Genomic DNA, 72,089 nt, shown 5'->3' on the forward strand with positions numbered 1-72,089 from the left:
CTCACAGACGTCAGGGATTGTTCTATGAGGATTATGGGTCCTAATGTGCCCCATGAAAACATTGTTCCTGGGCGAGAAACCATGAAAACCTGGGCGAGCCCATTGCTATAGATGGAGGGTGGTCATAATGTAATGGCTCTTCGGTGTATATGAGTTTCTTATATAATTGAGTTTACTTAACTCCATAAATAATAATTATAAGTATATTAAAAAAAAAACTCGTTTTTTTTTTTTTTTTTTTTAAAATTTCAAATTGGATTATTTCACATATACCAAAAATTTGCCCCATTCGTCTTTCTGCAGTAAATATTATCAGGCCCTGTCAATAGATTACTGCATCCACTAGCAAGACTAAAAAAGAGTAAGTTCAAACCCTAGATTTGTATATTTGACATTTTAAGGTTCATAATTCAATGCGTTTTTATATTTTTGTTTACTTTTGTATGATTATATTTTTTTTAATAACATAAACGAATTATACTTTTATGATTTATATTTTTGAAGTTATTAAAAAAGACTGGATATTATTTCTATTAATATTTTACTTCTAGGACTTTAATTTCGATAAGCTTCATTAAATCCAGACAGGATTGTTTGAATTTTTGATAGTATTTTGAATTTTTTTGTCATACGGTGCATTTTTGTAGAAACATAAAATTTTCTAATCAGTTCCCTTTCTTTTTATTTAGCTTTTAGTTCTATGATACATAAAAATATTCATTTATTTTGTATCATAGAAATCATTTTGAATCATTGTCAGTCATTTTTATTAACTCCTGTTTATTTCATTCAGCGATATAATAAATTGCACTATAAACACAGAAAAGAAAAAATTTTCTTAATAATTTATCAAAAAGCAATTATATACTAATTATAAGCAATTAAGTTTTTTCCGTATTTATTCTTCAATTATTTGAAAAGGATTAACAGTACATGTCATCATAAAAAGATGTATTTCATTCAGCAAATAAATCAATTTACGAACAAAGAAATGTTAGAAATTAAAATATTTAATTGAAATCGCAATTTACTTTACAATATTTTTTGCAACACAGAGCATCCTAAAGAAATAATACCTAAACATTTTTTGAGACTAAAATAAAACAAATACCCAAACGATTAGAGTGAACTTCATGTATTTAATTAAAAATAATAAAAGGAAAAAAAACGTGAAACTAGCGATAAACTCATAGTTTAAGTTTTTTCCGTAGTGTGGCGTTGTGCCCGTTTAAACGAAAGTGTTACCATTATGCCACGCTTTGAATATATCATGGGTCATCATACTTGCGATTATAGTTAAAGATTGCGGTAGGAAAACTTGGTCAAAATTATTGAATCATGGAATAGAAGTTAATTATTTTCTTTTTAATTTTTGAGTTCATTTCTTTTCATCTTTAACTTTAATTATAAAATATTTTATAATGTATCTCAGAGTTTAAGTACATTATTTTTTTGGCTCTTTTTACTATGCCAAACTAAAGATCTGCTATTTTAGTTGTTTATATAGCAAAGCATTTTAGTTGCAGAGAATTTCAACACGAGACTGCACCTCTGCATTGCTGCAAAACGCATAAACTTTATTAAGTTTACTCGTTTTCTGCTCTTTTTTGTTATGTTTTGTAAATTTATTTATTTTTAATTGAAGTTACATTAAAAATTGTTTAACCACACTGAGTAATAAATGCAGCCTTTTTTTCATTTTAAAGTTTAAATTGGAAGTAGCTTTTTTGAAGAACAAGATCAAAAAATTAAGTTAAATAATTTTTTAATTTGATTACATTTAGAGAATAAACTTGTAAGAATATTTTTTATTAGAAATCGCACACATTTTTAGGTTTAAATACATTTTTAGCATTGCATCTCTAAATACTCCAAATTATTCACCCTTAAGCACAAAGGAAAAAAAGGCTTGCATGCAACATAATTTCTAGTGATTTTCCAGACATTTAATAATACTGTTATTGTCGTAGGCCATTGAGGCAAGGGATGCGATTGTTCTTGTTTTCCAGTGGCGCCATCTATAGCCAAGAATTCGACTTCTGACACACCCATTTATAGGGCTGATTCATTCATCCACATATCGTAATTTTGACCTGAATCAGAGAACGATCTATCTCCAATCCAGTATTCCCCGAGGTTTAATTTGTTATGGATACACTGAGGACTTTGTGACCCGACAAATTTAACGTACACCAGTCACTATTTACTGCACTGGGAGTCTTCGGCAGGCTGGATACAAACTCCCATTCTCACGAACGTGAGTCCAGCTCCCTACCAACTAGGCTATCTCGACCCTTTAAATAATAATAGTAATAACATAGAAAAATAATTTTAAAATTGCGAATTTGACATTAATGGATCATACGTTTCATCAGAGAACATAAACGAAATTCCAACTTTTCCTAAAGAAAAATATTTATCCATTCCTTGAGGCAATATTTTCTGATTCGTACAGATATATTTTTTAAAAATTTCCACATTTCCTTTAACTTCTCTTCCTCAATGGATACTGTTCTTCAACTTTTATTTCATATCCGGAAATTAAAAAAGAAGAAGAAAAGAGAGAAAGAATCAGAATCGGGTTTCGGAATAAGATTCTGATGTACGTAGTTCAAAGCAGATTTACAAGAGTTAAATCAGCACTGATCAAAATAGTTTCAAAACTTCAGAGTTCTTTAATAAGATTTTTGCAGTAGGAAGCTCTTTTTTAGACCTACAGGCTATTGAAGATTGTGAAGAGTCAGTAAAATTGGCGTATTGGAAAGAACTAACTTTTTTTTTTCCAATGAAATATTTTGGTTATATAACTCTGCAAAGTTTTTTCGGAGTAAATGATTTTTTATGCTATTGGATTTTATAAAATAAGCAAATTTACAGAAACAAAAAAAAAAAGCCACAACAGTTTTGAAAAACTTCCGTCAAACCAGGGTTAATTCTTATGCTGAAATTATAGAAAATCATTCAATAAATCTATACACCACCCTACAAATAATGGAAGAGATCCTTTCAGTTTTTGACATTTTTTTTAAAAAAAAAATTTCAAAAAATATTTATGTTATGCAATTCATTATTCTTAACTATAAAGTTTAGCTTAATAATATAAAGTTAACTATAAAGTAAAGCTTTTAAAGGTTTGAGGGCGGACCGGCGATAAATTACGAAAGAAAAAAAAGTATTTCTGAACACCCTATATCAGAAAACATAACTTATTATATACAATAACAGCATAAAATTTCATAAATCTAGCTCAACTCCTTCATCATGCTGGACGAGATAACTCGTCTTCCAGGAATATTCACTGCGTGCTATTGTTTTATTGATTAATTTTTTTTTAATATCCGTCGTTAAAAAGCCGGCCCAATTTGTCCAACTCCGTAGCCTTGCAATTTTGAACCAATCCAGAAGACAAGGAAACTCCTGGATAAGTACCCCCAGAGATGTTCATTTGTTATGGGAACATGGAGGGCTTTGCGACTCGACAGATTTAACGTGCATCACGAACTCTTGCACATGGGCCCAGTGCCCTACCAAGCAGACTATCCGGGCATTATTGATGAATATTGTCATTGATTGCAACTGATTAGTATTTTTTGAAATAAAATAAACAAGTTTTAAAGGAATTTGCGTTTTGTTTAAATTTTAGCGCTGTGGGGTAACACTTAGCGCAGGAATGGGACAAAGGCACGCGATGAAAGTGTTAACATTCATATAGATATAAACATTTTTATACAAAAAAAAAATTTTTTTTTTTTTTTTGCCTTACGTTTTCTTACTATACAGCAGAAAAATTCAATAAAATTAAACAAGTAAAATAAAATTTTTGAGCAATTTTTAATTAATAGCAAAAATATAATTTCAAAATTTGAAAAGAAATGCATTAAAAACTGCGCAAGACATAAGTAATGAAGTAACCCTTTCCTACTGCGCATGCACGGAAAGCATTTAAAATTGTTTTTTTTTTTGTATAGTTTTGTTGTGAATCGTATTTGGTAACTTATGAAAAAAATCCGGTTTGAATATCTTGATAACTTCAAAAGTTACTAACTATTTTGTTTAAAAAAAAGTTTTAAGCTAAGGGGTTTTCCACTTCATACTATTATTATTAATAGTACGAAAAAAAATGAAAAGATTAAACAAGATTTACTAACGAATGAGAATACCTTTTACAATGATTGACTGAACGACAAAATGAGATATTAGGAAGGAAAACTACAAAAATTAAACATTCTTTAATAAGGGTATAGTACAATATATTTGCAGAAAATCATAAGCATTCAGAGCTTTCTTTGGCTAGAAACATTAAAACTTTTCAAAATATTCAAATCGAACTTTTTTCACAAGTTACTAAATATAAATACGATTCACAATAAAATAATAAAAAAAACTTCAATAACATATAGTTAATTTTAGAAGGGGATGATGGAGCGCACAGCCGTTTAGTCTTTTTTGTTCATTTCTACATGGTTTTGCAAATTACGATATCTTTAATACGATGCTATTTCAAAAAATAAATTTTAAATTTCAGTTATCGCTTTTTTAACTGCTGAATTCACTATTTAATCGTAAAACCACTTCCTTTTCTGATCGATTTTTACGTGGTTTCTCATATCTACATGCGACACAGAATGCTATTGAGGAATACAAGAGAACAGGCCTTGCATTAGAAAGGTTCTGGGTTAGAATCCCGAGCAAGGCATGGATGTCCTTACTGTGGGAGCAACGTTGGCCCACCTAATATGGTGACCCTGAAAGAGTGACCTATAAATCTGTCCACTAAATGCTTGAATTGACGAAATGCTAACACAGGTGGGCATGGGAAATAAAATAAAAAAAATTAAGGCACACGAACTTCGCATTTTAGTATCGACTATTTGTTAACGATTAATTCGAAAATCACTTTTTGATACGCAAAGCCCGATTCCATAGTAATTTTACGTCTGGTGATCTTTATATTTTTGGCTACTAAAACATGTTATTCTGTTATCGAAATTTTAAACACGATATGTAACACGACTTGCTCTATTCACACTGATTCTATAGTAAATCCTCGTCACTTATAGATTTTTCGTCCTCTCTTTTCACATAGCTTTTCCAATTTCAATATTTTTAATACAATGTTATATTATAACAATAAAGATTCTGCAATATTTTGGAAACGAACGGTTTTAGGACCCGGGATTTTTAAATTTATATGTCTTTTTTTACAAAAAGCAGATCTTAATTGAAAATATGAATTCTCTACCTCTTTATTCATCATTCGAAATTCTTTTCTTTATTGGTAGAATTTTGGATAATTATGGCTTTTAATTGGATCAATGGCTTTAGGACAGTGATTATCAAACTTATTTCTTTTACCGCCCCCTTTGAAAATCAATTATTTTTCAGCGCCCCCCATTTTTCATACACCCCTAAAACTTAAAAACCACAATTTCATTACTTTAATTAATTTAGTTATATGTATTAGTCGGTTCTGATGCTTAAACTTACATTCTAAACTAGAAATTTTTACCAGTGAGAGTAAATAAAACCCAACTTTATAATATTAATAATATATTTTAATCAAATTAAAAGAAACAATATAAATATGTAATGAGTTTTCGTTTTTATACTAATCTAATGAGATGGATGAATTTGATGATATTTAATAAGTTTGTTCATATCAGGTTCGATTTTACTCAAAAACAGTCGTAAGTCGCCGCGTTTGGTAACTTGCAAATGATTTCTCTTTTTAGTAAGCAGCGTTGTCACAGCGCTAAATCCACGTTCACACAAATATGACGATGGGAATGCTTTAAAAAACCGCCAACGATAGACCACAATCAAGGGTACAACTGCGGAATTGACTTATGTAGCCAAAATTGTTGGTAGCCATTTTTGTATTTGATTTTTATTTCCTATTTCGTTGTCAGTTCTATAAGTTCTTCTTCCAACTGGGGTGATATTGCTATGTTGACATTTGAAAAAGGATCTAACACCCAGTCTGGTATTTCCAATTTCAAAATGTCCTGGAATCTTTCACTGTGAAGATTTTCCAAATGTTGGCAGTAGACGAGCAAGTTGTCGTTGTTGCAGGATACTGATAAATTGGGAAAATTAGGGAACTCACGTCTGCCGATATTCTTTTTGAGTAAGAGCAGCAGACACTGGACTGTAATGGGCTAATTGTAAAAAAAAAAAAACCTTATGAACAATAATTATATACGTATTTCCATTTTATATAAAAGTGATGATTCTTGCATCAGTAATTTCTTATAAAATGCTGTAAAATGCCCTTATGTTAAATACAAGAAAGAAAGTAAAGAAAACTTCAATTTATGTTAGTTTACGTATGTATAATATTTTAAAACTCTGCATGGTAGTTTTTTTCCTAATGTTTAAAATAATTTCTGGTGCAATGTAATTAAGGTAAAATTGCTCTAATTTTTTAACTATCATCGATCATGTTCCTTTATCTATCCACAGAAACTTGTTACAACTTGATTGCGTACGGTGTGCGGGCTATCCTACTAAATCTATGTTAAGTATTTTAAGTTTTTATAACATCATACAGGGTAGAAATATAAACTAATTATTCGTTATTGTGTAGTAGGTGGGTTTTAATTTTAGTGAAATTTAAAATACTATATAAAGTAAATGAAATTACAAATTATACATCGCCCCCCTAACCCTCATCAACGCCCCCCATTTTTTCTGGGCCCCTTAACGCCCCCCTCTAGGTTTCAAACGCCCCCAAGGGGGCGTTATCGCCCACTTTGAGAAAGACTGCTTTAGGATAATGGACAATTACAACACATCATAATTTTTTTTATTTTCATACCTAACTTATTGGAAATTCTCCCCTGAAACCGAAAATCTGATTGTTTTTTGCGGCAAATGTTAATTTATTTAGTTATTAAACATTTAAATTGCCCCAAAAGGCCTCCGTAAGTGATGCAATCAAAAACGACCCCTGATTGGTTATGACGTCAAATGTGCCGAAGGGAAACGTGCCGTCTCCATCCGGTAGGCTATTTCAATGCTCTTTTAGTTTTGATATCACATATATCGTATGAAAATCCTTTGTAAATTATCAGTAAAAATTTTGTGAATTAAATTTACGGTTCTGAGAGTGTGTGCAAAATGAAAGAAAGATTTTAAAACTTCAAACGTTGTTATTTATCATTAAAATATCTGAAGAAATGATTATGAATGATAAACTCTTTACAGCCAATCAACATTTCTTTTCGGCTGAAATCAGTGGTGCTAAAGTTCATAGAAAATACTATTTTATTCCATTTACTTTTAAATTAAAATAATGCTTCATTACAACCTAATTACATAATTAAAATAAGTCACAGATTGGATAGAAATTTTATACATTTTGATATAGGATGAATGATTTTATAATTCGTTATTGCATTAAAACAAATCAGTATTTTCATAAATCTAGTCCATCGAAAAATATCAGTCCATCATCGTTACGATCTATGTGCTAATGATCAAAAATTCAAATACTGTAATTTAATGATGCTTCTTTAATTTATTTATTTATTACTAGAGTTGAAGGATTTTCTTTTTAAGTAAATATTTACTAATGCAGTTTATATTATCTTTTTTTTTTGTTTCACTATGCATTAAATATTTAAATACACATTAACGCTTATATTTATTATTCCTAGCTTAAATAGGAATTCCGTTACAGTTCAAAATTATTTTTATTTTTATTATTATTATTGGTTATTGTTAATTTCCCTCCTTATTTTTGCAAGCTATTTGTCAGTGCTTGCAATGAAGAATTCTAAAATAGTAAAATTAATACATTATACATTTTTAATTAAAAAAAATTTAATAAAATAGTTTTAAAAAAATATCAGGTTATGCATACGGTATAGCCGAAAACGTATCAACACTTTCAAGAATCTAGTCCATTGAAATATATTTGACCATCATCATCACCATAATCTAGTTATACTTAAAATTTCACTTAATTTCTCATTTATCCATATCTAATTAACTTATTTATCCACAAAGTTTCAGCGAATATCATTAAGCTGGAAGTTTTTGTTTCACTAAAGCTAGAGAAGAAAAATAAAAAATTAACTTATACAAAACGGAAAGAAATTCTAATGCACATTCTTAATAATTTATTAAATAATTAAAAAATAAGCAGTAATGTTGATATTTTTTCTCAATATTTTTATTTTTTGAGTAAATAGGAACTTTGCTATGGCGAAAAATTTTTTTATATGCATTTATGAAATTTTATTCCTATTTCTGCAATAAAGAACTAAATAAATGCATATGCTTGAATTCAAATACTTATAGCATAGATTAAGACAATTAAAGTAAAGTTAATAAAATCTGCAGGAATATATATATATATATATATATATTAAAGTTTTGCTGGGATCACAAGTTTTTTAAGAGGCTACTGCTGTGAAGACAATTACATGCTTTGAATTCCCGCTAGAATAAATAGATAAAAATTATCAGTAACTTACGCTGTCCTACATTTTAAAATCTGAAACTATTTATTCTACATAAGAAATTGATCCAACATTTCTTTCACTTAAGATGAAAATAAATCTTCCAAATAAACTTGAAGTATACATTAAAATTAAGATTATATTTAAAATTGAAAAAACGAAGTTATTTTGTATTTATAAAGCGTAATTTATAAGCAATACCATGCACTTTTTTTATTGAACTAAAAAATCTTAAATATTCCGAGCTAGAAAATTTCGTCAAGTATTAACAATGTTTCAGTGGGTACAACTGAAATTTAACATTATAAAAATACGTTATATCAAATCCAAATTTTTATTAAGCGATATTAAGGCTCAATTTTTTATACAGATAGCTTCAGACCATCTAAAATGGTTGGATTTAATTAGAAAATTTAAACGAAAGCAAGAACGTATTGGTTTTCACAGCACAGCTATTGTAAGTGAACGGCAGATGGACACGTGTGACGTCAGTTCGTGAATAATCACGTGACTCCCCGTTTCAGGCGAAAACGAAAGTAAGTGTTTTTTGATTGAAAATAACTAAATAAATAGCCTTCTTAGAAAAGTAATAAAATGTTTTCTGGGAGTTTTGAGGGATTCTGAATGCATTAAAATTATAAAAAAATTTGACTATAATTGTCCATTATGGCTAGGACTGATCAAACTCCTGCTTCAAATAAATGTAACGATGTAATTTGATACGATAAAAAAAAATTAAAAAGGATAGAAAAAGAGATTGATTATTCATATTTAAAGTTTGGTTATAGTCACGCTTTACATTTATAAGCGCACCATTTTTTTTCAGTGATGGAGAATTAGTCATTACTTATTGTTCATGTTCCTTCGGCTGTCTTTGGCATATTAACGCTTAAGCAGAATCACTTCACTGGTGAATTTTGTTATTTTAGTAATAACATCTTGACATGTTCGATTCGGATGGAGGAAAAAACACAGCTAACTAAACATGTAATTCGACATTCAGGTGAAAAATGTAAATAGCTTGCTGTTTTGGTGCAACAAAATTGATTTTTGAGTTCAATTTTTTCGCCAAATTGGGCTGCACTTTATGCTCAATGAATATTATTAGAGTTTCGGAGCAATCTGAGCAGCTGTTCCAACCCTGGGTTTGTGTCAGTTGAATTCGTGAATCAAACGCGGCATCTAATCTAGTTCTGGGGATCCTGTCTTTTTTTTTTTTGCCTACTTAGTCTAGTGAATTATAAACTGAATTAGGGTTTGGGGCCTTTCAAATATTAGGCGAGATGATTTGTGATTTGCTTATTTTTTCTGAGAAGGGAGGAGGTATTTTATTTCATCCGTCGTTGAACAGCCGACCCAATTTTGGGTTTACGACTTCTAATGTTCAACTCTGTAGCCTTGTAATTTTCTAACCAATCCAGAAGACAAAGACAAACTCCTGGATCAGTACCCCCAGAGGTTTTGATTTGTTATGGGAACACGGAGCACGAATTTGCGACTCGACAGATTTAACGTGCATCAGTCACCATTTACTACATGGGGAGTCCTCAGCCGGCAGGGATCGAACCCACGAACTCCTGGACATGGGCCCAGTGCCCTAACAACCAAAGAGGTTTTGACAAATGCTTACGTAAGGTATTAAGACTTATTTACAAAAGCTTATTAAAATGCAAAAATAAACCGAACAAAAGATTAAAGTTGGCAAATTTTTAATTTAGTATTAAAGTCTGGAAAATAAAGAATTCAAAAAAATTTATTTGAACAGATTTCGACCACAAAAGGAAAACACAAATCATGAACTGATTTTAGGAAATTGATATCACAACATAAATAAAGTAAGCAATTTTCAAAGGGCTAAAAGCCGACTTTCTACCTGAAGTTTTGGGGAAAATTTTGTCAGGGAAAGGTTTCAATTGTAGAAAGATAATCCCGTTCAAACGAAGGACCAGCAAGATCCACGAATCACCAACATATGTGGACATGCCTATTTTCCTAGCCATCTTGGAAAATAATGATGTAAACAGGAGAATCTACGACCTCGCCACCATCGAGGGAGAGCAAGTCACTGCCGACAAATCCAGTGTCAGTGGTTCGGTCATGTCCAGGGTAACTTCAGCGTCCCCCACCCCTCCTACACCTGCACCAAGGAGAGCCTGCCCTCTGTTGTAACTGCGGCCAATCACTCCCCGCCAATTTCACTGGATGTGCATCAGAGGAAAAAGTTTCACTCACCCAAAGACATGGTCTTAAGACTTGCAAGGACTTTGAAAGACCTTAAGGAACTGTTCACTGATCCTGAGGTAGTGGAGATCATCAGAACTCTACTGCCTTAATTTCTTCTTTCTTCAGAAATCATGTCGGATTACTACGGGCCAGCTTTTTTCAGCATCCAGAACTTCGTGTAGAATCACTTTCTTCATTCAATATCCATCGCATCATTTATAAAGGTGGCGTTATAGGCTGATTACTCCGCTGCACATCTCTACTAGTTTCCGCAGACATAAATAAAATGTAAGGGTAGTCATGTTTTAAGGGCAGTGTTGCACATAAAAAAATGAACAAAATAGTTAAACCCTCATCATCAATGGCTTCCGAAGCCTTGTAAAGGCCTTGGCCTTCCCAAGAAGTTTTTTCAAGCTAGCGCAGTTTTTAAGACCAAAAGGTCTTTTTCTAGGCTATCTATCTCAAATTTGGCCTGCCTCTTTTTCGTGTGCCAACTGGTCTAGCATTGAAAACTCTTTTTTGTGGGATGGTCTTCGCCGATTCTGATAACGTGGCCTGTCCATTTTATTCTTTGTCGATTAATAAAGCTAATAATGTCATGTTCATTATATGAGTGATAAGCTCTAAATTTGTTCTTCTAAGTCACACACTATTTCTTTTTAATTCCTCCAAAAATACTTCTCAAGACCTTTCTCCCAAAGATATCCAACAAAACCTCATCCAGGATTCATTTCCAGGTTCACAAGAGATTTATATAATAAAACTTCTGTTTTTCTATGAATTACATTAGAGTTTATGTATTTTCGAATTCCATTAAAACATCTACTGGTTATAGTAATTCTCCTTTATACTTACATTGAAATATTGTTCCTGTTGTTGATTACAGAACCCAAGCAAACAAAATTGTCAACGATCTCAAATTTATATTCTTCAGTTTCTAAATGGGTGTTATTAATGCTAGTTGCAGTACAGGGCAAATATTTAGTTTTGTTCTCGTTTATTCTCAGGCCCATCTTGAGAGCTGCTTTCGCTAAAGTAATAATATTTTAACCTTCAGCTAAAGTTAAATGGGTTTACAAATTAAATGGCAAGCAAACAACACAAGTGACATTGTAAACATTACAACTACAATAACAATACAATATGGATTGTTGCAGATAAATCTGTAAATCTTATTACAAATTTTAACTACAAGTGCCTCGTTGCTTACCTTTATAGGGCTCTTCATCCATAGGAAGAAAGCTTAGTTCATATTTATAATGATTTTCAAAGGACAAAAAATTTCATTTTCAAATGTATTGAGACGTATTTCAACAGCCAATCAGTCTTTTTTGTTAATATGTTTTTCAAATCATCTCATAGTTCTGCTAATTAAAATTTCATTTGTATAATTTAAATTCAAATTTGTCAGGCATAAAAGTTTATGATAGTGGGTTTGAGTAGCCATTCAGAGATGACGAGTTTGTGTACAGCTCTTCTTTAAATTTAGGTTGTTAGTTTAGATAATGCTTGGACAATCTTTTATCTATAACTGTTTTTAATCCTTAACAGAGGACTTTGCCAACAACTTAATTCATGGTCTTATCCCAACAGGTGCTGCGTTTTCTTCTATCTTCATGTTTTGGACTAGGATGAAGGCCCATTCGTTTTAATGCAGAAAGAATAGTAGATCTGCCGCCTTAACCGGAGAATGGTAAAATTCAGGTTATAAAGTTTAGGTCTCCTCTCATGGACTTTCACACATGACCTTCTTGAATGAAAAGAATATGGATAAATCTAGTTTTATAGGTACTGTTGTGTTCAAGAAATTCTCTGGAAAATTCTATCAAATTATTCTTGATGTCTAAGGAGCTGTTCAAAAAGTACGTACACAAAAATGGAGAAATTTTAACCCCCTCCCTTAGAGTATGTACATTTTGTTAGTCTACCCCCCTTTTTCATAAAAATTAAAATAGTTATGTTTTAAATAAAATTAAATATTTATTTAAAATAATTTATTCATTTAAATTATTTAAACAATAACACCCAACTTTATCTTTGAATCAATAAATAAAACAATCTTATCGGATCAACATAATAATTTCCTACAATCAATACAATTAATCTACAGTATTTTCCCAAGGACATTCCAAATTTTTGATGTTTGCAATTTTTTATTTTGCGAGACAATTTTTTTTGAGAACTGATTTGCTCATTCTAAGAAGTGGTCGCCGTGTGAAAAAAATACAAGAACAAACATATGTATAATACATGTGTAGGAAAAAGTCAAATTTAAATTTGGTGTATGCTTATAATGTACGTACTTTGTATAATACCTCCCCTCCTCCCCATCGTACAAAATATCAAATCCCCTCCCTTTGGGATGTACGTACTTTTTGAATGGCCCCTAAACTAGAAATTGTTTGAAGAAGATAAGACTGAATTTTTGTGAGCCAATAAATGTCAATTGTTCAGCTTTTAAAGAGTTTGTCTTATTTCAACCTTACAATCTTTCAAAACAGTTTATAGTCAGGTTTGTTTGAGATAATATTTCACAAAAATTCAATTATTTCTTTGAAAAAAAATCATTTAAGTTTTGAGTTCAAAATCTACAACACCATCTTGCATGTTACGGTAATTAATAAAAATATAATCTGTTACATTAACTTTAAGCTGTTTTTTTCTCTTTTTAATAAAGTAATGCCCCCTGCTTCATTCCTTAAAAAGATAAATAAATAAAACGTGACAAAACATCTAGATATGATTTTAAAAAATAAATAAATAAAAAATCCAAGTTTCCTGCAGCCCTACGATACACCATCCGACCTGTCTTTTCAGGATTTAACTTGGTAGCGGGTATGCAGATAAAATTCAGTAATTACTTAAATATAATTAATATAATATAATTAACATTAATAAAATTAATTTTAATAAAAATTAATTAATGATAAAATTAAGCTGAAGTGACACTTAATTTTGACTTGCGTCAGACGAAATTGATAAAGCTGGAGTTAGAACCATTTATCCTAATTTTTATACCACACCAAAGGGACTTTTAGCCACAGCAGATTCATTATTCAATTTTCTCTACAGCAAAAGCATTGATCGTTTAGTCAACCACCAGAATTCAACACAAAAATATCGGCTAATTTAGTCGAAATGCTGGAATCCAACCCATAATCAGAACACGATATAACAAAAAAACTGAACCACAGCACAAAAAAAGCATCACATAAAAAAAAGTTTTCTAAAATTTTTATGTTGCTATGATTTATTTCAACTCTTTGGCAGAGCCTTCATAAAAGAGCAAAGGTGTTTCTGGTTGAACCTGTCGCAAAGAAATGGGCTTGCTGCCAAGAGAGTTAATAGTCTCAGATGAAATGCTCATTTTACAGTATATACAACAAAATATTAACATATTCTATGTTCTTTTGTACAATCTTCCAAGAGGTTAATTTGCTTCCTGAAAAGAAAAATTCAAACAGTTAATAATACATATGCAATAGTTAACATAATATTGAGAAACAACTGTATTAATAATGTATTAATAGTAATGCAGAAATTCTTGTATTTGGAGCTTTTCTACTAAACAACAAAAAATTACATAAAAACATCAGGCATTTATTCAGGGTTCCTACACTATTTTGAGAAAACAATATCCTGACAGGTTTTTCCTGACCTTTTACAATAAAATTCCTGACCCGCCATTTCCCACTCCAACAAAACTTTTAACATTGCAGTTTCAATTAGTAATAATATGCTACTTAGTTATAAGTATCATAGATTGAATAGGATAAACACTTATATAAAGTGGAATTGCGTAATAGCACTTTATATCCCAAATTATATTTTCAGAAAACTTGTGAAACATATTTTTAATTATCATGATTAGATTAAACTTTCACTGTGTTTCTGTAGTTAGATACGAAAACTATTTAAATAAAAAGATCAAGAAAATCTGTTGGATTATGGAAATATTATTTTATTTAATGTTAAGTGGAACCAAATGCATGAGTGTCGTCAGGATATAAAGGGTTAATCAAATCTGCGAGATATGTATCAGTATCCTCAAATAATATTTACTCCTAAAACATACTAGAACATTTGTTACATTAAAATATTAATTTTTAAAAATCACAATTTCACTTAAAACTGACTTTTCTTTTATAAGATAATATTGAAATATAAAGGGGGAAAAAGTCAAGAAAAGTTAATTATATACAAATAAAAATTCGGATAGAAAAATTATGCAACTTGTGAGAAAAATAAAATCAAAAATATTTTTTTTTTCAGTATTTTTAAATTTATTTCTGTAATACTGTAAGCTTCCGGAGAAACTCAGTGGCACCTATGTTACATAATATTTCTCAACATATTTTGTTGTTTGACAATTTCTGAATCAAGAACATCCAGTTCTGTTGCAGCAGTTTTCCTCAATTTAGATTTTCTTAATTTCAAATCATCTATCTTTTCTTTTATTCGTTTTCTAGAAATTTCAGCTTTTTTATTCTTTTGTTTTTCTTCTGCCTCTAATGCATGTCTCCATCTTGTTCTAGATCCTTTTACAGCATCTAGCATTTTTTCATTAATGCCTATGTTTTTTATTCCATTTATAAATGAAACATAATCATACACACGCCTTTGTGAAATAATAGAGTCTTCATTGAGGTTTTCAACCAATTAGCTTTTATTGATTGAAAACCCCCCTTCGACTGTTGCGGTACCATGAGAGAGGATAAGAACAATTTTTATAACCTCCCAGAAATTTTCAAATTTTTTTTCTCTGTGTAAATATTTCGAAAAAAATTATCTAATCTCATTTGCTGTGGATTAAACTCTAAGAAACTCTTTTGTTCTTTGTTTCTTTTTTGGCAGCATCACAAAACAGTAAAAATTCCTTTTTTGATTTTTCTGCTGTTGTTTCAGCTACTATTGTCTGTAAACCAGTTATTCACACAAAGAGCAATAAACCTAGCAACCCTATCAAAAAATCCTTATCATTGAATAAACAAGAGGAAAATTGCTAACAGGACAGGTTCTACCAGGGAAAGAGGAATGTTATTATGAGGAAATTACATATTTTGAATTACAGAATTTTTCCTTGAAACTTTATTTTTGCCTGTCAGTCTTTGAATGAACTATAGTTTTTTTTATTTTCCTAACTTTATGAATATGTACGAAAATTCCTGACTTTATGAATATGTAAGAAAAATCCTGACTTTTTAGCTTAATTTTAGAATAGCCTGACTTTTGCAGGTTTTGTAGGTTTTCCTGACTGTGTAGGAACCCTGTTATTTCAATTCCTGTTAAATGAATTTTCCTTTATAATTGTGTTACTCACTTCTCAAAATTGTAATACAAATCTCTTTAACCATGTGTTTAATTTTCGTACAAACTCAAAACAACAAAAAGTGCTTCCAACTTAATTTAGCCAAAGAAAAGCGAAAAAGAGGACCATTTGTAGCTAAAAAGAAGGCTAAGAAAAACTATTTATAGTTATATTCAAGAATTATGATAAATTATTTAATTAGTCTCCTTTATAAAAAATTTAAGAAAAAAAATCAGCAGAACTTATTTAAGTACAGGATTTTTCAATAAGATTCTAAACTTTGTAATTTATAAATATGCAGGTCTTTATAACTGCTTTGGAGTTTTCTTAACTAAATTAAGTTTACAAATATGAAAAACTTTATTAAATCATGAGTGAATTTAATAACCTCCTTTAAATTTTTCATAAAGCATCAAAATTGTAAAAATGATTAGAAAATGTCCCTCAAATTTGAAAATAAGCGTCAATCTTTAATAATATGATTCCATGGAAATATTTCAATATTTCCATCATCCAAAAAAAAAAAAAAAAAAGTTTTAACAAAATTTTGAAAAACATTACAGTTTTCAAAAGTATATTAGATATGGTTTCTTAATTCATCACTTTGACAAATCTGATAATTTTGAATTGTAAATTTCCCATTTCTTTAAATAAAATGATAATGTAATTAATGAAAAAAATTTTCAATGATTTATCACTTTAGAATTAAAAATAAATCTTATAGGTATGCCTATGTAGTTTTGAAAGACAAAAACTGGTAATATAAAACGTCTTATGTTTTTTTCAAATTAAAATTTTAACACTAATAAAAATTACTACAGTAGGGAACCAATTATCCGGAACGATCGGGACCATCGCTATTCCGGATAACTGATTTTTCCGGTTTTCTGAATCGCTACAAAAAGCCGTTTTTTTTACTGTTAAACCCAACTAAAAAAAAAAAAATTTGAAAATAATCTTAAAAAGAAGAAAAAACGATGAAGTAAAATAGAAAGAAAAATCCCAAGATCCTATGAGGAAAAAAAAATTTTTTTTCGAAAATGGCGGGAAAATTTATCGAATTTCGTTCCGGTTTTTTGGTTTTCCGGTTTTCTGATTTCCGGATAACGGGTTCTGTACTGTATTAAAAAGAATAAATAAAATATCAATTTAATAAATATAAATGTAAATAAAATAGAAATTTTACTAAAAAATATTTCTACAAATATATGCAATAATTTCACTTTAGTGTTATATGACACTTTTGATAAGTTTAGAATAATCATTACTTAGAGAACTCTCAAGCCTGATAATTTCCGATCTGAAGGTTTAATATTCTGTTTAAAATTATAATTTGTTTCATATTTTTATTCAGAGCACAACATTTTCAATTGAAGAAATTTTTTGTTTTCAAATGCAATTAACTATTTTTGTGGAAAAAAAATAGTGAGCGCTCCTTAATTTTTCAGCATATTGAGTTGTTAATTGGCTTAAATTAATTTTAAATAATTTAAAGAGATTTTTGAAACAACTAAGATTTTTTAAGGATTAAAAAATATTTTTTCCATCTTCTAGAAGTAGTAAATGAGTATATGACTCTAAAATTAAATCTTATAAAAATTTATTGATATTAATATTGACTATTAAATCTTATAAAATTTCATGTTCAAAAATTTTAGCCAATTAAGTCTTTTTTTTTTTTTAAATTCTACATCTTGATTTTATATCATACTTTAAATTTCAAGAACAACTAATCGGATAGAAAGTTACTTCAATAAGATAATATGCAATAAGATAATATGCAATAAGATACAACAAGTAAGATATTTCAACCACTTTACACTTCGTAGACGGCAAAAATAAAAATTTATATTTTGCAGTTCTACAAAAAAGTGACATGGCTGATCTTATCTTTCTTAAATCAAATGAATAAAAGGAACAATAGAATTTTGAAGTGATAAAACTTTGCAGTTGTTGACCTTCCTAAACTCACATGAAAAAACTTAAAAGTGAACAATCTCAAGTTTCAAAAATTGTGGCCAGTGATCTATAAATACAATAAAAAAAAGACTAATGTCATAGGCTTTCTGGCAGTATGAACAATGGGTAGAGAGTTTGACACACAAAGTTAAACTGTATCAAAATTTTAACATATTCAAAAAAATTCCATAAACAGATTTTGAAATTATTCAAAAGAGGACTTAAAGGACCAAAACATTAAAAAAGAGGATTAAAATGTGCTACATGCTAAAAATCAGATTTTGAAAGGAGAAGAGTACCCACTCGGAAGCTCTGAACGAAGCTTAAGAAACTCAATTAAAATTGGCAAAATTGCAACTTTATTAACAATTTATTCCTTATTTTATTCACTACTTTGCTCATTTATAAAAATAAATAAGTAAATAACCCATTGTAAAATGCTTTGAGAAATCCAAAATGACCTGATTAATAGATTTTAAATTACATTTGACTTGTTTTCTTGCCTTTAAAAAAGTTTTAGCAGAATGGGTAAGTCCTCATTGAAAAAAAAAATCTAAATATGACATAAAATAAGAAAGCTAATTTTTATATGTTTATTATTACATTCTTTAATTCATAATTTGGAACAGTTGAAGATATTAAATTTATTTTGAAAGGGAAATGGATTAAAATTTCCACACTAACAAAAAATGAAAAGAAAAATATTTTAGAATAAAAAGTTCTTATTAAATAAATAACAAATTGATCTTAATAATTTTACAAATTAATCTTAATAAATAAATAAATACAGCAGAGAATAGAAGCATTACAGAAATTCAATTTAAAGCTTACTTGATTATTTATCAGCACTATTACTTAGGAAAAGGAAATAGTAAAAAAAAAAATTTAACTACAGTTCTTGTTAATGTAGTCTAAAAAAAATGTATTCTGTTGATCAGATTATAACCAAAATTAGAGAAAAAGCTGGCTTTTAATAAGTAAGCAGTTAAATAAATAGTCAGTTTAAAAAATACATTAAAATCTTACATTTTATATACATTTCTAAAATAGCTATACTCATAACCACTGCTCTGTACTGCTGGCTGATAAATCGAGCAACTTCCACGCAGCTTTGGGATCTAGCTCAGTTTGATCTCTACAAAGGGCCCAAACATAATGCATTCTCAAAACTTTATTCTGGAAAATTAAAGAAAAAACAAGTCATAAAATATAATAAATTAAATAATAATGCATTTTTAAAACTTTATTCTGAATAAAAAAAGAAAAAGAAAACAATCAGTAAAAAATTTTAAATTTCCTTCAGCAAAATATGAAAAGACAAGTTTTATAAATATCAAAATACAAAAGGATTACTTAGGGTTACACAACGGGAAAGTAATCTCCCAATAATTCGTTCGCATTTTGATATTCTGAAAACATTTTTCAGATTTGAAACTTTACAGTTTACTCTAAGCTTAACTGAACACTTTTTTATCCAAACATTGAAATATTGATGAAGGTGAAACAGAATTTTTCTTCTGCCACATTATAATGTCCTCTCAAACATTTCAGTTTGTTGCAATTACATAATAAAATGATAAAAACACATCAAAAATATTTTTCTAGATGAAATTAACGAATAAAATTAAAGGCGTCTAATTTTTAATAAAAAAGAAAGTGGGTGATTAATTTACTTACAGGGTCACCTTCCACAACATTTGCTTTGGCATCACGAACAACTAAAATCTGTTGTGAGTTAAAAGTCAAAACTAAAACCGGACCTTGCTCCATCATTTTCCCCATAGCCAGCTGAAAAACGCAAAATAAAAATAAAACATATTAACATCAAACACTGTGAACGCTGTAATGAATAGCAGTAAAATAGTCTTTAACCCTTTATAAGTTCATTTTTGTTTAGTAATGTTATGTTAAAATATTTTTTTTAAAGATTGAGCTATGAAAAGAAATTCATTCAGCTTATTAACTAAAATTAATTTGAGTTTTAAGACCATTTCTTTGATGGTAAGGTCAGTGGGTTTTTAATTTGATTGTGGGTTACATAATTCCCTCTAATGTAAAGAATTGGTCATAAATTTAAACTTCTGTGCCTAAAAATAAAAAAACATTTTATAAATTCTGTGTTTAAACTACAAATAGACTACACGAGAAATATTCAAATGAACAAATGCGAAAGAAAAAAATAGTTTCTCAGTATTGGCCTCTTTTCTTGATCTCACACTTGCTTTTACTGTAACTGACATTTATGTAAACTCAGTCCTTCATTTCCTTTTTATTATTATCTTATTTTCTGAGGTTATCAGCAGATGGACGCATAACAAATCATAGTGGGAAAATAGCTCTCCATGAACATTTAAAAATTAATTAAATCGGTTAGAAGTATATCTCCTCTGACCTTATAAAGTGTTAAACAAAATAAATTACAAACAACTATTCTTACTACTGAATCAAATTGACTTATACACAAATTAAACATTGAGATTCAAAAATAAATTTATATATATTTTTAAAGATAGTTTTTTTAATTGAATTTATGAATAGTTTATAAGGATTTTAAAGAAGTCTAATTTATTGATATTTAAATGTAGATTTAAGTAAATAATTGACATACTTGTATGAGAGGGTTACATCAATTTGTAAAAAACGATTACTTTTTAAACCTTTTCTACATCAATTGAGTAAAAAGTTACACATATAAAATTCTAATATATTAAGTCATTTAAAACCTAACTAATATCTTACGAAAATTGACAACATTCGAAACTTTGTAGTTCAAACATAAGGCACTGTTTTCCAGGGTCCACCCACTTAATTTCAAGTTTATTGGAATACATATGCATTTAAAACTTATTGAATATATAGTTAATGAATCAAAATTAAAAAAATAAAAGACTTATTCTGCCAAGAATCTTAACATTTGATCTAAACTAATTTAATCTTTATTAGACATCTAACTGACGAATTGCGTAACACTTCATAAAGACGTTGACCAAGAATAAAATAACAATCATTTCATTCATTCAGAAATCAATTAATAATAACTGAATAACAATATCAACTCTTTTAGTAAGAAATATAACAAATATTTTAACTAAATTATTATTAAATAATATAAAACATGTATTTGAACATTTTATCAGCTTTTAAATAGATAAACAAACATAAATATATATTACAAATTTCAAATTTCAAAAAAAAATAATAATAATAATTTTTTTTTTTAAATTAAGATTCTTACAGACTATTCTATATTTACACAAACTGAAGATAAAATCCTTCTTTTTTACAAATCAATTCTAATAGTAAATACAAAAAAAAAAAAAATCTTAAGTAGGATATAACAATTTTCTGTCCCTTTTTATATTTATGCATTGCTTTTTCTCAGATTTTGTTTTAATGGTAAATATGTAAAAGCATGTAAAAAAATTTAAATTGCTTTGTATTTTAGAAAAAATTATATTTTATTGCTTCTGCTTACACAAAATAATTGTTATAAAAATTAATTTAATTAAAATAAGCTACTTTTTAGCTCTTGCATAAAATGTAGCATACTAAGGATCACAATTATTACTTTCATACAAAAATTGAGCAGAATAAAACTGATGGGTAATCAAGATAACAAACCGTAATGATTTTATGTAATCAAGATTAGATATTTATAAAAAAAGATTATTCCTTTTAATTATTAATAATGATTACTTGTATGTTTACAAACATAAAAAATTTTTATAAATATGATTACAAGTGTAATATGCAATGATTAATGATTGCAAATACTTGTATTGAATTGTATTTAACACAACAATGGTTAACAGGGTTGAATTATATAATGAATTTAATCATTAGACTTCTTAATGCATTAGTATAATTAAAAAATTTAAAACAATGAAAAATTATCTATCTTCAACATGAAATAATATTTTTTGAGAAAATAAAGCATAAAATATACAATATTAGTAAGAAATAAATAAAAAATATACATAATGTAATAATAACATACATGCTTTTTTAAATTTCAGGTGATCAAGCTAGTATCAGTAGCACAAATTAACACCTTGAAGGTGAGCAAATAAGTTTAAAAAATTTAAATTAAAACAAAACAGGTGAAAAGTTTGAAAGCCTCAGATAACCACTTTTGTCACCGATAACAACCTACCAATAACATTTCCCTATCAGAATTTTGAAGTAGATATGTTATCACAAATATAAATTCAATTCTAATTCATTTAATTTAAAACTAAATTTATTGTGAATTAGTATGTCTGCTAGCAAGTATTTACCATGACATGACAACTCAAATGTGCATGGGTTAGAAGCTAGCAGCCCTGAAGGGTAAGGAATTAGTAGGAACAACTGTCATCTCAGACCTTTTACTGATTCATCATCGGCAAAAATAAATAAAATTAATATTTAAGAGAATCATTTAGTACACACTAAACAATTATTATTACTTCATTAAATTATTTAACTTTTAAATATTTCAAATTTGTGCATTTTATTTATGTTTATGTAGTCATAGTTATGTGATTTGTAAGTTTAATTCACAATTATACTGTTGTGCCTCATCATCATTGACACAACAGTCCAGGGTGAATTCTTTAGAACATTTCTCCCTGAAGTTCTTTCTGTCGCCACTTCAATACAATGATCAGTTTGAAATTCACATTAATGAAGGCCAGCAATCAAAGTTTTTGGCATCTTCTAGCTCCACCATCAATTCTTTTATATTTGAAAACATTATGTTAGGCTAGATGTATATTAGATCCCAAAAACAATGGTATTCATTTAGCTACTGCCTGGGTCAACCAAGCCAGGTAAGTCAGAGGGGAGACAACTGACAAAGAGGACAACCTGACCCTTGAGTAATAATACTACCTCATAAAAACTAACAAACAAATTATCAGGAAGAATCGACCAGGCAAACAAATTATGGACTTGAGAGGTGTTTATGGATTTACTTTGAAACAATGATTATAACAATATTTCATTATAACAATATTTGAATATAAATATTTGAATATAAATATTTGGATATAAATAATTGAATATAAATAATTTGAATATAAATATTTGACTATAAGTATTTGGATATAAATAATTGAATATAAACATTTGAATATAAATATTTGAAATATTGATTTGAATGAATATTTTTACTTCACACAGTTACATGATCAAAGGAACGGGCTAGGGTTTTTCAACACATTGTTAATAAACTTACAAAGAGTAACAGTAATTTCTTCAAATAATCAATAACTTCTTACAAAGGCTTGAATTATTCAGAACAAAATTTTCAGTTATCAAGTGTAGGCATAAAAACCAAGAGAAATTAGTTGTTGACCTGAGAACTATTAATTTAAAAGTGTCATTAGTGTATATCCACTTTTACTAGTCTGTTTACATGTCACTCTAAATCTTATTACAATCATTTGAAAGTCTTTTTTTTTTTTTTACAACATTATTACCTTTACCTTTCTGCAGAAAAGCTGGCAATACATTAGAAGCCTGGAAGTCAAGATTTAATTTACTGATGCATAATATGAATCACAAAAATATGAATCAGTAATCCATTCCTTTACACTTTATTGACAATAACTGATCAGGTTAACGACCAATTATTATTTCATGGTGGCCTGAGTTGTGTTTAAGGGGTCTTAAATCACCATAAGTCCGAAGTGACTTGCAATGCTATGGTAAAATTAGAAAATTATAACACTTAAAGCAAGGAATTAGAGATTATTTTAAGATTAGTCTTAGAATGGCTGTTAATATTGGGCAATAACAATTTTGTAAACAGCCGATATTGATTGAAAAGGACAATTCTATATAGGGCTAATATTGGCTGAATAATGGATATAAAATAGGTAATTTAAGAATTCTATATGAGGCCTATGTCGGAAAAATATCGGCTTTTTCAAGATAAATAAATATTGGTCCAATGAGGGCTGATATTATTTTGCAGTAAATGTAGCGGTTGTACACATATAAACTCACTCTTAGAAAGGAAAGAGGGGTTTCCTCAAAATTGAGACAGTTTGGGACAAGGGAGGGACATTACATATTTTTATTATTTTTACCTTTGTTTATCAAAATAATTAAACATAATCATCAAATTAAGTCATTATTTTTATGCTTACTCACCAATGTCATTATAATGCACAAAAATAAAATTTGAAGAATGAAATATAAGTGTCTCGTTTCTGGTCTACTAAGATATGTTTATGAAATATAGTAAAGCAAAAAATGGGAAGGATATAGTGAAGTGCGAAAAAGGGAAGGAGGGGTCAAAAATATTTTTTAAACAATTATTATATGAACAGCCCATCAGAAAAATCAATTCCGATAATTAACAACTTAAGTTTAAAAAAATTAGCAAATAAGATTTCATTTTTTTTTTAAAAGCAAAAGTAAAACGAATCAAGTAAGAATTTCTGAGCCTCAGATAACCACTTTTGTCACTGATAACAACCTACCAATAACATTTCCCTATCAGAATTTTTAAGAAGATGTGTTCTCACAAATATAAGTTCAATTCTAAAATATTTTTATTTAAAACTAAATTTTATTGTGAATTAATGTGTCTGCTAGCAAGTATTTACCATGACATGACAACTCAAATGTGCATGGGTAAGAAGCTAGCAGTTCTGAAGGGTAATGAATTAGTAGGAGCAACTGTCATCTCAGACCTTTTACTGATTCATCATTGGCAAAAAATAAATCAAATCATCATTTTAGACAATCATTTACAGGGGTCTATCCAGGCCAAATTTACTACCGTTTAGCGGTACCCTCACAAATTCAACTGTAGAAAAAATGGTAGTTTCACATACTACTTTTTCTTAAAATTTTACTTTTGAATCTAGAAACGATAAATCCATATTTTTGTGTTGATTTTTCAATAATTATTGTGTTGATTTAATGTGTTAACATGCGTAAATTGAATTAATGTGTCGATTTTTCAATTTCTTAATTTTCATAAATTATGTCTTAATTTTCACAAAATAGGTAACTCTCAGAAAAACCTAGACAGACCCCTGATTTACAAGACAGCATATGTGTGAACATTATTTTAAAAGACTTAAATAGTTAAATTATGTTTATTTACTTATTAATTTCTTATCCAAAAACAGTTAGATAAGTAATGGAACAAAGTAAAACGACACCAAGGACAGTAACAAGCGATTGCAAATGACAGCATTTTTTTCGCACTGAGTTAAATCCTCTTGCATGATCTTTGCTTCTAAACTAGGCCGATATGATCGATCTGCTTTTGAACTTCGTAAATATTTTTAAGGCAATTTTAAAAACACTTAATTCTTTGAACATTAGATTACCCATTTATTTTTTCAAAACATAAAAAAAAACTTTATAAAGAAGCTGAAAATTTTCAATAAAAATAATCATCTAAAAATAAATTATTTCATATTAAATAAATTTTACTTGTCTCAGAATTAAGAAATATATGATAATAATTAAAAAAGATAATAATTAAATGCCAAATAAATATTATTGTCTCAGAATTAAGAAATATATGACTTATACTCACATCCACATTCATTACATCAAGAACTTTGGAATCAAAATGGTATCCTAAGCTTTGAGCTGTTTTGATAGGTGTTGCTAACACATTAAATGGCTATTAAAGAGAAACATTCTCTTATGACAGAATATAAACAGAATAATAGACATAAATAAACACTTTAATATAAGCTTACTTACTCCTTCATAGCACCAATCCTTCAAAATTTCTAAATCTCCTCGTATCATTGCCTAAAATAATATAATTTGCACTTTAGTTCAAAAAAAACAATAATGTAAAACAATTAAATAAAATTAGAATGAATAAGCGTCCAACAGGGGTGATTGTGAGCCCAAGTCAAAATTCCGGAAAATTTCTTGAGTAAAAAAAAAAAGTTTAAATCAAATAATTAGAAAAAAGTTTAAACAAGGTTTTTTCCTTTTTCTCAATATTTTTTAGTTTACTTAGAATATATTTAAAAAATTTTACATAACTATGAAAGACCTGGAGAAGTAATTGAAATTTACAAATACGTCTTTCTTTCTTGAGTTTATGATTATAACTATTTACTGATAAAAAATGAAGATTAATTTTGATATAAGCTTATAAAATATCTGGTTCTCTTAAAAACAAATAAAATAAACTGTGTTTTTAAGCTTCACCTTTGAAAATTTGATTTCCGGAAACTTTTGTGGTCAATGATTTTTTGAAACTTATGAACCTTCAATCTCCGGAAACTTTCGGATCACGGTTAGCGAAAAACCCGGAAATCAGGATTTTTTCCGAGCCCTGGCATCCAATGCTTATTTACAATGAGGATTTTTAATATCCTACAGATCACTTCCTAAAATAATACATTGTACATTTATGCTAGCACCAAATTTATGCAAAACAATAAAAAAAAGTTTTAATTTATGTTGTTTAAATTTTTTTGAATATTTTAAAAGGCTTTCTGTACTTTAAACAAAAGTACTTTAGTGCTTTTACTAAACACACTTGTACTTTAGAGTAAAAAGTACAAGTAAAAAAAATTAAATAAAAATACAATCAACAAGCGTCCAATATTTATTTATAATGAGGATTTTTAATAACCTACTGATCATTTTCTAGAAGAATACAGTTATGCCAGCACCAAATTTATTTAAAACAATAAAAAAAAAAATTTATGTTGATTGTTTAAATTTTTTGAATATTTTAAAGGGCTTTCTGAAAATTCCTAAAAAAAAAAAAAATTCTGGTTAACTTAGCAATTTATTTGCTGCTATAGTAATAGGGAAAAACATGAATTTGAAATATCCAATCCCAAAGATTCAACATTTTAATGCAGTATACTCTCTATATCTCAAAGTTGAATGGACACTAAAAAAGTTTTGAGATATTGAGTTTTTGAGACAAGTTCAGGACTGAATATGTCCTAAAAAATTAAAAAATATATTCTAAATACTCTAAAAAGTAGAATCATGAAACATAAGAATTACTACTATTAAATATGTAATGATAGTGGACTATAAATTTAAATACAACAATGATAATTTTCTTTTTAAAAATAAGACAAAAATAGTTATGCATTAAATAGAAAAGAATTCATTTACAATACTTACTTGACAATACTTGATTTTTCCAAAAAAAAATTCTATTTCTATTTCGAAAAATAATTCGACGTAACAAGGTTTCGAGACGAAACTCTTGGATATTAGAATTCAAATTAACAATAGGTAGATATATAATGCCATGGGGGGAAATATTTTTTTGACAAAAAAAGGTTTTTGAGATAGAGAGTATACTGTGTATAATAACTTCTTAATAGTGAAGAAAAATTGCCAATTTAATGTAGGAATAACCCCTTAATTGGTGATAAAAATTGCTAATTTTGTGTATCTAATGTTTAAGTGCATAGATAATAACTCCTTAATAGTGAAAAAAATTGCTAATTTAATGAACCTGAAAAAAATAATCTGCAGATGTATAAGAAAATTCATTTTCAAAAATTACTGTTATTGTTTCTTCTGTTAACTGATAAAATTTTTAAAAGTAAAAAAATTCAAAAAACAAAAAAAAAATTATTTATGATTATTTATTTTACAAAGTGCAAAAAAAAAAATTTTTTACGACTATTATTTTTTTTTTACTACGAGGGTTGCTATTTATATTTCTGGCCTTGGCAACAGTAAGTGTTGCTAGGCGACCGCAGACGATTTTAATCGAAAGTTTGGTATTTTTAAACATAAATTCAGCAGACAGTTTACCATTATAGCTTTATTTGTGTTGTTGACAGTAAATTGAAAAGTTCTTCTCTTTCAAAAAATGGTTGAATCGTAAACATTTTCGTGCCATTATTTTTCATAACTTTCGACGTGGATCGTCATGACAAGAGTGCTTCGATGAACTTAATTCTTTATTCAGCGATAAAGCGCCATCCTACAGCACTGTAAAAAATTGGTATAACGAATTTAATCGTGGTCGATGTTCAATCCAGGACGAATCCCGTGCAGGTCGTCCAAAATCCGTTGTTGTGCCAGAAAAGATCGATGCTGTGCGTGAATTGATAAAGCAAGATCGTTATGTGACATACCGTGAGATAGAGGCGTCTTTGGACATTAGTATGACTAGCATCAATAAAATATTGCATGAACATTTTAAAAAAATTTTGTTCGCGTTGGATCCCGCATAATCTGACAAACGCTCAAAAAAAGGCTCGTGTCGAATGGTGCAAGGAAATGTTGGAAAAATACATTCAAGGTACATCAAAGGCTGTGTATAACATCTACACAGGTGACGAATCATGGATCTATGCATATGAGCCGGAAACAAAACAGCAATCAACTGCATGGGTCTTCCAAGACGAGGCAAAACCAACAAAAGTTGTTCGAGGAAGAAGCACATCAAAACAAATGATTGCCTGTTTCTTCGGCATTAATGGTCATGTGGCAACAGCAGACCTGCCAACCTTAGAAAATAAAAAAGCAGGAGACTCTTTCTGTATCACGATATAGCGCAATATTGAAAATTAAACCTGATTCACACTTCCTACAAGTAGTTTATTTCAAAATATATTATTTACATTACATAAAATAGACCACAATAAGATTCTGACACTGACTAATAAAGATGCGTGTTCTTACTATAAAATATAAGGTTCTATAGAATTATATTAAAACATATCTTTTGATTTTTTCAAATTTAGGAAGAAGTTCAAAACTAACAAAATATGTCAATAATGAATACAATACTTTATAAATGCATTTCTTAATTTTTTTTTTAACTGCTACTGTTTTAAAACTGCAGATGTTGCTGATTTAGCATTATTTTAAAAAAAAAAAAACTGGCATCTATAGAAAGTAAAAAAACATTTTGCCTAATGGTGTCCAAGATATCTCCGATTCTGCCATTTCATTGGTTATTACTGCTGTTTTGGTTCACACACCATAATTTTTAGTGATGTTACGGGGCAAAGTTTTTCTAAATAAATGCCCAGCATGATCTGAAGCACAAGTTGGGAAGGAAATTGCACAAATTGTTGTTTTTTTTTCCTCTATCTTGCACTAAATAGAAAAAAGAAGGAGAAAACACCCTGAAGGCCTGAGGGCGAAGATTTGAGACATAAGCAGGAGACTCCTGCTAAAAGCAGGAGAGTTGGCAGGTCTGCAACAGTGGCGTTAGAGCAACGCAGGACGGTCAATTCTGAATGGTACACGACCATTTGTTTGCCAGAAGTCATCGGAGAAATTCGAAAAAAGCAGAAGAACAGGCGAATCATTCTTCATCATGACAATGCGAGCTCTCACACATCGATTCAAACAAAGACATTTCTGACAGAGCGAAAGATCGAACTGATGGGTCATTCACCGTACAGCCCTGATTTGGCACCCAATGACTTCATCTTATTCCCACACATAAAAAATAAATTACGTGGACAACGATTTTGGACCCTCGAAGAAGCGGTTGATGCATTCAAAACGCATGTTTTGGAGATCCCTCCATCGGACTGGAAAAAGTGCTTTGAAAATTGGTTCAAACGCATGCAAAAGTGTATTGATTATCATGGAGAATATTTTGAAAAACAATAAAACCAATTTCGATCCTACATATTTGTTTTTTCATTATTAGGCCAGAAATATAAATAGCAACCCTCGTACTATATCAATTTTTCAAGTATTCTCATTTTAAAATATTTAAACTAAGTAAATTTTTTGGTATATTATTTTTAACTAACTCACAAATAAAGTCAAATTAGTAACAAATTCACAATTACTGTAAATTTTACAATTACAGTCCTTGTCTGACTGGGTTAGGATGGCAAATAAATCAGAGTTTGTAAAAATAGTGCCGCAGATTGACTCAGTAAATTATACTACTCTATCAGAGTTTGAACCAAACTGAAAATATAAAAATTCTGTTAAAGAAAATGTGTTAATGACATCAGACTTCTTATTAAGTAAAATCTAAAATATTTGATTCAACAATACTTTTTTTTAAATACCCCAGCTTGATAACAGCTGAATGAAAGAGATATTGAGTATGGAAATATTAAAGAAAAAACTAAACATATTATTTTAAAAGTTAATGAAAACTCCATTTAACAAATGACTTATTCATTTTTTGTAGTAAATCACATATTTCTAACTAAGGTTTTATTTTAATTAAGTTGACAATAAAAAGTTGTTTTAGGTCACTTGACAACAAAAATAATACTTAAAATTAAACTATATCATATTAATAAGATAGACTTACCTGAGATCACAGCATGTTTAAGATTTTTAAAACTCTAGCTTGAGTTCATAAAATCTCAAAAATTCACTAATATTTAAGAAATCTATTTGTAATGTAACTGATACTTACTTCTAAAATATTTGGTATAATTTCATCTTCACATTCCTTAAGAAATTTCTCCTTGTCAAAGTTTGGATCCATCTTTACTATTTCAGTTAAAACCTCTGACAGTTCTGTTTTTTGGAAAAGCCCACCTATAATTTTTCCTTTTTTAGTAAATTATTTCATTTTTTGTTTCAAACTGAATAGTATGAATTCAAGCCAAATTTAAGAAAAAAATTATATCACTTATGCAATTACAAAATCCTTTTTCCTAAATTATAAATTTCAACAATCTGTGGATCAAGAGTATCAAATGCATTGATGAAACCAATTGTTGTTACTGTCACTTACTAAATTGTACTTTGCATTAGGGATTATTTCGATTTATCGCTAGGTGACAGAGCTGTAAACTCCAACATCATTGAACAGTAAGTTTCATTTCTTTAAGTATTAAACAAATCTGTGTTGGTATTTACAGTATTTGTCCTACTTAATATTTTTCTTGACTATTTGTTGATTATACTTAAAATAAATCTAGTATCAGCTTGATAAAAATTATAAGTTTTTGTTAAATGAAAATTTAGGATTTATCTTGAAACGTTCTGTCCATCGACGATGCTAACTATGCTGAGAAACGGACGTTACTAGTCAAAATTCCTACACAATGAAAATCATGACTAACTCTAGTTTTAGTTACAAAGTCAATCAATCATATCAAGTTCAGTCAAGTCTACAATCAAGCTTAGTCCAAGTTTATAAGCATAAAATTCTGCTCAATTAAGTAAATTTAAATTGCAAAACAATTTTACAGTCAAATGACTTATCAATTAAAATTGTAATTTCTCTTCTTGCAGATGGTAATATAATATCTGTAATAATTAATCAGAATAAATATAACTGTAGAATTAAAATAAGTTTAGTTTCCTATATTTTACATAAATTTGCCAAGAAAAAATATTTCTCAAAAAAAAAAAAATAACAATTTCACATTTGACATGCTATAAAAATAACAAATTATACAACAAAAAAATAAAGTGATGAATCCCCAAACAAATAGAGCCAGTTATTTGGTCGAAATTGCGTATTAAACTTCTGCTAATTCAACACTATTTGAATGGTGAATAGCAAGTGGAAAGCCCAGTTTACTGTAATAAACAATAAATTATTACCAAAAAGATCTGTCACTTTGTCAGTCAAAAGACGAGATGCTCTTACAACAGGGTTGTCACTCTCATCATATTTCATTTTCCAGTCAAATACCTCTATAATTATAAGATCATATTTACTTCATACAATAATTTATAATCAACTTATTGTTATAAAAATAAAACAGTTATTCAATGTTTCACATAAAAGAGTATAGTAGAACTTTATTTTATAATTACATAAAGAACTTTTTTAAATATTGATAATAACTAATCCAATACTGTTACAAAGGAACCCTGATTTTAGTTGTCCTTTCGTATGTCATTTTCTGCTGGTCCAGGAAAATTGCCTATCAATGTTAAAATATCCCGGTTTTTACTTACCCTCTTTATGAAACTTCCGCTTAATGCACTTCCTCATAACAGACCAAAATAATTTATTTTGTACAAAGCACACACAAACTTTTTTTCTAGTTCTTTTTATGAAGAGAAACTTGCTTCTTATCTGTATGAAGTCTTTCTGGTATTCTATTAGTGTTTCATTATCAGTGAGATGGGATTATGACAAATAAGAAAGACAAAGACCCGTAAACCAAAAGCGAGGAGTACATTGTCAACGCTTTTCAATTATTCAAGCACTCTAAGTCAACAAAAGACAAAGAATTGAAGGATAGAAGAGACAACTGCCAATAACGGTACTGTTAGACTTCCACGAGATCTACAGATAAGAAAAAACGTTTTGTCTAGGAGCACAGTCATTTCTTCAATTCTACTAATTCAGAAATGGTTTCACTTCTGCTTCCATGCCAGCAAACATCCTCAGACTTTCAGTTGGTTTCGTTTGAGCGTCATTTCATTTTTCGCACTGTCGAAACTTTGTCAAAGTTTTTCTCTCAAAAGAAGATGTCAAAACGAAAAAGTTGCTCTCTTGCCGAAAAGGCAGATTGTCAAAAAGCTAAAGAATTTCATGGCGCTAAGTTGATCGTGCTAAATCTTTGGGTATAATTTATTAAACCTTGCAAATGATTTTAAGCAAGAAGCTTCAGTAGAGCTAAGTGCTGAAAAATTTGGAAAATAAGTAAAATTGAAAAACTCTTTTTAACATATCTCCGTATGATGACTTGGAAAAAGTTTTTAAGAACTGGTATAAGGAAGCCCAAACAGAGAAGATTACAAGAAATGGATCCACCCTGTCAGAAAAGGTGCTTGAAAATGCTGAAAGGCTTTAACTCCAAGGCTTCAATGCACTAAATAGCTAGTTAGATCGATTAAAAAAAGAGAAGAAAACAATTAATGTTTAAAATCTATCTGCGTAAATTCATTTTATATTTTTCGGAGAAAAAAAATAAAGTGTTTTCCTTTTAACAGTTCTAATAAAATATACAAAATTAAAATCGATTAACAACTTCTTCAACATTAAGAGTTTAAGTAGATTCAGAAATTATTGTAATATTGTACATTTAAAGAATGACAAAAAAATTACCTATACTTACTGTTAACATATTGGTTATTTTCTCGAAAATTTTGCCAGCTTTGAAACCATTTTGAGTCCTTGTGAAGTTCTATGGTAGTGGCCTCACTAAAAGATAATTAAATATAAATAGTATCAGTCTTAATAACAACAGCCTTTATAAAACAAAATAGCTGCAGTTTCAACTTATATTTTAAAGTAATAAAAAAGTAATTGTGTTGATTTTAAATGAAATAAATTTCAACATTAAAAAGTAGATTTTTAAAATTTTTAAATATTTATACTCAATATCACAAAATTATGCATATATATACACAGTGGAACTCCGATTTAAAATTTTCCATCAGATATTAAAAAATGCATAAAGAAGGATAACGTAAAATTGGGGGGGGGGAGGGAATATGAGTATATCTTTCGAAAATTGACACTTACAAGATGAATTACTAAAAAATGTGTAATCTTTACACCTTTTTGTTTTAAGATACAATTTCAGGAATATCTCTCTCAATACTTACTATTGTTTGCAAATTGTCTTTATGGTTTACATTCGCAAATGTTTCAGAATTTTTATGCTTTCAAACTCTTGATCAGTTGTGGGTACATCCTGTGATATTTTTTGCTCATCTTCATCACTATCATCAGGAGCAGACATTAAATAAGATATTGAAGGAATGAAAAGTAATAAGTTGTGTTTTGCACTCAATATGCGTGTCATCAGCTTTGGAAGATCTTCAGACAGGCAATTTTATTCTAAAGGGGCAATGCTTCTATAGACAGGGACAGTGATGATGTATTTTATGACGTTAAACCCCGCCTCCTTCCAAACGCGTTCCAAACAATTTTTCGAACGAACCATTTCAATGGCATTTCCTATGTGAATTTAAGACGGCAAGATTTTTAGTTTATTATTGAAATAAATAAATTTATATAGCGCTTCTAAGGGACTTATTCCTAATTTAAGTAGTTTTCCTTATACGGAGTATCAGTAGATTTTACGAGTTAAGCGCATTAAATGCTATAAAAAAAAGTTTCAAAATGGTCAAGTTATCTTTAATTTTGATGTATAAAAATCTAAGTCTCAATATTTTTAACTCTTGTTTCATGTTTACAATAATGTCTTATTTTATTTAGAATTTGTTACATATTCTTGACCTACATCTAATTTTTTTCTTCAGTTATGGATAGGCATGCATTGTTTTAAAACGTTTTGTAATTAATTTTTAATCTATAATTAGATTGTATTTATCAATACTAATATGTCTGTTTATTTAATTATGTCTGATGATAAAATTTGTAGTTATTGTTAACTTTGTTTGCTTAAGATTTTCTGATTATTGATGCCAATTCTCATAAGCTTTAGTTTTTAACTACTAAATAGGAATAAATTATGTAAACTTATTTAATTTTCAATCTGCACAGACTTTTAGTTTAAACTCAGATTTATTTTGACTTGAGATTTTATCTTGTTTATATTTGTCAACATCATCATTAATTAGTTTTTAACTGTAGTTTTATGCATTAATTATTTGAGAAAATTAAGTTACCTTATAATTAGATAATAAGGTATCTATTATCCAATAATAATATTAGATTATTTCTTAACGTTAGTAGTGTAGTGCTATATTAATGTGTAGTGTTATCATAGTACAGTGTAGTGGTATGTTAAAAGGGTCAATATTATGTTTAGTTTCCAGAATTTTAATACATAGAATAGCTAAATTATTTTAGAATTTTAAATTTCTAATTTTCATTTTAAAATGTGAGAGGAACAATTTTTTTTAGGTGTTATATATGAATTTATCTTAAAATCTCAGATTCCTATTTTTTTTCGATAAGAAAGTGCAACATGAATTTTTTTAGAATTCTTTAAAACATACTTATCCCATACAGAAACTTTTATTTAACATTCATATTTATTAATCTATGTATTCACATAGATGTTTAAATTTTACTTATTTAATATTAATTTCGCATGCATTTCAAATAAATATAATTCAAATTTTTAAGAAATTTTTTAATTTAGAAACTTAATTCTTTAATGTATGTATGCATATTTAGTTATACAGCTTTTATTTTGGCAAATGTTACTGTTATCACTTTTTATAGAATAAAATTTGCATTTGACAGTCTAAATCAAAATTTTTTAAATTATCTTCATAGTAATATTCTATTTGTTGCAGTGAACGTAACATTCAAGTCATCCATATTTATTTCATAATTTGGTTGTAAATATGTTTTAAGACCTGTCAACTCTTTTGTTTATATAATTTTTTTTTTTTTTACTTCCTATCATTTTAGTAAAATTACCAATTAATTTGAGCTATTTTAAAAACGTGTATCTAAAATGCTTTATAATTTTCACTAATTTATCTGACTTTATTCATGCTTCTTACATAACTTTTTAATTTGTTTTAAAATTCTCATAATTATTTACAATTAATAAGTTGTCTCAATATTATAAAAAAAACTGATTTAATATAATATACATATTTTAAGAAAAATTAAACATAAATTAGAAATAACTTTTTCCAAATAATAAAATTCACAAATTTCCGATCTCCAGATTATAAATACAATTTATATGGTAAATATTAAATACAAATTCTCTCAATCATAAATACAAAAAGTTTTCATAATCATTTGCAATTAATAAGCTATTCCAATTAATATCATAAAAAGAGATTAACGTAATATTAATATATGCAACACTTTTTCTTGCCATGTCAGTGGTTAAATTCGACTCTATATTAATATATTCAAAGATTTAGTTGACCCACTTTTAACTACATGAGAAACGCCATATTGTTCGCTCCGTTCAAAACTTTGTTTGGAACGAGGAGAGCTAGTGACGTTGTTGATGACGTAGGACTAACCCTGTCTATTGGATACTGAGAAGCAGTTAACTCCGATAAACATTATTAAATTCAATTGTAATGCATTTAGTCGATACTGTCAAACATTTAGAAATCAAATTCAGAGCTTACAGAACATTTATATTTGCTTTAGAAGTTGAAGATCACCGGCATCATGGAAAAAAGAAATGATTGGAGAATTTCAAGAGTTAAAGTTTGCAAAAAAACCAAGACTCAAAAGTTGAAGTTTGCTGTAAAAAATTCCACTCGCAAATTTTACAATTTAAGCTTCAATACTTCCTACAGCCACAAACACTGGGCTTCGCCCACCCGACAACCTTTCTGATTTGGTATCAATTGGGAAAGAACCTCTCACAGATAAAGGGACAATAATTTTGGCTAACCGAACAGCAGAATATGACGCAGGAAAAGATATAACATATGAAACGAACAACATAAAACTGGGGTTCCACAGTATTATGTAAATATATATATATATATATATATATATGATAACGGGCAAATTCTACATTATATGACTACATTAAGACTCACTATTCCTGAAAAGAAAAAAAAAATCCAAGATGAAAATGACCACACAAAAGCTTTTTTAAAAAGCATACAAATAACAGTACTTGAATTAACTTTAGCTTTAAAAAAAATTACACCTTAACATGAAATGAAAGTGGTCATTTCTGTAATTTAATCAATTCAAAAAATCAAACAACTTATTAACTATTACCTGTTAGGTTCAATAATTCTTTCTTCACCCATTTCAGATCTTTCACTCCTCTTACGTAATTTTACTAAAAATTTTAACGACAGTTACAAAACAGCATAAACTCTAAATATAAAAGCAACAAAATTAATAATTTATACAAAACATACTTGGAGCTTGATAGACTTTAGAACCAGTAATTTGAGCTTCTTCAATTTGATCCCTGACAGTCTTTACACCCTGTCGTAGGAAGGAAAGTATTAAGGAAAATATTTATATTAATATTTCAATAAATATTAATCCTTAAAAGAAATAATCTAATTCTTAAAAGAAAATAGCATAACATTTTGAAACTGAAAAACATCAATTGAAATCATTCATTCAAATTTTGTGCATTAGAAAAATGAAATATCATTAACATTTTAATAAATATTAATCCTTAAAAGAAATAATCTAATTCTTAAAAGAAAATAGCATAACATTTTGAAACAAAAAGCTTCAATTGAAATCATTCTATACATTAGAAATATAAGAATATTATTAACATTTTGATAAATATTAATCCAGACATTTATATGATTTTAATAATATTCATGATTTACCTCTGCAACTGCTCTCATAGGAGTGCTCTTTCCGAGTTCTTCACCTTGCTTTGCAATTGCTTCAGCAGCCATCTTAGCTGACTTGGCAAATTCTTCAGTTATCTCTCGACTTTTGCGACCAATTTCACTCTTTTGTGCCTCATTAAGTCCCTTTAGGGCAAATACTTTTATTAGGTGATTAAAATAATAGACAACTATATCATAAAGAATATGTGAAACAAATACTATAAACTAAGAATTATCAATGATACAAACCTAAAATGTGTTGTAAGTAATAAATAAATTGAGAATATATTAAATAAAAATTATTAATGAATGAATAGCAATGATAGAAAGCTAATCACGATATACAATATGATATTAGATTAACTAAATATTAGAGAATAATGTTAGAAACAGCTAAATCATGTTGAATCAAATATGTAAATTTACTTAAGAAATCAAATTGATTGTTTAGTTTTATAATGTAAAAACACACTAGTCCTGAAAAATTCAATTTTCATTTAGTAGCCAGTGACTGATAGACTCTAATAACTTAGTAGCCACTTTTCCCTCAAACCCAATGAGGCGGTAATCGTTGACCAATATCGATAGGTTCTCTTTATCCCTCTGGCAGAATTTTTTCGGGCCTCCTGCGACATTGCGCTCAAGTACTATTACATGGAGTGTAATCAAATCTTTCAACAAAAAATAAGCACCTTTTCAGTACTTTTTAAGCACTCAAAAAAAATTTTTAAGCACTATATACAGTAACAAAATGCAAAACATTTTCAAAGACTTCAGATGATCAGGAGAAAATAACTAGTTTCTAACAAAGAAATCTTTTCTTGATTATATTAGCCGTTATAAAATGATCGAGAGATTTTTCGGTTTGATATCAGAGAGTGGAAAAGGAAGTCAGAAATTGAGAATATGTTGCAAAATGCAGCAGAGTTGCATAAGAGAAGGCAATAATCTCACCAAACCCAGCTCAGTAGACGCACATACGGACTCGCAAGTATTCCATCAAACATGTACAGTCCTCAAAAAAAAAAAGATATCACCCTGAATAACTTTCGATCTAATGATCCGATTTTCACGAACTAAGTGTTAATCTTAATGGTTCTTGGGGGTGACCTCAAATATGCTAATTAATTAGTGCTAACTATTAATTAAGTTACGAAATCAGACACAAAAACGTACTTTCTCTGAATAAACATATATTTTTTCTTACATATTTTGATTTTTAACCTTCAAAATATAGGGGTTAGCCGCAATCTGGGAAATATGGTCCCCATAGTTTGGTCAGGAGAGCGATCCAAAGTTCGTACCCCTTAATGTTAATTTCACTTTTTACGTTTTTAGTCATATTTTAAAAACTAATAAAGCAATTCGAAGAAAATTTCACCCAGTCATAAAACTCATTTACCCAAAGATAATTTCACGAAAAAAATAATTTTTAATAATTGTTAATTATTTTTTATTATTTAGTTAAATAAAGGATGAAAAATTTTTGAATTACAAGGTATGAATTTTTTTATACCATATTAATCTACATATTTTTCAATTGAAAAATCTAAAGTTTCAACTGTTTTTATTTATTAGAAGCTGAGAAAAATTAAAATTAATTATTTTTTAAAAAATAATTTGGCGACAATGAAGAAATGATTAAATGGGGCGATAAATATTAAAATGTGATAAACTTGTGAGGAACTTGACTTTGCGCGCTTAGCATAAAATTTCATTCATATTTTTTTCGCTAATAATCGTTTGCTTATCTTTTCATTTTTATTTTTTTAAGCTAGAAAATGCGATGTTTCTTTTTTAGTCGTCTAAAATTCTATTTGCAATTTAGTAAAGAAATTTGAATAAAACATTTTATTGAATAAAATACATTTTATTCAGAGAATGTGGAGTTTTATAAAAGCATGCTTCTGATAAAATATGATTATACAACAGATTGTGCTTCTTTAATGTGATTATTTTTTATTTTTTAGTTTTTTTTCCTCAATAACTGATAAAATTTCAATAATATGCATACGAATGAATAAATTTGGAATAAAATATTCATCAATTTCTTGAATATATATTTTATAAATACAGTAGAGAACCATTTATCCGGTATCCAGATAACCGGGAAACCAGAAAACCGGAAATTTCCCGCCATTTTAAACTAGAACGAAAAAAGCGGAAATTGGACTCATCCTTGAAGTTGAGTAGAGGAAAATGTAAGGAAGGGGAAGATTTTTTTCCCCGTTTACCCAGAGAAACGTCATTTCCACCGTGACCTTGAAGGCAGGCAAGGGAGGAATGTTTTATTTTTTCCTTTAGGCCGTCAATTGAACTCAAGGGTGTGGCATGCTGCTTTCGTTTTCTGACTGATTTACGAGGGGGGTGGGGAAAATGCATTGCATGCATATCAGTGAACAGAAAAAGAAAAGAGAAAAATATTTTATTTGACATGGACTAATAAAAATAAAATCTTTTTCTTTTGAATAAATTCTTATTCTTTGGAAGTGCGGTATCAATTACAAGTTTTTCTTGGTGTGGAATCACATCTGCTGTAATTAAAAATCTTGTTTTTATCAACAAAAAAATAAAATAAAAGGAGAATTGTTTATTATTTTAAACATAGGATTATTTTATGAAGCAGATTGCAGTTTTGTTTTTCTGATTCCACTACGTTTGATTTTTTTTCTTTTCGCGATAAATTTCGCACTCAATAAATTAATTCTTTTTATTCATAAATTTTATCATTAGGTTTTTTTTTTTTTTTTTTTTGAATTCCGTTGATCTTGCCCTGTTTCGGGTTTTAATATTTATGCTAGTGCCTTTTTTAATTATCGTTTCGGTTCGATAATTTTCAAGTGTTTTTATTTAGATTAATAAGTTTTCCTTTTATTTTATCGTTTCCCCCGAAAAATTAGGTATAAAATATATTGCGTTATTTAATCATTGGTTTTGTTTATATTATTTAATTTAGGAATTGTAATTACTTTTAAAAAATAAATATGAGAATTTTGTATTTTTTAAACTTGATTTTCTTGTCTAAACTTGCAAATTTTTTTGTTCTTTTAAATGTTATATTTCTACCATTTTTTTTTTTTCTTTTTAAAGTTAGGAGTACCTTTCTTTTTTCTCTTACTTTATGCGTTACACTTTTTCCTTGTACTTCGGGTTCGATAAAACATCGATTAACGACACTTTTTGGTCGATCCAGAAAACCGGGAAATTCAGATATCCGGGATAGCGATGGTCCCGAGCATCCCGGATAATTGGTTCTCTACTGTATTAATAAAAATACATAGTCAACATTTTTAAGCATCTCTCACAACATCGCAAATTTCTCAAAATCTTATAGGGTAAACTAACCAGTGATGGAATACTTAAGCTTAGCTTGTCATTAAGAAAAAATCATAAAAATTTCAAAATTTGTAATTTTAGCTAAATGACGTATTTGTTTTTAATAACAAATATGTCATTTTTACGTCATTACGTCATTGCATGTCGACATATTTGTTAATAAATGCAAATTATGTAAAAAAAATTTAGATAACTTACATAATATTGTTTTAAGCTTTTGGCGGTTTAAATAATAAGTAGTAAGATAACCAAGTGAAGGAACAGTTCTTAAATTGAATAAACACTAAATTTTCCAGTGAATGAACACTTAATTTTGAGAATGTTTGATGCTCGTTAGGAATCCTTAGGTCACACAGATATCTGTCGCCCTGTAGATGCCTGAATTGATGGATGTTAACACAGGCGGGCATTAGGAAAAAAAAATCTTTTAAGTTTTCGTGCCCCCATTTCAGTATCTTAAGGGCCTTACGAGCTCTGTTTAAAAAGAGAGTATCATATCAGATATATATATATATATATATATATATATATATATATATATATATATATATATATATATATATATATATATATATATATAAGAAAATGAAAATAATCATAGTAGCAGTATTTGGTGGCAAATGTAGCTTATCGTAATTGAAGAATATGCTGTGTGACATTTTATGGTGAATTTGCGAACGTAAGTTTCAGAATGTATCGAAACATGTGGATGCTATTTGCTAATCATCTTTATCCAAAGAAAACCATGTAACGTAAATATCTAGCAAAATGAAGCAATTTTTTAAACAATGAATCATACAATATGCAACATATTATTTCAATATCTTATTGTTAAACATAAAATATTTCAATGTTTTTAAAATGTCACTAAACATTCAGCAATTCATTGAGTTATAGAAAAAAGAAATATCGTAAATTATAGAAAACCTTGTGAATGTGCATTATAATTACTATACAATCTACATTTTATTTTTCAAGCACTTTTTTTTCCTTCAAACTTTCATGCCTAGAAGACTCGATTAAAGCTGTAAAAATCATTATCCCTAAAATTTTGTATATAGCTAATTTTGTATATAGCTAAAATTTTGTATAAGTTATGTTAATTTGATTTTAGTATGAAATCCTCGAATAAACATAGCAAAAATAGCATAATCTAAATAATATCAGACAAAAAGTTCATGTATTTAAATTCTAAAAACTTATAAATTGATTCTTTCAAAGGAGAATAAAATAATTTTTTTTTTTTTGCTTTTTGGACATAAATGCACTTAAAAATTGTCTATTGCCTAGAAACTTCGAGATGTTTTCTATTAACTATTAATTAAACCTCTCAGAGCAATTACAAAACATTATTTCAATTTTTTTACAGTCAGAAATTGGTTCCCTAGCAACCTAGTAAAATTAAGCGTTTCTCTTTTGAATCAGTCAATGGGTTATCTTAAAATATTTATTTGCGCAGGCGACTTTTTTTGGCGGTTTTCTGGACTATCGCCAAATATATAAACCTTTATTGCAACCCAATTTACGACCCAATTGTTTTAAAATTTTGTCTTCAAGTGTCTAGATTCCAAATATGTAAAAAAAATAGATGTTTATTCAGAGAAAGTGCGTTTTTGTGTCTGATTTCGTAACTTAATTAATAGTTAGCACCAATTAATTAGCATATTTGAGGTCACCCCAGAAACCATTAAGATTGACACTTAGTTCGTGAAAATCGGATCATTAGAACGAAAGTTATTCAGGGTGATATCCTTTTTTTTTTTTGCGGACTGTACAATGATTATCGCTTTCACACGCTATGGACCAACGGTACGCCAAAATGAATTGTGAAAATTTTGAATAGAAAAACGTAAAAAGCACGCTTTCGCATATAAATAAATAAATAAATGGCAAAATTTAGTTTTAAATACTGACTTCAAAGAACTTTATGTAAAAATATTTGGGGATGTAAAATACATTTAATGTGTACATTACAACTTTGAAACATATGAATTGTTAAAGAATTCTCCTTCCACATGAATCTTTCCACCACAAATTGATAGATTCTGAATGATTAAAATTTTGAAAAGTAAAATTGGACATTTTAATGAAAATTCTGCTTTTCTGAGTCTCTTTCTAAATTGATGTATTTTTTGTTTCACGATTCTGTAAGAAATTCGAAAATTTAATCCTTTAAAACACAGTATGTTCAACCTTACCTCTTTTAATTTACCTTTAAGACTTTCCAATTGTTCCTTAATCTGTTCAGTACTCTTAGAAGTCTCTTTTTCTATTAGTTTCTAAAACAGAAATAAAAACAATAAACATTCAATCAATATCAATAAACATTTGCACAACATTTGAAAACTTGATTGACTTACATATTTTTTCCTTGCATTTTGAAGAGCTTCAGATTTCTCTAATTTCTCTGCTTCTTCTCTAAATTTTTTTAGGTTTTCCTAATCAGTAAAATATTAATCTTCAATAATAATTCATAATAAATAAAAATTTATAACTTAATGGAGAAAATAACATTGAATATGAATAAACAAAGTTGTGATAAGAGTCAATATACAACTTTACAAAATGTTACTTTTTTAAATTTACAGCCTCTGATTACTAATAATAGATTGCTATCAGATCCTATTGTTAGTAATACATAAAAATTTAAGTTAGATAAAAAAAAAACCTTGAATCAAAATTATATCTAATGTTCTGCAACAAATTAACCTTAACTTTCTTAAATAATTTACTTACAAATATTCTAGCCTTATTGAATATAATATATTAATATATATATGGTATCTGCAAAATTTTAAAATTCATGATTTTTCATGACGTAATGAAGTTACTATTTTCCCTGACAAAAACACAACAATAAATTTAAAAAAGCATTCTAATAACATTAATTGAAATTATAGGTATAACCAAAACTGTTATGCTCTGCATATTTATAGATTTTAAAAACAAAGTAAAGAAAGAGTTAAAGCAATAAAATAGCTGAAAAAAATACAAAAGCAAATCATTCTTTTTTCTCCTGCAGAAGTATATTCTAAAGATGCTTTTCTTGGAAAGGAAAGAAATACTCCTGAAATAGGGGGGGGGGGATATATTCCATTTTAAAAATTAGATTTTTCATTGACCTAAATCCATGACTTTCCATGATTTTTTTAAAAATAGTAAAAATCATGACATGGCATGACAAATTTCGTTCAATACCGAAATTCATGACTTTCCAGGTATATATATATATATATATATATATATATATATATATATATATATATATATATATATATATATATATATATATATATATATATATATAATAAATATTTTAATCATATTTAATTTAACTACAAAATCACTCAAACTTTATTAAATTTAATTACAAATAACCGTGTGCATTGTAAAAAAACTGAATAGTTAAATTCTTAAAATTTTTTTAAATGACCAATAATTTTATTTTGGGCACTAAATTTTCAAATAAAAAGGGCAGACTTAATTATTTTAATATCAAATGTATATAAATTCCTATATAATGAAACAAAAAAGATTAACAGCATATAAAATTTTCACCCTAAATGACCAAATTGTTCTGCAACAAAGACTGCAGTTTTGAGCAAATTATATTTTTCGGACACAAAAAATATTCATAATAAATAAATTATTATTCATAAGCTTAATAATGTTTTAAAAACAAAATAACTTAGTAAAATTCATAGAATTTATAACTTAACAAAAATAAATCAGTGAAATTCTCTTAATTATCTCCTTTTAGACAATCAAAACTACTACTAATTCCACTCTTTATTAATCACAAAATGTAAAATTTCGATTAACAGAATATAATCACTCTTCAGTTATTTTTCAATCATTTAAAATGCTTTTTTATTCACATAATCATTTACAGATATGTTAGATGAAAAACTTGGTATGTGGCTCGAAACTATTTCTTAGAAATCTTTAATACATTTAAAAAGTTGGCATAATTCAGAAAGTTTGAAGGCTTTCCAAAATCTCTTTCAAACCAACCTAATAAGAAAAACTAAAGAGAAAAAAATTACTGAATTGATCTTATACAAAAATATAAATTATTTATTTTTATCACCTTCATCTCTTTGTTTCTGTTCAAATCCTCTTTGATGTTGTCAACAATCTGAGAAATAAAACCTTTTCTTTGAGGAGCAGAATAGCAGCATGTCTTTAAAATAGAAAGTAGAAATAGATATTTTGAACAAATCAATCGATCAAATGCATATATTGAGAATTAAAAATGATAAAATATATAAAGGAAACAAAGCTGATGGATTGTACCTGTGATACAGATGGGTAATTTTGCTTTAGAAGTTGAAAGGAAGAACATCTTCCATATATTTGTCTCAAATGCATCTAAATAATTTTACATAAAAGAAAATTAATCAGTCAATTGAATTGAAATAACTCTAACAAATTGAATAAATATATTCACGAGAAATACATATTTACATAGAACTGATTTGTTATACGTCTGCACCTGCTTCTCAGTGAATTTTTTTTCATTTTTAGAGGTTTGATGATAACTGATAATAATCTGGTTTTAAACTATATATTAAGGTGATTTAAAAGGAGTAAACAGAGAATTGAAAAATACTGAGATTATATTGGGCGTGGATATATGACACTATATTAATGTATTTGACACATTTGTAATTTCATAGAACAGAAAAACAAAGAGATTGTATTGAAGGTGTATATTTGATGCTGTGACACTAGAATTAGAATTAGGTAGATAAGAGGAGATTATACATAAAGAATGTTTTATTAATGTTTTGTTTCTCTACGTAACATTTCCTAAGGAAATTAAATTATTAAATTTCGGTTTTTTAAGATTGAATTTGAATGGTCCTAAAAAACAAATGCAGGTGCATAACAAATCAGTTTCATTTTTGCATATTATATATTATTATATTTATACATTCACTATTATATATATGGGCCATTCTCCTGTTATGCACAGGACATTTGCAGGCCTTTGAAGTATATAAAAATAGTAAAATAATGGGGTAATTAATTTTTTTTTCACAATTCAATTCAAAACAAGTCTGTTTCTTAAAGACTGCATTGAAAACAAATCAAAAATTAAAGTTTAAATACTAAAAAAGGGATTTAATATAGTCGTTATGCACGGGACTCAGAAAAAAGATTAATTTCTACCCTGACTTCTATTTTTCGTAAACTCTGTGAATTTAGAACTTGTATATTGTCATTATGTTTTTTTCTTTACTGATAAATATTACTTCTATTCAATTATGCTACATGTTTTCCAAATACATTATTTGATAAAATTCTAAATTTATTTTATCTGTGTTATGCACGGGACATACTTAATGTTATGCACGGGACATGTCTGCAATTTATTACACAAGGAAGCATACACTTGATTTAATTATGTATATTTTGAAGTGGCAACACTAATTCATAGTTTGAATTTAGTTTGGTGATCTGGATTAGAAGTTTTATAAATCATTATAAAGGATAATTACAACTGTATCACCAAGGAAAGAAAACAGAGTTTAGGAATAATACACAAGATTACTTCAAGATTTATAATACTAGATTTAATACTACAAGATTTATCAAGCTTTCATGAGAAAATCATTAAAATCTTTACCTAAATCTCCAACCAAAAAAAAAAAAAAAAAAAAAAAAAAAAAAACAGTAGCTTCTGCAATTGCTACAAATTTTGACTTAAACATGCAAGCTAGTCAGAAAAATACTATTAGTGATGAAGAGTCACCTAATTTAGTACGATAAATTTTTTTCCGGCCAGATAAGTTTTTAACAGCACCAGGAATGAAAGATGAAGTTAGTTTGGAAGAATGGTGAGAAAATTAAATTAAGAAATATTATTTGGTGACATATCTGAATGAAGCATCAGAGTTGGCAAGGTTTAGGAAAGAAAGGATTAATCCACGGTTTAAACTGTCCTGTCCAAAACTCTATGGATCAAATTATATTAAAATTTTAAAAAAATAATGTGAAAAATAAAAGATTAATTTTTGAACAAGGAACAAAATGAAGACAAGTTTTTGTTTCGTTAAAAAAATTATTATTCCTTTAAATATTGTATTTATCCTTATGCAAAAACATAATTTATAAGTACTAAAAGCATATTTAAAGGATAAGGTACTCACTTTTTTTATTCAATGAATTGTGCAGATTCAAAAGTTATTAATCTTTTTCCTATTATATTATATTATTTTCCTTTAATAAGTTAAAGTAAATTGTATAAAAAATATAAAATATTTATTAATGTATGTAATTATTATTTGCACAATAATTTCACATATAGAATTTTTATCTTTTACCAATAAGGTTTTGGACACTTTAAAACAGTTCAGGAGAGTTATAGGCAGTTAAGACAGTTCCAATTGTGCAGTCTGCGGAAGATTTTGTAAATGTTGTAAAAAAAGCTATGCCACCTACTACAGTGACGCTATTTTTAGATTAAGATATAAACAGAGATAATAATATGTGGGCCAACGCAAGAGTAATACCAGGAATTTCTAAAATGCATGGAATTACATATTCGCCTTCTGGTTTAAAATTTTATAAAAATGTTGTAGCACCAATAAAAAGAAATCTTAATACCAGGGCAATTAACACCACAAAAAGTATTGGAGCTAATTGGGTTGTTGTGAAATCTGATAATAGTTTATATGCTGGAGAAGTTACGCAAGTGCTGGGAAATGATATTGAAGTTTCTGCCATGGAAAAGCCTAGAAAATATTGGAAATGGCCTAAACGGGAAGATAAAGTGTTTTACAACATGAGGAAGTTGTTAAAGTTACTCAGCCACCTACAGTTATAAATGCTCTTGGAGTTTTTGGTCTTCCCAATTTTTAGAGAAATCTAAGTTATGCACGGGACATGAAAACAAGTGCTAATTTTTTTATCTAATATTAAACTTAGAGGAACTTCCTTTGTAATATAAGTCGGTACTAAGAGAAAGAAAGTAAAATTGAAGCAGTTTCTGTTTCGTCCTAAAAATAAATGAGAAAAATAAAAATGATCATGTTTTAGTGTTATGCACGGGACAACCAATTTTTGCTCAAATAAATTTTTATTTTTTTACACAATTTTAATATGATTTTTAAATTTTTAATTTATTTTTAAATAAGAGCATTATATAGATATATGAAAAAAAGAAGAAAATTGAAATGCTATAATATTTTTTCAGCTAAGGAAATAAATGTAAATATGTTGATTATAACAAGAAAACTTAAAAAGTACAATGCTAAATTTCAAGAATTGATTCCATAATAAAAATTTAAATATAACTATTATTGTATCTCATTTTTTAAGATTTAACCTATGTACTTTATTATTGAATAAATTAAAAATATGTACAAGTAAGGTAAAAATTGAGGTTTAGAATGTTTACAGTGGAGAATGGCCCATATATGCTTGTATTCACTATGATATTCATACTTTCAACCATTTTAATTATAGAACTAATATGAAAAGACAATTTTACAACCAGAAAATTAGTGAAAAGATAGATAAATACTTTTGTATTCGGATAAATAAAAAATATAGGAGGAAAAAATTAAATCTAAGGGCCCCAAAAATTTGAATGGCCTAGGGCTCCGCGTACGATTAATCCGCCCCACGATTAGCACTAGCATTATTAAGAAGATATAAAAAACAGTTTACATAAAAAGGCCATAAAATTATATAGCATAAATTATTTATAATTAAGCAAGAGCCATTACATGTTCAGTAAGATGAGTACATTTTCCGTGTGATTTCAAATGTTAATACAACACTATTATTGTTAATACTACAATTACTTTTCCCATTGTAAATTTAAGATATGGGTCGAAATTTTGCGTTCTTTTTGGTAGAAACGATATAGAACAGAATACACAAAGAATCAAGAAAAATAAAACCTGTTTTTAATTGGCAGTTACTAACTAGGTTGGAACAAGGTAACTTTACTCAATAAATAACAAAATGTTATTAATTTATATTTTTGTAAAAGTTTTACAAGCAAGTGCAGAAATTTTAACTGTACACCCGCAGAAAAATATCGAACAACAAAGCCGGTAAAGTAAGGAATCAAGTTGAGGAACTACTTATAAAAAACATTACAGAATTTTAAAAAAAAAACTATTTTAACAAACCCAATTAAAGAGATTTACTCATAAACACGTTAAAAAAGCCTCGTGACTAAATTTAATAAGAAATTCATCCTATCATTTATTCAATTTAGCTTTAGTATATTGCATCAGAAAAAATGAAATCAAGACGTATTGTGTACATTGTACACCAGAAATCGAACTGGTTATATTTACAGTTGAAAATAAATATCAGGACGAGTAATTCAAAATTAATAGTAATTCGAAAATTGATAATCTGTTTGTTTACCTTTGAAGAAGGGACAACGCACGACGTTCTGATGAGCGCAGCCATATCTAATCGAAAGACATGAGCAGAGTACGAATGTTAAAACATTACTTGCTACGGATACTAACTTTTAGCTTGCATATTGCAATAGTCAAAAAAAAGGTTTTCGTTTTTACTGTTTCACTAACGAGCGTCAGAACTCAGTAAACAAAAAAAGGAACCATTCTTCTTGCATTTGATTCACACAATTCGGATCACCCTCCAAAAAAAAGGAACACTTGATTGGTGAACTTTCATATTTCACCAATCAGGTTCTCCTTCGATGGTAATCGAGAGTGCGTGAACCAAACGCAGTAAAATTATCAATCAAAGTAGTTTATTCTTTCACAGAATTTTTTTTATTTTTTTATTCGGGTTTCGTTTTCATTTTTTTTTTCAATTTCTACTCGTATTTGAACAATAAAAGAAAGGTCCACGAGTAATCTTCAAGATTTTCCATCATTTTTTCAAATTTTATTTTATATTAGACTTATTACTACGGAGCTCATTGTTAAGTGCAACCACTCCCAAGACAGCGGATGATGTTCAACAACTTTTAATCCCCAATTCAATACCCTCAGAGGAATTGATTTGCTATGGGAACCTCAAGGACTTTGTGACACAGGCAGATTTTACATGTATCAGTCACCATTTAATACGCGGAGACTTTTCGGCCGGTGGGATTCGAAGTCACTAACATGAGCCCGACGTCCCTATAACCAGGCTATTTATCTACAAACTATATATAATAGAAATTAGTTTCTGTTTTGGCGCTTTCTGGAAGAGTTATAAAAATCACATTACAATGTCTTAAGAGAATGTGCGTAATGACAATTACTAGGAACAGAAAATTAATTTCAAACAATTGTCCTCTTGCTTTAATAATTATGTTAAAAGGTTTTAATATATCTTTCTTTTTAATTTTGCTTTTAATAAGGATCCACGAAGACTACTGCCTTCTTTCAAAACTGAAGTTTAGAAGCTTTAGTTCTATAGGCAATCTGGGCAAATGCCCCGGTTTCTTCAACCTTACGATAAATGTCATAGGTTATAGATTTCGTTTGCGATGAAATTGTCAACAAAACTATAATTGAAAATTTTTTTATCAATTACTGCAATGCACATTTTATAATTTTTTTCTAGTTGTGTTTAAGGTCCGTTCATAAATATTGTCCCTCTTAGAGAGGAATCTCGAAATTGTGACAGTTTCTGACAAAAGAGCGGGAGGGGATAGCAAGAAGTGTAAAAGCCCACATTTTGATTAAAATAAGAAAATTTAAAATAAGAGGATGAAATGTTTTTATACTACACTGCTGCACCTCAACACATATAGTTTGCTTTGCAAACCATGTTCACTTCGCTTGCTACTCAGCTAAACCTATTTGAAATGTGTTCTAGAATAAAATCTGAAGAATTCAAATCGATTCTTAAATTCTTTAAAATTAATTCGTCTTTAAAAAAATTTAATTTTTTTGTCAATAATAAGTTATTGAAAAAATGGAAATAAATGACACACAAACGAAAAATTATTCTGCTTTAAAAAAAAACAGGTATGACGGTGCTTTTATTACGCATTCTCCTTTTGCTCTCCGAGCAAGCTTTTTATTTATGTATTTCTTTACTTTATTTTGCTTTGAAAGCATAACAGTACGATGAATGCTAATTTTTCAATGAATAAAATTATTATTATTGAACCCGCAAAAGCATAATTGAAACATAATGTAGAAAATTTTATTTGTTGATATGAACTTTTCGCTTCTAACCTTTTAACTCTTTTCGCTCAGATTTTCGTTGTTCATGCGAGAGACAAAAAAATTTCATTCGGAAATTTGTAAACATGTACGTTTACGCTTTCATGATCGAGACAACTCCCACGAATGATATTTCACTTCCATATTGCCAACTCGAAAAAGAAACGAGGTCTTTCTTTCTCATTGTATTAGAGAAATACAGGTATAGGACAAAATAATAGGAACACCTGTGAAAACATGAAAATTTTTTATTAATAAGGAGTTGGGCCACCTTTGACCTGAATGACAACTTGCATTCGACGTAGGATTGACAAATAAAGGTCTTGAACAAAGTTCGTCGGAATTTGCAGCCATTCCTTTTCCAGGGCCGTCTCGAGTTCAGAGAGTGTGAGCGTAGGAGGAAACCGAGAATGGATTTTTTTCTCTAAAAAAACACCACAAAGGCTCAATGATATTGAGATCAGGGACTGAGGACACCACGTTAGATGTTCCACTTCATAATTACGCTCATTTAACCATAACGCAGTTAGACGTGTGAAGAGGGGCGTTGTCATCTTTGAACACAGGAAACTCTCCCGGAAAGAGAGTACGAAGCATAGTGTAAAGATGATCTGCGAGAATGCTTCGATAATGGTCACTTTTGACCACCCCCCTCAAGACAACGAGAGACCCAAATCCACGGGCCTTTCGTTGTCCACACCATCACAGAATCACCTCCATGTTTAAAGGTTGGAACCAGGCAGTCAACATGAAATCCTTCTGCCGGCGTTCGCCACACGAACACACGTCCGGTGGTCTGAAATAGTGTAAAAGTGGATTCATCAGACGAGATTACTTGTTCCCACTGCAGTTGTGTCAATTTTAGGTGGTCTTGGCACCACTGTTGTCTCTTCAAAGCATTCCTCGTTGAAATTAACTGTTTTGGAATAGCTACTCTGCCATGAATGATAGCAGCATGCAACTCCAGTTGAATAGTTGTCATGGATACAGGATTCTGAAGGTGGGTATTCATCTCGGACGTTATCACTGGCAGGGTAGTCTTGCGTTTTCGAGTGACCATCTTCTTCAACACCCGTCTATCGCTGTCCAACTTCGACTTCATGCCGCTGTTGCGCTTCGCAGAAGACACCTTACCCAACTTTGTGTATGCCGACAGAGTCCTTAATACAGTGGTCCTTGAAACACCCACAAGGCTCGCTGTTCTGGACACGGACGCTCCAGCGAGGCGAGCTCCGATTATCAGGTCTCTTTTAAGGTCAGAGAGGTCGGACATAATCTCGCTTTGCTAGGAACAGATTTTTTTTATGCAACTCTCACACTGCCAAATACTAGACCACTTCCATCACCACTAGGTGGCACACTCTTGCGACACGTGCCCGCTTTTTATTGGACGGTCGAGGGACATTTTTTCTCTCTCATCATAAAAATAGTAACTTCATTATATTAACTCATCAAATGATTGTTGGGCCCACAAATGACATTAAAACACATAGTTAGAGTTTTTGTTTAAAAAAAAATACTGAACTTGATCTTTAACATGTGCTTTGTTCCTGAAATGCTGGCATATGTTTCTATAATGTAGCGTGACAGATGTCAAGGAGGGGTTTGTAGTACGGTGAAAGTGTGACACTACTCGACGAAGGAGAGGGAGCTGTCAAAAATATTGGAAAAAAAAGTGACGTTATTTATAGACGGCTTATAATAACGAAAACCATTAATTTTTTGAAGAAAAATATTTTCTACAAAACGCCAGGAGTTTTAATTTTTTATACAAAGATATTTTTAAAACAAAACGTTTCCATTGAATAGCTTAAAAAATTAATTATAAAAACTTTTATACTGAGAAATCTAAGTTTTTTAGCATAAATGTTTTATACTTAAACAAAATAGATAATAAGTAGATAACAAAATAGATAATAAGATTAAGATAATTTTGTAAAATTTTATCAGTGTCAGGTCAATACTCTTGATTTGACTTTTATTTTTTTTTTTTGTCATCTTTTTGATGGAATTGAGACTAAATCTTAAAACATCAAAAATGACAGTTTCGAAATGGACTTTACAAATACGCATTGCAAAATCTCATAAATGGACATTGAATATTAAAATTTTGGAGGCTAGTCACAAAAGAATTTAAATGTAAAAAAAGGGGCATAAATAAAATAAAAATAAAAAGATAAAGTGGTATTTTTTGGTCAGCAGGGTGACGATAATTTTAATATTTTTTTCAGAATATGATTTGATTATTCACTTAATAAACACAAAACAAAATAGCCGTTACCAAATAAATAAATAAAATAATAACAATAAAAAGAATTTATTTCCACCCGACTAACTGAAAGCGCCGATAATTTTTACATTTTATTTTAATTTGACTATTTAATTTACATTATGTGATCAATACGTGAAAGTAATTTTTTTAGTACTTAAATTTGAAGAAATATTCTTAAAAATTACAAGATCTACTTATGTTATAGTTAATAATAATAATTTCAAAATAAATTAGAATTTTGTCTATTTTGAGGCACAGGAATTCAAATATATATATATATATATATATATATATATATATATATATATATATATATATATATATATATATATATATATATATATATATATATATATATATATATATATATATATATATATATATATATATATATATATATATATATATATATATATAAAACAAAGGAAAATCATAGACAGATGCAGAAGGAAGGGGGGGAAATGATAATGAAAAAAATAACTTTTTCTTAACTCTCTTCGTGCTTTCTTGTATTTATTTATTTTGTTGTACATATATATATATATATATATATATATATATATATATATATATATATATATATATATATATATATATATATATATATATATATATATATATATATATATATATATATATATATATATATATATATATATATATATATATATATATATATATATATATAGAGAGAGAGAGAGAGAGAGAGAGAGAAATTATTGTACTGAAATTTTTTACTTGGATGATAAAAAAATAATTATTCAATTATTTTTAAATGTACAGGATTTATTTCATAGTTATTAAAGCTATGCAAAAACTATGCGAGTAATAATTATTATTTAATAATAATCAATTACAAAATATAATATTACAAAAATTAAAACTTTAAAAAAATAATTATTTTGTAATAATATATGTATTCTTAGTAAATAAAAGTAGACTAAAAATTTCACACAAATAGTCTTAATAAGATATTATTAAATAATATGAATTGTATTTTCGACATATTTAAATAACTAAATAAAATTATTTTAATATAATTTGAATTAACGTGTTCAGAGCCGTGATGTTTTTATTCAGTCTACACATAAATTTTTAAAATATTTTTTATTCAGTTTCGGTACTTTAAATTTAAAAAAAATTTGTTTAAGTTGTTCAAGTTGGCATGCTAAAAAACATAGTAAAAATAGTGATACGAATATTATTAAAAATAATAATAAAAAGAAGCATTATGAAAAATGAAAATTCAACTATGGTGCTGCGATCTAGTGTGTTATAACATAGAATATAATTTTTCAGTATAGTTGAACTTCAGGGAATTCATGAAAGTTCTTCATATGCTGCCATCTGTGGAGTGTTTTAGAAAATAAATTTATCATTGCTTTTCTTAAAATGGTTGTTATACTAAAGCTATATATTTTTCTTTGGATTTGGAAAATATATTCTAAATTTTCGAATTCGTTTAATATTTTGTTTTCAATTTCACACTTAAAACTAGTTGTTTTGATGCTTCAATTTGCATGGACAAAAACTTATGTATTTAAAGTATTTAGCATGGGCATCAGAGAGGCAGAATTTACAGGCGGCCGAAACTAAATGACGCAGTACACAGTCACAGTAGTTTTTTAAACCATTTTTCTGAAACAGTTTCTTTAGCGTTTGCAGCGATTTTCATGCAAAAGTTGTTTTTCTTTTTTTCATTTTTATCGAAACTTAGAATGCATCTTTGAGGTCAAAATTTTCATTTTCAAACTTGACACAACAATTATGAACGTGTCTCTCAGCTTTGGAACCCTTTCCATATAGCACAAATGTCAGGAGCAGTTTTGTGGCTATAGAACCTTGATTAGAGCTAAATAATAATAATAATAATAACCCAATAAATAAAATAAATAAATAAAATAAATGAATAAATAATATAAGTTAATAAAATAAATAAGTAAAATAAATAAAATTAATAAATAAATAAATAAATAATTAATAAAAAAAAAATTAAAATAAATAATGCGGAAAATAAAAGAAATGTCGAAAATTATTATTTCACACATCTCGACATTCAATTTTAATTTAAAAAGAAAAGAAAAAAAATACCATTCCAGTAGAACAAAACATATATCTAGAGCAGCTTTTCCCAAATGGTGATCCGCAGAAACCTTGGGTTCCGTGGAAAGATCACAGGGGTTATTTTTTTTTGAAAAATCAATAATGATTTTCGAAATCTGTAATTATCTTCATATCTAAACACTGAACTGTAATTCATTTAATATTTCGGTTATCTTTATAAAATTATTTCATTAAAATGCCAGTAATAGCAAATTTATTAAAAAAAAAAAGGAAAAAAAAAACTTGTATTAGCATTTCTCGCCAAACTTTTTCATGCAAAATAAAATGACCAAACTCATTATAATTCAGTTTATTTTTTTCATTTTCAGAACTAGACTAGGTACCACTCCAGGTCTGTGAATTCAACTACACCTATTATTTCATGAGTTTTATTGATAAAACAATCATTGAAAAGTAATTTCACTCTTCGCATTAAATATTATGGAAATAATTTGTAGTTTTTTTGTTTAGTATATTAATAGCTGCTAATAAATTTTATTAATATATTTGTGGTTCAATCAAAAGATGTTTGACATCTAGGGTTCCGTAGCCGTAAAAAAAATTGGAAACCGCTGATTTAGAGGGATTTTAAATTTGAATAAATAAGATAAAATAAAATAAAAAGGGAACACAGAAACTTAGTTTGTCAACCCAATGTTTTGAATCCGCATTTAATTAGTCGTTTTAAAGTACAAACTCATTTCAAGGATCATTTGTAGCGCATCTGCGTGGAAATTTTTGCAGACGATTGAATATTACATAATGCTGTAAATAAAATCATGCTACTTTTATTTGCTCATTCTTCTTGAGCAAACAACTGCTACAGTGAGGGAGTTTACGTCATTTAAACGCGTTCACCTTGGCTTTTGAGGTTTTATGTTGTGTCGAACATTATTAGTTAACTAATACTTTAGATAAGGGTGCATCTAATGGCAGACGAAGTTCAAACATTTCCAAAGTTTTTTCATATTTGAGATTAGCACGGCTAGCGAGAATTATCATTTATGTTGCAGAGCACTTGAAATATATTTTCGCGCTTAGAAATATTGTCCATGGAAAATATTCATTGAAATACTTAAAATCGTGTTAGAATTTTTTCCTAAAGATATTTCACGCGTGATCGTCAGAAATTTTCACAAGAAAATTGCTAAGACTTTCTCTAGTTGTAAGACTTTGGGCTCGTGTTCGTGAGGACGAATGTTCGAATCTCGCTAGCCGAAGAGTCCCCGTGCATTAAATGGTGACTGGTACACTTTAAATATGTCGGGGTCACAAAGTCCTCCAACAAATCAATGGCTCTGGGGGCTCAGAGCCATTGAGATTGATCGTTCTCTGGTTCAGGTCAATGATGAATTAATAAATTTCTCCCTGTGAAACGGGCTGTAACGTGTGTGTGACTGAAGTCGTATTCTGGGCCACAGATGCAACACAGAAAAAACAAGAAACGCACCCGCACCCCTACAAGTGACATAAATAACAACCGAAAAAGCAATTTCAATAATTAAATACAAACTATCAAACCAACAGATTTCGACAAAAATTAACATTTTTAACGAAACTTAAATTTTATAGAAAAATATTATAAAAGAACAATAATAGTAAAATTTAAAACTTATAACGACTTTTCTTTTCGGTCTTTAAAAATAAATTTTTATGTTCTTTCCTTAAGGCTTTAAGCTGTCATCACAAAGTTCGATCCTCGGCAGCGGCTTTAAGCTCTCCCAGGTGCAGATTGATGGGCACCATCTTGTCAGGGAAGTTCATGCGATTGGCGAGCAATTGCCACCATCAAGTCTTTGGTCACAAAATTGTAGAACCATCACCATGGTCCACGAATTTCCATGAGAACCGTGGCCCACAATGAGCTGTTGCAGGAATGATTTACTAGATCAATTATTATAATAAATTAAGTTTTATGAAGGAGAACTTGAAATTTTTTTTAAATGAAAGACAGAATTTTATGGACCTCACGATATCAATACTAGACAACAGAAATGTATAAATTTAATCAAAATATTTAGAGAAAAAAGTCATAAAATATCTACAATTTTGTAATTTTTTTGTTACAAAATTTTTTCTTACGTTCTTTATTTGGTAAATTATTACAGCAAATTAATTAAATTCATTATACCAACAATTTTTGTAAAAAAATTTCGTCGAATTCGAAGCAAGAACTTGTTAGATTTCACAACAATTTTAACGAAAGAAGAATTTTATTGACCTTACGAAAACAATACGAGACAACTGAAATGTATAAATTTTACCAAACATTTCAGCATGTGTTTGTTTTGTTTTCGTTCATGCATATTAAATATTACAATTGCTTAACGTCAAAGGCATCGGAACATGAAAGGTCGAACCAAAAGACTCCGTTACGTAAGCGGCCCGCAATACGTCACAGAAACGTCATTAGTTGCGAAAAGGTTAAGAGACAGAAAAGTCCCATCTTCCAAGCACGTGCGGAAACAGACATAGCGAATCGAAGCGCTCTAAAATGTGTGACGTAGTAGAGATGTTCACGTGAAATTCTCATGACGTCATTAAAACATTGGGATTATGGAAGATGCTGAGAAACGCATGTTACGACGTAGAAATACGGAGAAAGTGGGCGAGATTTTCTACTTTTTTCAATTGAATTGACTCGTGCCGATTTTTCCTCTAAATTATTGTCCACCTTCTGCGTCAAAACCCGGCGAATAGTTACTTTTTATAGATGTTGTTATTCGTTTGAGAATTCTGTTTTTTGTTTTTTTTAATTACTTTCCTCTTTCTAATTTAAATATTCTTGATGTCAACAAACGCTTTCAATGAAAAGGTTTAAGGAAAATATTGATAAATTAAATGCGGTTTGAGCCGGATTGAAATCAAAATAAGAACTTAAATATTTGTGATTAGCCTACAAATTTACTCGTTTCGCTAATTTTGTAAACATTTATAACCTAATCAAATAATTTCCATTATTTATTCATTTTTTCTCTATGTATCATAAAAAAAAATTTTTTTTTGCTCTTAAAGTTTCGAAAATTCTCATTGGACAGAAAAAACACTTGATATAAACCTTATCAAGCAAAAAAGATCCAGATAGCTTCCTCTACCATCAGCATAAAATTTTTAATATTTTTACGAAATTTACCTGTAAATTGTTCATTCATCCCTTTAAACGGTATTAGAAGCATTTATTTGCACCCCTTCTTTATATTATTTCTGTTGTTATTATGCTTTTGATTTCGATTATTATTTGAAATTAAAGTCTTTAAACTAAAAGTGTTGTTCCATTATTATCCTTAATAATCGCAGGATTTATGCGATATTTTATGGTAAACAAATATAGTTACGGTTGAGGCTTGGTGGCTCAGAGGATAAAGCGCTGGTCTCCCATTAAGGTTACTAGGTTCGAATGTCAGCGATGGCTGGTTGATTCGAATTTTCTTTCCAGCTCGCACCAACAACAATGATGACGTAAAAATTATGCCCAGATGAGGCACGGATAATGGGTTAGAATTTCTTTGCTGTTTACTTTGCCGTGCTAGGTTTACGTGGTTAACCTCTCCATGTAACGCCAAATGTGGGCAAAAAGTCCTCTACGAAGGCTAATTTGTCCCAATGTTCGATTCAGGAATTCCATTATCTTCTGGGTTGGGTTCAAAATTACAAGGCTACGGACTCGAACGCTGAAAACAGTAAACTCAAAACTTGGCCGGCTATAAAATAAAATATAGCAACAGTTTCAGATTTATTAGAATGTAAACAAGTTATATTTAGTTTTTAATAAATTATCTTTGTTTTTATATTATATTTTATGTGATACTTAGTTTAGTTAATGTATGTAATTAAAATAATGGATACACAATAACTAGACCTGTATAAAATTCTCGAACGTCGTTCACCGGAAAATTTGTAATCATCAAGGAAATTTGTTTTTGTTTCAAGGAAATTTTTTCATTTAACTAAAAATGAAAAAATTCGTCTCAAGTAAACAGTCTTTGTCGAATTCCCCAGAACAAAAAAAATTCATTTTAAGCTTCTTATTACCAATGCAAATGAGATTTAAAATTACGTGATTTTATTACACACACCACTATTATGATTCATGTTCAACGGACGGATCGAGATTTGTATTCTCGCGATTTTAAAATCAAACATCGAGGTTCGTATTCAAGCGATTTTAAAGAACAAACATCAAGATTTGGATCAACGTGATTTTTAAATTAAACATCGAGATTCATATTCACGCGATTTTAAAATGAAACATTGAGATTCGTATTTACATGAATTTAAAATCAAGCATCGAGATTCATAATCACGTGATTTTGAAATTAAATGTTAAGATTCGTATTAGCTTGCTTTAAAAATCACGCAGTGAGATTCATATTCACACAATTTAAATAAATAAATAAAATCTCGAATCGATATTTTTACTTATAAGTTCATAAAATTCTGTGGATATATGCTTCCCTACGTACACTTTTTCCTTGCTCAAATTTCAGGTATTTTTTCAATTATTTAAAAATTGTTTTTGTACATAGCTTTTTTGCTTTTTTACCTTAACTTATCCCTATGTGCTATAAAAATGTAGAGTGCTATAAAAATTAAACATTTTGAAGGAAATCCATGGTTTTTAAACAAATTTCGCCGAAATGAGGTGGCGCCGAAAGGGTTGAAACTAGTTATAAGAATTAATTACTGCATGCAGAAAGTTTTTTAATTGCGATCTTGTGTTCGGAGAAAGTATTTAATTTTATTTATCTACGTCAATAACTATTTTCCCCAGGCAATACAAAAATCAATTTTTCGATTTATTTAAAAACATATCTCTCTTTCAAGGCGACGAAGTAAGTTCTCATTTCTTTTTCGCGTTGGCAACAAGGATTTCAAATATCAAGCAAGTGAGCTGTCATAAGCACGAACCGTGCATATTTACGAATTTCTGAATGAATTTTTTTTTCTCATGCCTATAACGAAAAGCTGAAACAAACTTCACGGAAATAATTGAAAATAATAATAATTTTATTCTTTGTTATTGTTTATCAATTAAAAACGAACATTAGTCGTGCGGTTACGCTTTTTTAGTACAATAAGAAAAGTTTTTAATAGAATGATTATTGTTTTGTTTCTGCAAGTTTTTCTATTGCATGTCAATTATTCGATTTAAAATTTTTATTTTTATAACTTATTATTGGCTAAAAATTTTAATTTTTAAAGAGGAACGAGTTTTAAAGATTTTAATAATTGATTTAAATTCTTAAAATTTTACGCTAAAACACATTTCAAATGGATTTAACTTAGTAACGAGAGCATCGAGCATGGCTTGCAAAGCAAACCATATAAGATTGCTTTGCAATCTTCGGGGATAGACCGAGTGTCAGCTCTCAACGACTACTTCAACTCTATAGTCAGAACAGGGGTCAAGAGTTCTAACTAATTTCTCCCAGAAAGAAAAAAAATATTTAGCGAATTCTATAGCACCAAAAAACTGAAAAAAGTATTTTTCTTAACACACAGTTTGTGGGTAAAATTACAACTGTAATTTAGCGAGGATTGTTAGACGAAAATTTTATCTCCAAAAACGAAAACTAGGGAATCAACTAAATATTGTAGAATCTTTTATTAGAATAATCTTTAATTTTTATGAAACACTCTATTGGTCATCCGGGGGGGAAATGATTCCTAAGCTTGCTGGGAGTGAAGTTCCTTAAATAATTTTCAAATAACTCAATTTTTGACTCAATTTTTCTCGAATTAACTCAGACATGCGTGATTGGTTATTTTAAAAGATGTCATTTTTGTTAGTTCTCCAATTATCTTTTCCCGTGCTAATTGGAATATTTTTGGCAAACAGATTTTTAATGAAATGGTGTAAGAGAAACTATTTTAATTTTTATAGAAAAATAATGTTTCTAAATATTCACTTATTTCCATGATTTCATAGCTTTGTTTTCCCATTATAAATTTTATTCGATTTTCTTAATTACATTTAATTTTTTTAAAGGTATCCCATATTACTTTACTCAAACTTATTTTCTTGCTGGAAACTTTGCTATTTCTGCAATAAAAACGTGAAAATAAAGGTCTGACGGACTGTAACTTAAGATTTACAAACTCTGTAAGGAAGGCTTCAATGTTAAAATCTGATACTTAAAGGGAAATTTTTACCCTTTATACTTACATAAAAGAAACATTTATAATGCACATATATTTTACATCCATATTTTCATAGCCAAAAAATTTACATTTACGCGTTCTAAAAAAGTGTAATCTGTCTAGATTTATTTTGAAAGATAATTTAAATTTTTTTATTAGTTTTCAATGATAGACTTTGGTTTTTGCAAATGACTAGAAAAATCACGTCGTTAAACACATTTTTTTCTTTTCCTTTTTTTTCTGTTGATAAAATGAGGCATTACGGACATAATTGTAATAATCATTTATTTTTTATTCTTTGATAATTCACAGTTCAATTCTAAAAATAATGATATTTTTATTATTTAGTTAAAAAAAATATTCGTTTTTCAAAAATTTCGACTCTTTCAGAATGGACCCCCACTCTGTTAAAAGGATTTCTCAAAATTGGGGGAAAATGTATCCACGAAGTTCCAAAACAAATAATAGTCGAATTTGTAAAACCCATACTTTACCATATGAAAACCCCAAAATTGTAGCTGCATATAGTAATTTTTGTGTGAAGTGTAGAGTCAAAAAGGTGATGTAGAGGAAGAAATGTGTGAGAGAACTGAAAGATGTTCGTTAGCTGCTGGCAGGATTCGAACCAACGAGCTCCGGACTCGTATTAGAATGCTCTTCAATGACACATCGTAGCTTGGGTTTCATTGACTTAAAAGTTTTTTAAGATATTGCGAAGTAAGTAAAAAGTGAAATTAAAATTACCGATCTGCCATTGGGACGATATTTTCCAAATTAGAATCCTTTGTACTATTAAAAATGGATATTAGTGTGTCATTATATATCATTGCGGCGGCCACTATATCAAACTTCCTAATTCTCCCTGAACTGTGGTGTACAAGGTGTCCAGCTACGGTTGTTAGAGCATCTTGTTACGAAACTGGTTGTCGTTGGTTCGAATCCTGCAGGCAGCCCATGAACAATTCTCTCGCACACTTCTCCCTCAACAACACTTTTGAGACTATGCATTTTGCTTAAAAAATATTAGATGTTGTTTCTGAATATACGGGGTTTTCAAATTTAAATTTATTTATTTTTGTATATAGTTTTGACACATTTTTGAATAATTTTGACAAACTCTTTATTACAGAGCATAGATTCGGTGCCTAAGAACTAGAGGAAAAATGGAAACCATTAAAATAAGACATGATAAGATTTTTTTTCTCCAATAAGTACAATATGAGTAAAATATAAAAATAGCAACTAAAATTAAAATTATAGAGAACATTTTATAAAATTTTCCATTCATATTTTCTGCAAGAAACATGTTAAAATGAACATCCAAGTTTTGAGCAATTCTGCAATATATTTTGCTTCCAAAAAATTCTTAATATTACTTATTTAATAAACAATAAAAATCGAAAATTAGAAAACGATTCCAACAAGCTGCTTTATATAAAATCGTTTTCGCAAAAAAATTGAGTAGTTTATATCTTTTTAGAAAATCATTTTTGATCGTCAACTTGTTTTATTATGCAACAAATTATTCTACGCCAACAAATTGATATTTGTGTAAATTTGCAGGTTGATTTTAATATAGTTCTTATCGAAAATATGAATTCAGAGTTTTCCTTAAATTTATCTAGATACATCGTAATTAAAAACAGGTGAATGGGATTACATAAAAATATAATGAAGTTTATCGCGAACAATAACTTCAACTTCTTTGTTAAATAAGTCGTCTGCAACAGTCACGGTCAATCTATACAATGTCGTCAAGTTGTTGCATAAATTACAATAATCAAACATTGTTTAAATTTTTCATAACTGTTAGTAACTTTGTAATTTGTTTCGATCAAATGTTTAGATTATAAATCATACGGAAATAATTTTTCCCAGTCGTTTTCCACACTACACGTGCGATTCAAGTCACGTGAAGTTAAGTTATTTATTAGGTGTTTACTCTCTCTTTTTTCCTTGACATTTCACGAACGAAAAGAAAATTTTCTTTCAAACAATTCTGGACTCGTGAATTTTAATCTCTGCAAGCTGAGTTAATATAACGATTATTGTAGTTTCATTTTTGAAATTAATGCACAAATACATATTTGTAACTATCGGTAATAACGATTAATTATTATTTTTCAGAAACATTAGTTATTCGAATCAGACTTATCATTACTCTACAGAATCATTAACATTCAAATCTCACTTTTCAAAACCATTATTATTCAGACTCCAATTATTATTATTTTTGAATCAATATATTTCATCTATCGTTTATCCATATTGTTTAGAGTAATTATTATTCAGTTTTCATGTACAACTTTTTTCAGAATTATAAATATTCAATGTTCACTTATTATTACTTTATTTAGGATCTTTATATAAGATATTCTGTCACACATTGTTATTTACAACCGTTATATCTGCCTTTGGGTAATGACCCAACTTATCATTATTATTCAGCTCTTATTTAACACTTTTGATCAGAATCATAATTATTCAGTGCTATCATTTTCGTGGAAATAATTTTTAATAGTCGGCTATCTAAAATTATTTACTAATATTTTCAGTTTTGTTTCTTAAATTTGAAACCAAAACCCGTTAATATGTTTTTTTTCCCTTTTTTTTTTCTTTTTAATTAATTGCATACTTGGATATCATGCAATGAAGAGTTATGCAATTTAAAGCTGTTTATGATCTACCTCTTAGATATCGATTATTTTAGGACTAGGAGGGGGGATCGATTTTTTACTTCATAAATTAAATATGAAACAGCTTATAACGCAAAAAATTGTTCTCCATGCTACTCAGCTTCAGGGTTATTGCTTGTTTTAGTTATTTCGCAGTAGCAATAATAATAATAATAATAATATTGTTCTTTAAAATTATGGTTTTTTATCAATATTAATTATTATTGCTATAATTTTTTAATTATAATATTTATTATTATTATAACGTTTTAAATTTAAAATAAAAATAATAATAATAATATTGTTTTTTAAAATTATGGTTTTTCATCAATATTAATTATTATTGCTATAATTTTTTAATTATAATATTTATTATTATTATAACGTTTTAAAATTTATAATAAAAATAATAATAATAATAATAATGTTTTAAAAGTTATAATAATAATAATTATTATTTTTATTATTATATTTAATATTAATAATAATTGGATTTGACTAGGTTGATAAATGTCAGTAATTTTTATACTGACTTGTTCTTTTAGCAGGAGCACAATTCATACTAAAGTGACAAGATAGCAGTTACAAGAACGTAAATATTTAAACCATATTAAAATTAGATTAAGGTTGATAATTACAATTAATTAAAACATTTTTTTACTAAAAAAGAAATGAAAACATGATAACAACAAAATAAATTGCCAAAAAATTTTTTAAAACGAGTACAAATTAGAAGGAATAAAATTGCGAACATTTCATTGAGATATTGACATTTGCAATATTAAAGTGCAAAAATTATAAGGGAGTAAAAAAAAAAATTAGATGCAGCAAAGAAGAAATTAGTTCCATAGCTGCAATTAAAGCAAATGTATCACAATGCTCTAGATATATAAATTTTGAATGATGTCATTTGATATTGCTCGAACGACGACTAAAAATATAACAGAGAAACGCCGAAAAATAGCCGAAGAACGGTTTTTGCACTGTTATCAGGATTAAAAACACAAAACGAAATTAATCTCTAATGCATCTCTCATACACGCGCACTTGTTCAGCAAATAAAATTTTTGGCATAGCTATTAATTCTACTTGATGTTTTCTTTTGCTCGACACGAACATTCAATTTCTTTCATATATCAAAGGAAAAAATTAATGTAATATAAATTTCTGGAATCGTACGTGTGAAAAATTATTTAAGAAAACTTATTTTTATCATTTTGGATTAATATCTTATCAAAATTTGCATAACAATATAAACATTTCTCTTACGCCAGTTTCTCAGTAAAAAAATAACTGTCAAAATAGTAATGTTTAAGATTAAATTGTTACAGAAGATGACATGCAAAAGTTTATGTAGAGAACAAAAAGATGCTTATTCATAAAAAAAAGATGAAAAAAATGAAGGTAACGTTAATTTCAACAGGCATGCGTGTGAAAAATTATTTAAAAAAACTTTTTTTATTATTTTAGATTGATATCTTATCAAAATTTGCATAATAATATAGATATTTCTTTTACAAAAGTTTGTTAGTAAAGAATAATTACACAAATAGTAATGTTTCAAATTAAATTGTTTCGGAAAAACTAATAAAAAAGTTTAGGTAGAGAACTAAAAACATTCATAAAAGGTTTAAAAATGAAAGTAACGTTTATTTCAGCAGTCATACGTATGAAATTAATAAAAAAAATTATTCATAAAAAAAAAGACGAAAAAAATGAAGGTAACGTTAATTTCAACAGTCATACGTGTGAAAAATTAATAAAAAAAAACTTTTTTATTATTTTAGATTAATATCTTATCAAAATTTGCATAATAATATAGATATTTCGTTCCCTAAAGTTTGATAGTGAACAATAATTACGCAAATAGTAATGTTTCAAATTAAATTGTTTCAGAAAAACTAATAAAAAAATTTATGTAAGAGAACTAAAAATATTCATAAAAATATTAAAAAAAGTAACTTATGATTATTTCAGTAACCATGCGCGTGAAAAATAATTTAAAATTTTTCTTTTATCATTTTGGATAAATAACTTATCAAAATTTGCACAATAATATAGATATTTCTTTTACACAATTTTGTCAGTAAAAAAATAATTATTAAAATGGTATTGTTTCAAATTAAATTGTTCCAAAAGAACTGATAAAAAGTTTATATAGAGAACTAAAAATTTTCATTCATAAAAAGGAAGAACTTATTTCAAGCAATAAAAATGAAATAAAAAATATCTGTTTTAATGCAATCAATTAGTCTAAGAAAAGGGAACAAAATGAGCATATTTAATAAACAAATTCCAAAATAATTAAGGGATTAAAAATACGATTACTTAGGAAATATAAACACATTATTTTATAACATATGCTGATTTATTCTCAAGTAAATAATAAAACTAAAAAACAAATTATAAATAACTAAAAGACATATTTTAGAAATATTTTTATAGATTTTGTTTGCTCTATTACTCAAGGTTCAATTGTAGGTTAAAATTAAAAAAGTATCCATACCAAATTAATGCTTTAAGAATATTTAATTTATTCTCTTATATGTTAATTTCCTTTACAAACAATTTTATTTACAAAGTGAAACATGTTGATTAAAATTTAAATGAATCAGTTGTATGCTTTCATGGCATATTAATGAGTTTTTATATAGCCAGAACCTTTGTTGATGATGCTATTTAGATGTTTTCAAAAACATTTTTAAGAGCATTGAAATTCAGTTACATTACTTTTCTGGGTAAGAGGCGTTGAAGGCGTGATAATTAAAAATATAAATTAAATAATTCATTTGATTACTTTTTCCTGTAGGTGTAGAGTTAATTATTGCAGCTCACTCACAACAAAAATATCTCACACATGTAACGCTTGATGCATGTGATTAAAATATAAATGAAATAATTTTTTAATTTAATCTGTAAACTAGTTTTGAATACTAACTGTTCGAAGATAAGTTGGTTCTTTTCGACGAAATATATAAATCTTTTCATTGTTGCGGCTGTGATGAATAATGAAAGATCAAATATGTTTACGTTTCATAAAGAAAATGGGATAGATAACGTAATTTATTATTCGGATTACATGAATATTAATTGTTTTAGACTTTCCGTTTCTCACAGAAATATTGTTACTTTATTATTAACGTAAGTATGTATGTATGTAACAATAAAAAAAAGCGTAAAACAATTTCTCATTGTTGTTGGCGCATTTTTATTGGTTACAGGGACTGTGGGACCGAGGGGGGGGGACAGAGGGGCTTCAGCACCCTCACATTTTATAAATGAGGAGACACAGTCCCTTTTAAGATTACAAGGAAAAATTAATAAAGGAAATTATTAATTATTTTTCTTTTTTTCGGATTTTTTTTACGGTTTCTTATTATTTTTAATAATTTTCTTCGTGTTTTTTTTCTTTTTGTATTTATTTATTAATATATATAGCGCAGCACAATAAAGACAAAAAGGATAAGAAGCAACGAGAGGTAAACGAACAAAATTAAGAAAAATTATAAGTTTTATTTACTGCGCATAAGCTGCAAGTATATAGAACTCATAAAATAAGTTAAAAATATCGAGAAAAGATGGAAAATAATATAATAAAGATAATAACGATTTATTATCTTTAAGATTATAAATCCTAGATCTTATAATTATCTTAAGATAAAATTATTATCTTATTATATTATTCTCCATGTATTCTCCACATTTTTAAACTATATATATATATATATATATATATATATATATAAGGGAGGGAGAGAGCGCCCCCCCCCGCTCTTGAGATACTCCGATTGGTTAGAAAATCACATTACTCGATTTTTTTTCATTTTAATGAGAAAGATCCAAATATCTATGATTCTTATCAGCATAAAATTAATAAGAGTTATAAAAGTATTTTCCCCCTGTGCAATATTTCTTTAACCCTAATTTTATTGTATTTACCTGAAATATTTGTCTCAGTATTATTTCCTGCTTTTATTACGTTTTTTATTTCAATTATTATTCCGAATGAAGAGCTTTAAACGATGTTCCTTTCTTAAAGGTAAGCCTATAACTTAGTTTTAATGCACAACATTTCGTGATTAACATATTTAAAACGGTATCTAACTTATTAACCGTCTTTAATTATTATTAAAAGGAAATAGGTAATATTTATTTTTATAATCAGCTTTATTCAAAACTGTGTCCAGTCAACAAATAAAATTTAAATTATTTATACTAAACTGTAAAGAAATTTTAGAAATAATCTAGTCACTTTATTATTAAATAATCTTATTGGCGGAAAACACTTAACGAGTTTATATAGCCTCCAAAAACGGTTCCGTAGTGATCATTATTAACTAGTCAAAACTCCGAAATTAATAATAAATATTTATTTTATTTAAAATGAAAAGTAAACAATATTATTCTAAAATGTATTTTGATATGTTACATTTGTATGCAGGGAGAAAATAATTCTGGTAAAATTAGCGGCATGTATTAGTAATGACATTTCTGGTATAAAAAAACAAAACAAAAACATCATTTTTCTTGTTGATAAAATCAAAATATACGGTATTTGAACCATTTATTTGGTAATTTGTTTAATTCATATGCTACTTAAATAAACATAAGGAGCTATTAGGACATAAAAAATAAATAACATTCTTTTAGCTCTTTCTGTACCACAGAGTACCATAACAATCTCCCATCTGCTCTTTTTCACCTGTTTTTGAAGTAATAAAATGAATATGCTCTTGCTTTTTCGAATATTTATTTCTAAATGTTAACTAGTTTTATACTCTTAGAACTTTCATTCTAAAATTACGGTAAAACAACCGGCAGCAGTCTATCCATTCAATTAGCAGTTAATTTTACGGTAAACGACATTTTTTTCATTTAAGGCTTCGAAACCATTTATAATAGTATGGTTCGAAAACCATGAATACAAAACTATACTGTTTTTGACAATTTACAGCTAGCAATGAAAATACTAGACTTTTTTGTGCTAAGCAGCTTTATGGTGTTGTCATCAATGCGTGAATAAGAGTATCGTACTCTAACAGTCCAGGGTCACAAATTGGTGAGTGCAGGATGCTGTATACTCTTCAATTTATTGAAAGGAAAGGAGGAAACAACGTGGTGTAAATGCTGGGACTCGAACCTCCGATCTTTCAGATTAGCCCTCTCAGTATCCAGCTGTAAAGAACTAAGTGGCTTCATTAGGTGGGCCTAGTTGGTGCGATAAAATTCTGGTTGTTTAACCGTATTAGGCGAAAGCAGTTAATAAACGTTTTTCTCATAGTAACAGTTTAAATACCATCCTATTTATTGTTATCTGACTGTTTTGTTTGAATATGCAAAACAACAATGACATAAATTGTCATTTCACCATTTTTTCCGACAAATTTCTAACAGTTTAGTGGTTCGAAAAAGCAAAATAAACCACAAAAATATTAATTCTTAATTGCTTTTAATTTATTGACTGTTTTTTTTTCGAACCAAAATCTTTGTTGTTAGAAGGGCCTACGATATGCCAAAGTATTAAAAAATATCATAGGTGCAGGTTTAATTTCCTAAACAAATGTTGAATATCTCTTCGAACTCTATGCCGAACTCAGTTTTTAACCGATAGTCATTGAATCTAGAATGTTATTGTATACATCCTTTTGAAATTAATTTAGGAGGCAAATTAAATAAGTTATTAAAATCTTGAAACATTCTGAGAAAGCGTTATATTTTTATTAATTTATAAATAAATATTTTAGCTTATGCTAGAGAAAAATGTATAAGGCATTGTAATAATTTGTTTTGTAAGTGTTACATTTTAATTCCAGTTACATATTGCGACACTGGTATTTAATCAGGCATTCTAAATTCTTTAACTTTTCTTATTAAGATAACAAAATCGGGAAATAATCTAAGATTCATAAAACTATTTAAATTATAATAATGACGTAAGCTGCAATGAATATAAGTGAATGTACTTTTATCGTGTAATTTTAAGCATTATATTTTTGTTTTTCTTCGTGATAGAAACCGCCTTCTTAAATTATAGACATTTTTTTATAACAGATAGAAATGTCTTCCTTAATTATAGAAAATAATTTTATGTTTACTAAAATTTTTAAAGCAAAATTTAAATTGTGTTTAAGTAATAAAAAAACAAAACGATTTCTCAATGATACATAAGTAAGTAAGTTCATAAAATTCGGTACACAACATTTCAGGATATCTGAATTTTTTCCACAGAGTTAAAATCATTTACATAGCAACACCTCACACGTGACTTGCTCCTTTAACAAATTCTAAAATCGAAATCCGAAACAAAAACCAGCTCAATTTCAACGCACATCATTATTTATCTAAGAGTATTGAATGACCTATTACCAGATATTACGAACTAAACAGTTAAAAACGGAAACATAAATTTCTTCCAAAATAGTACGTTCGGATTAATTCATTCAACCGTTTCTCCAGTGAAACACGTGTACTACCTACACGTTATGAAACAAAATGCGCAATAAAAAGAAAAAAGAAGAAAAAAAGTGATCATTATAAAAGTTTTTGTGAAATTTCAATATCCGTTTCTGAGTTGTAATGAATCTGGCATTACGTAAAAGGTTAAATGGCGAAACCTGCGTGCGTCTTGCTTTTTTCCCTTCAAATTGTGAATGAATTGGAAGATGTTTAACTAACAACTGATGCTTTTCTTTCTCTATTGAAGTATTATCATGTTTTTTTTTTCATTTGATTTAAGTTACATAATTGTGGCATCAGCTGCTGTGATGGTGGCTTTTGAGTTCTTTTTTAAGAGCAATATCCAATAGCAAAATGAGTTTTATTCCAAATACAATTTTATTGTATTTAGGTTTTTTTTAATCGTTATTTTACTAATTAGTCTAGATTAAAATTATCGAATAACTAAAATATAATTAGTTAGTACAGACAGCTGCGTTGATTAGTTTGAATAGGAGATTTTGTGTTCTTTTTTTATTTTTAAAGCAGATACAATGATAAAGTAGATTTTATTTCAAATGCAATTTTACTTTTTAGTTTTTTTTATCGTTATTTTACTAATTAGTCTAAATTAAAATTATCGAATAACTAAAATATAATTAATTAGTACAGATTTCAGCTAGCTATAGACAGCTGCGTTGATTAGTTTGAATAAGAGATTTTGTGTTCCTTTTTTTAAAGCAAGATACAATGATAAAGTAGATTTTATTTCAAAGGCAATTTTACTTTTTAGTTTTTTTTATCGTTATTTTAATAATTAGTCTAAATTAAAATTATCGAATAACTAAAATATGATTAGTTAGTACAGATTTCAGCTAGCTATAGACAGCTGCGTTGATTAGTTTGAATAGGAGATTCTGTGTTCTTTTTTTTAAAGCAAGATACAATGATTTTTACTTCAAATGCAATTTTACTTTTTAGTTTTTTTATCGTTATTTTACTAATTAGTCTAAATTAAAATTATCGAATAACTAAAATATAATTAATTAGTACAGATTTCAGCTAGCTATAGACAGCTGCGTTGATAAGTTTGAATAGGAGATTTTGTGTTCTTTTTTTTTTTAAAGCAAGATACAATGATAGAGTACATTTTATTTCAAATGCAATCTTACTTCTTAGTTTTTTTTATCGTTATTTTACTAATTAGTCTAAATTAAAATTATCGAATAACTGAAATATAATTAATTAGTGCAGATTTCAGCTAGCTATAGACAGCTGCGTTGATTAGTTTGAATAGGAGATTTTGTGTTCTTTTGTTTTAAAGCAAGATACAATGATAAAGTAGATTTTATTTCAAAGGCAATTTTACTTTTTAGTTTTTTTAATCGTTATTTTACTAATTAGTCTAGATAAAAAATAATCGAATAACTAAAATATAATTAGTTAGTACAGACAGCTGCGTTGATTAGTTTGAATAGGAGATTTTGTGTTCTTTTTTTTAAAGCAAGATACAATAATAAAGTAGATTTTATGTCAAATGCAATTTTACTTTTTAGTTTTTTTATCGTTGTTTTACTAATTAGTCTAAATTAAAATTATCGAATAACTAAAATATAATTAGTTAGCACAGATTTCAGCTAGCTATAGACAACTGAGTTGATTAGTTTGAATAGGAGATTTTGTGTTTTTTTTAAAAGCAAGACACAATGATAACGTAGATTTTATTTCGAATGCAATTTTACTTTTTAGTTTTTTTGTATCGTTATTTTACTAATTAGTCTAAATTAAAATTAGCTGGTAAGTAAAATATAATTAGATAGTACAGATTTAAGCTAGCTATAGACAGCTGCGTTGATTAGTTTGAATAGGAGATTTTGTGTTCTTTTTTTA

The 72,089-nt window shown here is 28.1% G+C and overlaps 2 protein-coding genes across 3 annotated transcripts; both read right to left on the minus strand.

Moving 5' to 3' along the window:
• Nucleotides 1-13,905: 13,905 nt before the first annotated feature.
• Nucleotides 13,906-49,062, minus strand: LOC107449738 (mitochondrial import inner membrane translocase subunit TIM44). 2 transcript variants are annotated; one of them, XM_087168310.1, is made up of 16 exons: nt 48,805-49,062; nt 44,710-44,784; nt 44,504-44,596; nt 42,774-42,851; nt 42,612-42,692; nt 37,072-37,221; nt 36,640-36,709; nt 36,494-36,557; nt 32,922-33,007; nt 31,453-31,545; nt 30,311-30,435; nt 25,672-25,722; nt 25,499-25,588; nt 19,633-19,743; nt 18,982-19,131; nt 13,906-14,130 (listed from the first exon to the last, which is right to left on the minus strand). In XM_087168310.1, exons 1-15 carry the CDS (start codon nt 48,847-48,849, stop codon nt 19,012-19,014), a joined length of 1,332 nt encoding a protein of 443 aa, XP_087024436.1. In that variant the 5' UTR covers nt 48,850-49,062; the 3' UTR covers nt 13,906-14,130; nt 18,982-19,011. The 2 variants fall into 2 exon arrangements, with proteins under 2 accessions (XP_087024436.1, XP_087024437.1); XM_087168311.1 differs by lacking the exon at nt 13,906-14,130 and having other exon boundaries at nt 18,981-19,131; nt 48,805-48,956.
• Nucleotides 49,063-51,207: 2,145 nt separating this feature from the next.
• Nucleotides 51,208-51,846, minus strand: LOC147807339 (uncharacterized). The gene has a single exon (XM_087168895.1). It carries the CDS (start codon nt 51,844-51,846, stop codon nt 51,208-51,210), a length of 639 nt encoding a protein of 212 aa, XP_087025021.1.
• Nucleotides 51,847-72,089: the final 20,243 nt, after the last annotated feature.

This window comes from Parasteatoda tepidariorum, chromosome 7 (assembly GCF_982258835.1).
Source record: "Parasteatoda tepidariorum strain Cologne lab strain chromosome 7, Ptep-v5.0, whole genome shotgun sequence".
NCBI classification, from domain to species: Eukaryota; Metazoa; Arthropoda; class Arachnida; order Araneae; family Theridiidae; genus Parasteatoda; species Parasteatoda tepidariorum.

What these genes read in the sequence shown, in the direction of transcription:
- LOC107449738 (XM_087168310.1), bottom strand. Translation starts at nt 48,849, where the DNA reads ATGGCTGCGCTCATCAGAACGTCGTGCGTTGTCCCTTCTTCAAAG. An exon ending in AGAATTATTGAACCTAACAG is followed by an intron (nt 33,008 to 36,493) that starts GTAATAGTTAAT and finishes ATTATCTTTTAG; the next exon opens with TGAGGCCACTACCATAGAAC. An exon ending in AGGATTGGTGCTATGAAGGA is followed by an intron (nt 25,589 to 25,671) that starts GTAAGTAAGCTT and finishes TCTCTTTAATAG; the next exon opens with CCATTTAATGTGTTAGCAAC.
- LOC147807339 (XM_087168895.1), bottom strand. Translation starts at nt 51,846, where the DNA reads ATGTCCGACCTCTCTGACCTTAAAAGAGACCTGATAATCGGAGCTCGC.